Genomic DNA, 72,089 nt, shown 5'->3' on the forward strand with positions numbered 1-72,089 from the left:
CGCCTCTTACGACAAACATAGTCGCCTTTTACGGCAAGCATGGGTTGTGGAGGCCTATTCTAACCCGGATCTTCACGGGTCTGGTTAACATGAAGATCGGGTGGGTATAACTCTCGACGACGCAGATCCTGCTCATGCAATCAGCACATTATAATTTTCAAAACAACCCCTAGCCCATGCAGAATATCGACATGGTCGACAAGTTGCATCAGCTTAATGTAGAAGGAAAGCCCAAAGTGATTCAGAGACCGTATTCATAAAAAAGTCCAAAAGTCTGTCAAGGGTCAATGAGGTACGACGCTGATTGTTTGCCGCAGTGTACTCGGATACCTCTCCCCGACGCCCAGTAACGAGACGTGGTCACGGCATCTCTGTAATGGATACAGTTATCACAAATCAACATGGAATATGTCATATCAAGTATTTCCAACATAAGTGCGTCTGAAGCAAGGTGATGTGAGGGAAATGGGGTTCAGAGTCGCGTTCTGGTTGTCAATAATGGTATGCAAGATAGGACAAACTTGGGGCGTACGCAGATATTTTAAAAATATGGAAACCGGTAGATCAATGCTGACACTGTTGTTTACAACTGCAACATCGATATAAAGGCCGCCAGCAGGAAATGGAGTTTAGAGTCGCGTTGTGGTTTTCAATTACGGTATGCAAGGCAGAATAAACATGGGGCGTACGCAGATATTTTAATAATATGGAAACCGGTAGATCAATGCTGACACTGTTGTTTACAACTGCAACATCGATATAAAGGCCACCAACAGTTATTTCATATGAAACATGGGAAATTCATCTTTGTCACTTGGCTGGCTTGAAATACGAGTTGAAAAGAGAGGTTTAGGTCTATTATTTTACACCGCGCAAAGGACAACTACACGAAATTTTCCAACCATTATGTCTCTAATCTATTGTAATATGTACCCGGAACCTACATTCTACGGGGCGATCGGGTAGCCCAGTGGTTAAAGCGTTCGCTCGTCACGCCGAAGACCCGGGTTCGATTCCCGACATGGGTACAATGTGTGAAGCCCATTTCCGGTGTCCCCCGCCGTGATATTGCTGGAATGTTGCTGAAAGCGGCGTAAAACCATACTCACTCACCTACACTCTACCCCGCCTAATTTTAAACAATACTTAACATTTATGCATACTGACATTTAGAGTTGATGGGGTCCTCTAAAACTATACGCATTACGACACATTGACTAATTCATTTGGAAAAATATTTTCAGCAAAGTAACACGATTGCTAAACAGGACTTGTCAAATCCCAAAATGTGCCCCCCTTTTCCTAAATTCTTGTCCATTATGTAAGTTTTGTTTGTTTATTTGTTTGTTGTTTAACGTCGTTCTCAGCAATATTCCAGCTATATGACAGCGGTCTGTAAATAATCGAGTCTGGACCAGACAATCCAGTGATTGACATCATGAAAATCGATCCACGCAACTGGGATACGATGACATGTATCAACCAAGCCAGCGAGTCTGACCACCCGATCCCGTTAGTCGCCTCTTTCGACAAGCATAGTCGTCTTTCATGATGATTGTGGTTTAGTGGCGATTTTAACACTATTCCAGTTATATCACGACGTGTCGGCTTGATGTGTAAGGAAAATACGATGTGAAGATGTTTATCACTTTAGTGAAACTCACAAGGTATGGTGCTGACAAACCCAGAAACATAATCGGGGCGACCCGGGGCTCGGGTTCTGGCGTGCCCAAGGGACGCAACTCTGCACGGCGAATTAAGAGTGTGAATTAGAGCGCGTGTGAGCGAGCGTATGATTAATATCATGAGCATCGATCCTCGCAATTGGGATCGATGACATACATCAACCAAGTCAGCGAGCCTGACCACCCGATCCCGTTAGTCGCGTCTAACGACAAGCATAGTCGCCTTTTACGGCAAGCATGGGTTGCCGAAGACCTATTCTATCCCGGATCTTCACGGGTCTCCAACAGTTTGGACAAAGGCTTTGCCAAAGTGGACTGTTTTAGATGTTCCTTGAACGTTGAACAGTCCAGATACTTTGAATGTGCCTCGGAAGTCCATTCCACAGAAGTGGTCAAGCTTTGGCAAAAGGTCTAACTTTGATGTGCTCACCTATACTCTCTATCCCTTCAACGTAATGGCAGGGGCACGGGTGGCCCAGTCGTCAAGGCGCCGTGATTCACTGTGCAGAGTTGCGTCCCTTTGGCACGCCAGAAACCTATGATTGTGGGTTCGAATCCCAGTTAACCCCTGTCATAGCGTGTGAGTGAGTGAGTGAGTGAGTTGGGTTTAACGCCGCTTTTAACAGTATTCCAGTTATATCGCTGTCTGTCAGCTTAATGTGGGAGGAAAGCCCCAAGTGATGCAGGTCTCAGACGTTTATCACTTCGGTGAAACCCACGAGCACGGGTATGGTGCTGACAAACCTACCGGGACAGCTTGTGTGTGTGCGTGCGTGCATGCGTGCGTGCGTGCGTGCGTGCGTGCGTGCGTGCGTGTGCCACATGCCCAGTCTACGGCTTCATCGGTACTTCATTACGTCATCAAGGTGTAAGGCATGACGTCACTGATTGAGTATGGTTTTACGCCGCTTTTAACAATATTCCAGCAATATGTGATTTAAACATGTTCATTTCCATAAAGTGGAGAGATTTGCAAACAAACAAATTTTGCTCATCTGAATGCCTCTCCAAAATTTGATACACATACAAATTACACTGTACTGACAGTGACATGAGAAATAGCATACATTATATACACTCTTCAAAAGAAAAAGAAACGCACAGGTAGGTTTTCAGTAAATTTATTGTACCTTATAAAGTCGATATATGTCAACTAATATCATAGATACAAATATGAAATTTTGGAGCTCGATAGTCACATATTGTCGTTGTACAAAGGCATTGAAAACTGTTCATTGTCATGTCACATAAGGCCACAAGGTGGCGCTGAACTCAATATCTCGTGTTACCGCCCCGGGCAGCAATCACGGCTCTGCATCTCCTCGGCACTGACTGGATAAGTGTACGAATTCTGTCCTGTGAAATTCTGCGCCATTCTGCGCCATTCTGCCTATTCTGCGCCATTCTGCATGTAACGCGTTGGCCAGTTGTGGGAGTGTCTGCGGCGTGTTCGGACGTTGAAGTAGAGTGCAACAGAAGACTGCGATTCCCCTCTTTGGATACGTCCTATGGCGATGTTCCGATCGGAATCACTCTCGGCATTTTCGAACTTGAAAAATGTTGACAATTGAATGAAAATTTATTGGCTTATGCTTGCCTTTTTATAGCCACTACCACGAGTTACGAATGCCATAACTTGCACGTGCATTTTTCTTTACTGATTTCATAAATACAATGCCGCTTAAGACATTACAAATAGACGATGGCTGCGTTTTGACTCACCGTTTGTCGAATATCAGGTCACAAATATTTTCCAAGGACATATATCCAATTTATATACAGTAAACTACGGTTATAACGAACACGCTTATAACGAACTGACGGATATAACGAACTTACTTGTTTGGTCCCGACTATTTGCTGTAGTTATGCTGTATATATACTTATAACGAACTACGGTTATAACGGACTAAAATTAGTAGTCCCCTTGAGTTCGTTATATCCGTACTTTACTGTACATTTCTTTGTGTAGTCAGATTCAATGAACTACATACTACCTGTGCGTTTCTTTTTTTGAAGAGTGTAATTGACATTAAACATAATTATTGTTCTAACGGCCGGGACCACCAGACATGGGCTTCACACATTCTACCGTGTGAACAGGTTACTAGAAATACTAAATGATGAGTAATTTATTTAAAAGTTGAATTTTTTTTTTTTTGAATGAACGAAGGAACCAACGAATGAATGTCTTACTTGCCATTATATGCCAATGCCACACACATTTTCACACATAAAGTCATGATGAAATCCAGATTGCAGCGTACAATGACATTCTTACACACGTAAGTAGCGTTGTTCTGTAATTAACTAGCATCATGTTACCACAAATGGGAGATGGATTTCATCAACATCACATTAACATTGAATATAATACATACACTGTGCACCTGAGTATGGAAATGTTGACCGGTACAAGCCCCTATGTTTCACATGACCAGAGAACCCCCGTAATATTACTGCAAAGCAAGCCACCATTCTTAGCTTCGCATCAAGTCGCATTGTCGTGCCCATGGAGTTTTCCGTGACAACGATATACTGTTTGCTGGTCATAGGTAAGTTGTTTTCAAGCATCCGCTATATCTTTGTCACATGAAAAGAGATATTTAAGTTCTGAATTTTTTATTTTATTTTAAGAAGAAATGTTAAAGAAACCGTTATTGTTGGCCTTCACAAGGCTAAAAGTTTTTAGGTAAAAGAGTGCCCCGAGGAAACATCGCAAGCCAGTTTCTTTCATTGATAAGTTGCTATAGAATGAAAAAACGGAAATTTTTCAGAAATGAAATGTAAAAATCGTAAAATGTCTAGTAAAAAATGAGAACAGGTAGGATCAGGTGCTTACCATCATGTAAACACTGTGTCTCCGAATGTCTGTTCCTCACAGTGATATATCCATGTATATACGTTGCGCATGTACCGATGATTGCTTCAGGATTACCAGCCAGTCTATGCATCGACCCCGCACAACCCAAGTGTCTCGGCCGATGCGAGGACCAGTTCTCAAGAGCACTTGCGGATCCATTATCCATTTGCAGGTAGAGAGAGAGAGAGAGAGAGAGAGATAGAGAGAGAGAGAGAGAGAGAGAGACAGAGAGAGAGAGAGAGAGAGGTGTAACTACGATCTGTGCTCAATAGAGACACAGAGAGAGAGAGAGAGAGAGAGAGAGAGAGATGTAACTACGACATGTGTTCAATGGAGAGAGAGATATGTAACTACGATATGTGTTCAATATGGAGAGAGATATGTAACTACGATATGTGTTCAATAGAGAGAGATATGTAACTACAATATGTGTTCAATAGAGAAAGAGATATGTAACTACAATATGTGTTCAATAGAGAATGTAACTACGATCTGTCCTCGAGAGAGAGAGAGAGAGAGAGAGAGAGAGAGAGAGATGTAACTACGACATGTGTTCAATAGAGAGAGAGATATGTAACTACGATATGTGTTCAATAGAGAGAGATATGTAACTACGATATGTATTCAATAGAGAGAGATATGTAACTACGATACGTGTTCAATAGAGAGAGATATGTAACTACGATATGTGTTCAATAGAGAGAGATATGTAACTACGATATGTGTTCAATAGAGAGAGATATGTAACTGCGATATGTGTTCAACAGAGAGAGATATGTAACTGCGATATGTGTTCAATAAAGAGAGATATGTAACTGCGATATGTGTTCAATAGAGAGAGATATGTAACTACAATATGTGTTCAATAGAGAGAGATATGTAACTACAATATGTGTTCAATAGAGAGAGAGATATGTAACTACGATATGTGTTCAATAGAGAGAGATATGTAACTACGATATGTATTCAATAGAGAGAGATATGTAACTACGATACGTGTTCAATAGAGAGAGATATGTAACTACGATATGTGTTCAATAGAGAGAGATATGTAACTACGATATGTGTTCAATAGAGAGAGATATGTAACTGCGATATGTGTTCAATAGAGAGAGATATGTAACTACGATACGTGTTCAATAGAGAGAGATATGTAACTACGATATGTGTTCAATAGAGAGAGATATGTAACTACGATATGTGTTCAATAGAGAGAGATATGTAACTGCGATATGTGTTCAACAGAGAGAGATATGTAACTGCGATATGTGTTCAATAAAGAGAGATATGTAACTGCGATATGTGTTCAATAGAGAGAGATATGTAACTACAATATGTGTTCAATAGAGAGAGATATGTAACTACAATATGTGTTCAATAGAGAGAGAGATATGTAACTACAATATGTGTTCAATAGAGAATGTAACTACGATCTGTCCTCAAGAGAGAGAGAGAGAGAGAGAGAGAGACAGAGAGAGAGAGAGAGAGAGAGAGAGAGACAGAGAGAGAGAGAGAGACAGAGAGAGAGAGAGATGTAACTACGACATGTGTTCAATTCCAGTGCCTATGCAACATACTTATCCTGCGTCACCAATGCTACGGCGCAATGTCCCATCGCGGACACCGGTGCTGTTAAAACCAGGCTCCAGGAAAGTAGACGTACTTGCCAACAAACATGTCCACCAGGTACGGCGCGGTCAGGCCGCAAGTCGCATTCACGTTTGACTTATAACTGTCACCATATACAAAAATAAATTCACAGACTTTCACACTGGTTAAATATTATCTATGGTGCGGGTGGTTATTAAGTGGGCCACGAGATGAGATAAGTACCGTCATTGATAAATTTAACCAATTCTTCTATCATTGAAAACTTTAGTCTTGTTAAGACCTCCAGATAACGTTTAACTATGGCATCCCAGAAGGGGCATTGTCGCGCTTGATTAATTTTGACACTTTTTGCTTGTTTTTGTGAGGGCGACAACACAACAATGTCCCCTCCACGATTTCATATTAAACCTTTCAGTGAATTGTTCAAATCTTGTGGCATCTAGGCAACGACGCCACGTTGTCCAGTTACACTAAGACATTGTTCATTGACGTCATTGAAGAATTTTTGAAACTGTTTTGTTTCATGTGAAAATATTATTTTCTTAATATTTCTCTGTCTTTTTAAGATAGACGGTTTTGTTAAAATGTTGATTTTATGGCTATTCTGTTTGTAGAATTGTGTGGAAATAACAGTGTGAGAAAGGTCGCCGATAAAGACTATGTTGATGCTGACACGGATGAACGAGGGAATCTCAAGAGTAGAGAGGTTCATCCATCTGAAGCGAACAAGACAAGTATGGCCGATGTTGCAGGAACTCTCGCAGGTGCGCCACGGGTGGGGCGTTCACGTTCTCCAGGAAAGGCAAGGAAATCTCTAGGATGGGCAGGGGTGTCTCTGGGTGTGGGAGGGAGATCTAAAGATTCGGCAGGGAAATCTCTAGGAAAAGCAGGGGGATCAATAGGAACGGCAGGGAGATCCCCAGGAACGGCGGGGAGATCCCCAGGAACGGCGGGGAGATCTCCAGGAACGGCGGGGAGATCTCCAGGAACGGCAGGTAGACCCCCAGGAACGGCGGGGAGATCTCCAGGAACGGCGGGGAGATCCCCAGAAACGGCGGGGAGATCTCCAGGAACGGCGGGGAGATCCCCAGGAACGGCGGGGAGATCCCCAGGAACGGCAGGGAGATCTCCAAGAACGGCGATGAGATCCTCAGCAACGGCAGGGAGATCTCCAGGAACGGCAGGGGAATCTGGAAAAACAGGGAGATCTCAGGGGTCGGTATGGGGATCTCCAGGAACGGCAAGGAGATCTCCAGGAATGGAAGGAAGATCTATAGGATCGGCAGGGACAGCTTATGTGCCTGGTGACGATGAAGTAGAAACTACAAGAAATATAAATGCTGTCGGTCAGAATGGAAATGGTGTAGGAACGAGAAGGCGCAATGAGGACATAATGATAGACGATGGAAACACTGCAGAGAGGAATAATGACGCTGTGCAAGGCGGAGATTTTGGAGCGGGCACACGGCGGCAAGGATCTGGTAGGGGTGGCTCCGGGTCTGAAGGAAGGGGTAACGATGTGGATTTTGGAGCGGGTACTTTGCGGAAAGAAACGGCTGGGGCTGGCCCAGGGTCTGAAGGTAGGGGTAACGATGTGGATTTTGGAGCGGGTACATTGCGGAAAGAAACGGGTAGGGGTGGCTCCGGGTCTGAAGGAAGGGGTAACGATGTGGATTTTGGAGCGGGTACTTTGCGGAAAGAAACGGGTAGGGGTGGCTCCGGGACTCAAGTCAAGGGAAAGGATGACGATGCTCACACATCGGTTAATGAAAGAGAGGGTCTAACATCTCAAGAAACTAACGTTGGGCCACCGCAAGTTGAGAAAAGCAAGATCAAGGAGAATGGCAAGGATGATACAGCACCTACAGACGATGAGTATGGGTACGGAGAATTTGAGGAAGATGCTGGTTTGAAAACTGGTGCAGATTATGCAGAGGATGAAAACTCTACTGAGACAGATGATGACAAACGGCAGGCAGACCCGGAAGCCATTGCGTATGAGGACGGTCTATCCAATGGTTCCACGGTCGCTGATCACGGAGATACACCGGAAGCGGAAACTCAAGCGAACCAAACTGGGAATTCTACTTTCCGCCCCAGTGGGAACAACTCGGCGGAGGGCTTCAAACAGAATATGTTATGGATTCTCTGTAGTTTGACCTTATGCCTTGTTATTTCTGAGCTGATGCCCGTTCGGCATCTGAATACGTGTCTGTAAAAGACTAATCTGAACACTGTCTGTGAGTTGATGGGAGTTTAATGCAAGTGATATGAAGCACACGATTGTGCAGATCATTGCAGTTGATATGAAGGCATTATATTTTTTCTTGGTATACGGATCCGTTGACCTTAAAAATGAAAATTCAGAAAAATAAATAAAATCAGAATGACATTTTTTTATACCGCTTACGGTAAAGATCGCTTTGACAATAAAAAGAATAAATTTGTATATGACTAAAACAAATACAGTCCTTACGATTAATCGTCATTTTTCTTTTTTGATCACCTTATCGCTCCAAATCAAATAAACATGTATTAAGATGATTACAAAATTCCTTAACAATGTATTTTAAAAATAAACACACAACATCCGACCATAACTTTCCCTATAAAAATCCGTAAACTAAACAAGAATGTCTGGCCCAACTGGAAAATTTTGTTTTGAATTAAACTTAGATTCTTGTGGGAGTCGCCTGTTGCATCATGGGCACATATACTGAGTTGGAAAAGAAACTATACATCTCAGTTGATTTTATCATATGTTTGATTTTCAAGTTTGAAAATATCTTAAGGAAGCAATTGTATATAAAAAAACGAACTGTACTGGCGCTCAGTTAGCACTCAAAGAATACTTCTATATCGTTATTAACAAAAAATATATAATTTAATTAAAAACATTTAAAAATCCAAAAGAAAATTCGCATAATAAAAAACGGCTGATGGGTTTCGTAGACATTAATTAATAAATTTGCTTTTTTTCGGCACAAATTCACAATATTTCAAACATGACAGAGGGTATGGGGTTACAAACTCATTTATTACAGTCGTCTTCAGTAAAGGACGCAGCTCTGAACTCTGGCCGAAACCATCCTTGATCCAATTGAAGTACACAGGAAACCAAAAAACACACCACAGTACTAGCGGTTTTATTACAGCATCAACGACAACATTCAACTATGTACATCACACATGTCTATAAAAATACAAACCATTTTGTTGTGAAAATAAAGGTTTTTTGTTCAACATTCTTACTTGTTATTTGATACTTTAAATATTTACAAAAAATACAAAACAGCATCAAATATTTTTTTTCCTAAAACCTGGATTTTCTCATGTTAGGATTTCATTTGGTCATCGAAATCGGTCGACAAAATATATGACCTGAAAATACAATTGATTATGTACAAAATAGCATGCTTACATTCGCGTGGACACATATAAGTACAATACAGTGCTCTACGTTTATAACGAACACGCTTACAACGAACTGGCGGATATAACGAACTAGTTTTTTTGGTCCCAGCCATTTGCTGTATATATATGCTGCATATATGTTTATAACGAATTACGGTTATAACGAACTAATATTAGTGGTCCCTTTGAGTTCGTCATAACCGTAGTTTACTGTATTTTATGTAGTATTCGGCAGTTTAAGCACAATATTCAAGATTTCAAATCATTGCAAACTCTTAAGATGGTCGCAGAAGAGACTTGCTACATTAACAAATCAGAATCAGAGAAATATTGTGATCCTATAGTTGTTATTAATCATGTTGTGAATTGTTCTGCTTATTTAGAAGACGAATTGTCATGAATTACCGTAAAATGCAAACGGATGTCTTGTCAAACCGTCTTAATAATTTATAGCGATATTTTAGGAGCGCTTCCAGCTACTACGCACATGCGGGTTTTAAGAACACGTATTAAGCTGTCGAGGAGACTGCTAGTTTTCAGAACGCTTCTACCTCTACCATCCCTGATTATTAGTTTAAAATATCGTATTCAGTGATGTCATGGATTGGGTACATTTTATCACAATTTAGTAGACCCTCCCCGTACTATGTACAATTGCATTGCTTTAAATAGACTGTCGAGCAAAAAAGGTATACACCCATGTTTGATTGATTGAGTGAGTGAGTTGGGTTTAACGCCGCTTTTAACAGTATTCCAGTTATATCTCGGCGTGTCAGCTTAATGTGGGAGGAAAGCCCGAAGTGATGCAGGTCTCAGACGTTTACCACTTCGGTGAAACCCACGAGCACGCGTATGGTGCTGACAAACCTAGAAACATAATCGGGGCGAACCGGGATTCGAACCCACAATCATAGGTTTCTGGCATGCCAAAGGGACGCAACTCTGCTCAGCATATCGTGGCGCCTTAGACGACTGGGCCACCCGTGCCCCTTTGATTGAGGCTTAAATGAAACATACAAAAATGGCAATTGGATGATATATTTGTTACGGGTATAATAGTTTCCTTAAGTTTGCAGTTTGCAGTGTTTCTGCGACTGTTTTCTGCCTAGTGACGGTGTAATAAATTCAATTTTCAAGTGTAAACTTTCTTTTGCCCGGCAGTTTACACTGATAGTAAGCGTGTTAGCATTGCTATCTCCCCGGGATATTTATACTGAGATAGTTAAATGTGAACGTTTCATATCACATTACCGTAATCGACATAATAAGCGCCTAGGGCGCTTTCAAAATTTAGAAATAGGTGGCTCTTATTAGAATATTATTTTGGTGAAAAAGAACAGAGCTGAAAGATCGTAAATTTCGTGGTTTATGCTGACAGCCTGAAATGTTTATATACGACAGATATATTTTTCCAGAATTTAATTTCCCATAATTAAGGATGCATAAAACACACGTATAATACACGAATAAATAAGTCTTGTCTATATTGATCATTCGGAAGGGGTGCTAATTGGGATTGTTCACTAGCCAATATATTAACAAATATCGCCGTGGGTGCTTATTAGAGCGGCGCGCTTATTACGTCGAATACGGTAGATGAGATTCTGTCCCCATTAAGTGATATTTCAGATTACCCAAGGGACATAACTGCTCCGTGACTAAGTTGGCATAAAGCTAGTCTCTCAGATCTAAGAGAATAAATTTGGAAAGGCATTGTTATGGGCTCCATTTGGATTTTTTTTAAATATATATTTTATATATACGTTTTCAAATATATTATTTCTGTGAAAAATTGTTAATCTATTACGAAGGTAATGCATAGGAATAGAGAACGAATTATTTGACGATATTTCTGGTTTTCTTTAAAACAAATGTTCATAACATATAACATATCACACGTGGTCTGCTTTATCTTAAAATTCCAGATATACTGTTAGTTGTTCACTATTATTTTAACCCTGAAATGCATGACATGTTCGAATGTTTACCGCAATAATGGGAGGGAGGCAGAACCAACGATACAATAGCCTCATTAGGCTACTGCGTTCATTTACATTCGTCACCACTCGCCCCTTTCCGTAACCCGCTATTCGGCTTGTCCCGGAATAACACGAGTTGGTCACGAATGCGTTCATTTACTGTGGAAATATCGTATTTGTCCAATTCAGGGTGTAAGGGATGTTGCATTGGAGTCAAGAGCATGATGCAAGATGTAGAACAGGGAATGATTTCAAACATACCTGTATTGATCAGACATTTGGGGATAAATATTATATTGTAAATTAATTTGTTTGCCATTTTAATAAAGACATGCTAATTTGACGCCGTCGAGTAGATTCTTCGCTTAAATGAATTCTTGTTTTGAGTGAGTGAGTATGGTTTTACGCCGTTTTTAGAAATATCCAGCAATATCACGGCGGGGGACACCAGAAATGGGCTTCACACATTGTACCCATGTCGGGAATCGAACCGGGGTCTGAGGCGTGACGAGCGAACGGTTTAGCCACTAGGCTACCCGACCGCCCCTCTTGTTTTGAAACCGAAGGAATAAATCACCGGTACAGTAAACAAGTATTGTGTTTTATTTTCTCTTGATAAGTGCTGCCTTGAATTATGTCAATTACGTCAAAACTTACGCGTGTCTTGAATGGCTGTACACACACGTGCGAGTGAGACTCGCCACTTTGAGTGAGTGAGTGTGTGAGTGAGTGACTTGGGTTTTACGCCACTTTGAACAGTATTCCAGTTATATCACGACGTGTCAGTTTGGAGTGCGAGGAAAGCCCGAAGGGATGCTAACCAAGAAACATAACCTGGGCGAACCGGGATTTGAACCCACGACCGTAGATTTCTGGCGTTGCCAAGGGACGCAACTCTGCACAGCAAATTGCGACGACATTTTTGAGAAAGTTGTTGGTCAAAATATACCCGCGAATGCTAGAACCGCCTCACATTCTGTTGAAGACACGAGTACTTTTTAATATGAAACCAATTCTAACTGTACAAATATGCAACACACTTCCACGTCACTGACGACCTATACAACATGTAAAACATCCTTGTTTGGGGCCCAAGTCCATTTCAAGTGATCCGGAGTCATGAATATGCATCATACTAAGCTGTGGGTTGGACACACTTCGTCCGTAGTGCGAATCCCTCGACCAGTAAAAGTGACGTGCAAATCACAGCATAGGTAACGCCGGTCGTCAATTACGTCATACAGGTGCCTCACGTGATTCACGACAGCATCACTGACAGGGACAGCATGGCAAAGCCAAGGAGGAGAGACACTGTTGTAGATGCTGCTCCATCTGAAAATAATAATGATAATAATAATAATGATAAGAACTTATAGAAAATCACAGTCATTTATAATAATAATAATAATAATAATAATAATAATAATAATAATAATAATAATAATAACAACAACAAAAACAACAATAACTTATAGAAGATCACACTCATTACTACACCACTTTTGAAAGGGTACTCCATCCGCCATAAGCTCTACATTGACTGAACACCTACCTCGAACACTCGCGTTGACATACATGTAAGTCAAGTTGTTTGTTTGTTTGTTTCTTGTTTAACGCCGCACTCAGCAATATTCTAGCTATATGACGGCGATCTGTAAATAATCGAGTCTGGACAGACAATCCAGTGATTGATATCATGAGCATCCATCCATGCAATTGGGTTACGATGACATGCATCAACCAAGTCAGCGAGTCTGACCACCCGATCCCGTTAGTCGCCTCTTACGACAAGCATAGTCGCCTGTTACGACAGGCATGGGATGCTGAAGACGGGTGGAATCCCGGGATCCCGCAAAGTGGTAAGTATTTATGACATGCACTGATATAACTGAAATACGGTTAAACCAGACTCACTCACTCACTCACTAACACCGGAATTCCATGCCACGTACAAACATCCTTAGTCATACAACGAAACCTCATTAATCCAGAAACCCCGCATTCCGGACGCTTGCTGTTGTCAATGCCAGGTAAATATAACATCCTTAGTCATACAACGAAACCTCATTAATCCAGAAACCCCGCATTCCGGACGCTTGCTGTTGAGAACGCGTATATGTACAAAGGGATTTTACGTCATATCAATAATCTGGTAACCAGGAAACCCGCTAATCCGGACCATTTCACAGGTAAAGGTACAGTTCGGATTAACGACTACAGAAGCTGAATATAGATACTATTTTGAGAACAATATGTGATAATATGTCTGCGAGTGACGTGACACAGTTGATATGTTGGCAAGGTTACGAGAAAGCATCACTAACTGAACGACAAATAGGAAAAGTTACCGTAGTTGTAGTTTGGCGTGGTAGTCTTCCCTTGGTTCTGACCCTGGGTGTTGGCAGTTGGGCTGGTGTTGCCTCCATTTACAGTAGTTGTAATAGTGGTAGTAGTTGTGGGAGTCGTACCAGCAGTTGTTGTTGTTTCAGGAGTCGTAGTAGTAGTAGTAGCTGATGTTGTAGAAGTAGTACTAGCGGCAGGAGTTGTTGTAGTTGTAGCACCTATGTGCAAAATAGGTTAACACATACTGTTAGCTATCAGTATGTGAACATTGGCTATATGTATTTTGTGGCACAGCAGTTCATCCATTTGGCGTGCCAGAAAACTGTGGTCATGGGTTCGAATCCCAGATTCATGCTGACCTTTTTTAGGTTCGTCAGCAACATACTATAGGACATCACTTTATCGCCTTCAATGACGGCCGCGAGAAACGATAATGCGATAATACGAGACGAGAAAGCGATAGCCGCGGACGAGAAAGCGAAAACACAAGACGAAAATGCCATAACACGAGACGGGAAAGCGATTACACGAGAGAGAAAGCGATAGCAGGAGACGAGAAAGCGATAACACTAGACGAGAAAGCGATAGCAGGATACGAGAAAGCGATAGCAGGATACGAGAAAGCGATAGCAGGATACGAGAAAGCGATAACACGTGACGAAAACTCTCGTATCCTGATCTCGTTTTAATATCGCTTTCTCGCGGACGCGATTGTAGGCGATAAAGCGATGTCCCCTCCCGACCACCATATCATACCCCTGCTCGTTGGTAAACATCTGAGCTCCACACACCCCCCCACCCCACCCCACCCGCCACACCCCACCCCCACCACCCCCTTCAAGCTCAAAAGCCACGATATGACTGGATTACTGTTCAAAGTGGCGTTATACCAGTAAGTTATTCAATTAAACAACAAATGCATTAACCCTAACATCCACGTCGGCAGTGTGATGACCACGACTTACATCCGAAGTCCGTTGTGAGCTGCTGTTTGAGCGTGTTCACCTCCGTTGTCGTCTCCGCCAGTTTGTCGCTGTCACAGACGGGGCTGACAGTAGCGAAACAAGCGTCGTACACATCAAGTAGGCTGAAAAAGGGGGTGTTGGCGTTAAAGTAAATTTTGTAGAAGAAATGTGTCACTATCACAATTTCGAAAAAAACACAGACCATGTATAAAGTACATGTCGAGCTAAGGGACCGATCATTTCATATTATGGTGGCTTGGATTTCATCAAACGAAATAAATTGTCCCGAAAATATTATGCTACAGACGGCTGAAGAAAAAAGAAATTGCCTGCCACAGAAATACATTGTTGCAAGGTGTTTTTCTTAAAAAAAAATTCAGGCTCATATTATTAAATATCTTGTTTTTACGGCTGCGGCTGACGAAATATCTAATCTCGATACAACATCCCATCCTGCAAGTTACAATCGTCAAGTTCCAAACAATCGTTACTAACATTTAAATCGCTTGATACGAAAACACCCGTGAAGATCCGAGGTAGAATAGGTCTTCAGCAACCAATACCTGTCGTAAGAGGCGACTAACGGGATCAGGTGGTCAGGCTGGCTGACTTTTAATCGTATCACTAATGCGTGGATCGATGCTCATAATGTCAATCATTGGATTGTCTGGTCCAGACTTGATTATTTACAAAAAATAACTGTAACGACTGTAACGAAAACAACAACATTGTAATCATCAATCACTCACCCGCATCCAGCCGCCGGCAATCTCACATTCTCCGATGTGTTACATCCCTTGAAGGCCTCCATACAGGGGTTGGCTGGAATAAAGAGGGTCCGCATTGGTAAGGTGGTAGCTGTGTATATACCGTATTCGACATAATAAGCGCCCCTCTCTAATAAGCGCCCGCCGCGATATTTGCTGATATATTGGCTAGTGAACAATCCCAATTAGCACCCCTTCCGATCAATGTACACAAGACTTATTTATTCGTGTATTATACGCACTCGTGTGTTATATGCACCCTTAATTATGGGCAATTAAATTCTGGAAAATATATCTGTCGTGTATAATACACACAGACTTTTATTTTGTATCATTTCAGGCTGTCAGCATAAACCCCGAAATTTACAATCTTTCAACTCTGTTTTTTTTCCCATTTAAATAATATTCTAATAAGAGCCCTCTATTTCTAATTTTGAGAGCGCCCTTGGCGCTTATTACGTTGAATACGGTATTATAATATGGACAGAGGGTAAAAGTACTTCCAACTATGGTCATCTCACACGACACATATTACCACTTTCAGAGATGCTTTTACCAACCATAGTTATAGAAGTTAAAGTTTGTTTTGTAATACCCAGATTTGCCTACACCACCAGTAAGGCTGTAGGGAGTTTGTGAAGCGAATGGCCCTAATATACCTAGTATGGTGTCCTGGCCTCTATCGAGGTAGCCATCTTGAAAACTGGACTTTTATATTTTGAATTTTCCAACACCCACCTCACATATTTCACTTACAAAGTCTGGTATAGAAATTCGTTATTCGATACTGTTTTGTTTTAATATAATTAATTATGATGTGCAAGGACATTAATATTTCTTTCAGATCACGTTCGTGACTTTGTTCATAAAAATTATAGTTAAAATTATGAACAAGGTTTGGCCTCTAAGGTTTGAAGAGTAGTCTCCCTTTGACCCTCAACGATTGTGTCAAGTTTTCATTTTGACGTGTGCGATATGGACACTAGGTAGTGTAAACTTATCGGGCAATAAATTCGTTATGGTGTCTTTACTCGCCGTATACGGTGTCATTTTAGTTCAGCAAAAATATATTGGGCGACACCATAATCAACCGAACCCATTATTTTTCTGCTAGCCTAATATGACACCATATACGGCAACCAAAGACACCATAACTAATAAAATATCTATTAATGTTCAGTGAAATATTTAAGCTTTTGCTTAGGTAGTTTTTAAAATCAAATTTAATCGGTGATATTCTATTGACCTTTAACCGTTCTTCATCAAAAGCTGTATAGCATTATATGAAACTCCTCGTCGCTTTCTACACATTTTTCCAGCTGATGCGACAGCCCATGACAGTGGAACCACTGTACTTTAACTCAAGTCGCAATCGAAAGTGTCACAAAGTACCTAACTCATCAGTGTCATCGGTGAGTGTGTCTTAAAGGTGCTCTCTCCTCCAGGTCTCATGCCAATGTCCAGACGTTGTAATACGTGTCATGCGTGAAACGTAGACATTCCCTTTATGTAATTATGGTATCCATTTATTGCCAGATTGACAACATAATATTTGAATTAACTGAGAAACAGGGGCGTTGGGGTAGCCTAATGGATAATGCTTTCGCTCGTCATGCCGAAGCCCCGGGTTCGATTCCCCATATGGGTACTCGTGTCCCCACTGTGATATTAAATTAAACCCCCACTCACTCACTCACTCACTCACTCACTCACTCACAAACAAACAAACAAATGGGTTTTGAATAATTTGAATTATACTTGCTTAGTTCCCCTTTGAGGAGCAGGATCTGGTGCAAATATGCCTACATGCATCTATGCCCATGTTCGCCCTGTTCCCGAGTAAACAATACCATGGGAAGGAAGGTAGGGAAGTTGCTTCCCCTGCTTTTGGCGGGTGAAACACGCGTCATTTATGTTAGTCAGTGAGTGAGTGAGTTGGGCTTAAGGCAACTTTGAGCAGTATTCCAGTTATATCACGGCGTGTCAGCTTTATGTGAGAGGAAAGCCCGAAGTGATGCAGGTCTCAGACGTTTACCACTTCGGTGATACCCACGAGCACGGCATTTATTTTAGATCCCCTTTAATACCACGGTCCACATTTACAGTGAAAAGTGTTGTTCAAACATTTCAAAGATTTAAGTATTTGTCAGACATTCTCCGGGTATAAGCCCACCTGCTCTTCCACTTCGAGTATAAGCCCATCCTATTCGTCCACCCTGGGTATAAGCTAAACCGCTCGCCCACTCCGGGTATAAGCCCACTCGCTCGTCCACTCTGGGTACAAGCCCACCCGCTCGTTCACTCCCGGTATTAGCCCACCCGCTCGTTCACTCCGGGTATAAGCCCACCCGCTCGTCCACCCCGTGCCGTACTCACCAGAGCCGCAGTAGTAAGGATCTCCCTGGAAGGTAACGGTGAGGTTGGCAGCGTTCTCGTTGTACTGTTGTAGTAGTCGTGGGCTGCACTTGGCGTTGTTAGTGGTAACGCAGCTTGTAAACACCGTGATCTCACTGAAAAAAGTAAATACTGTAGATCACCTTCTTGATTTACATGATCAAACGTTAAAGGGACGGTCTAGTAGCCTGATGGTTACGGTGTTCGCTCGCCACGCTGTATCACCGGGTTTCATCCCATATACCGTCACAACATGTGAAGCTGATTTTTTGGTGTCCGCAATGTGATATTGCTATAAACCACGTAAGTCTCAACTCACTCACTCAAAACTAAGCAGGTAATGTACAAGATTTGTTGCTTGAGTGAGTGAGCGAGTGAGTGTGGTTTTACGCCGCTTTAAGCAACGGTCCAGCAACATCACCGCGGGGGACACCAGAAATGGAGCTCACACCTTGTACCCATGTCGGGAATCGAACCCGGGCCTTCGGCGTGATGAGCGAACGTCTTAAGTACTAGGCTACGCGTTATTCCGGGACAAGCCGAATAGCGACTCGTGCCCCGCTCATTGTCATTTTTGCGACCGGGATCCGTCTTAGCGCAAACGGGCATACCTGAAACAATTGTCAACTCGTTGCATAATGGTTCACTTACATTTCCCCATATATTATATATATTTCAAATGCAATTTAATCCACTTCGGGACGTCCGAAATTATACAGTTTGATTGAACACATTTAACTGTGTCTTTGGTATATTATTAGATGCAAGACATAATGTAAAATCAAAAATTATTTCTGAGGGATTCTTTGATGAAAAACTTGAAATCATGCGCGCATTCTGATTGGTTTGTCGTCTTTTCGCACATAACATTCATCGATAGGGGGGACGAGTCTTCTTGCAGGTTACGGAAAGGGACGAGAGGTGACGAATGTAATTGCCTTGCCCCAATGACGCTGTGCATCCGTCTTGATATCGCTGGGCCTGGCAATCTCCAGCGGAAGGTCTCACTTCAATCCCGGTATCAGTATTTATGTAAGTCCATTTTGCATGTCTAACTTGTACTGCGACCTGCGTCACAAGGCCAAAGGTCGCTTAATGGTATTTCAGTTACGCCATGGTATATCAAGGAATTTCAGTTATGTCACGGTATTTGATTTACTTCACCGTATGTCACGGTATTTCACTTATGTCACGGTGTATCAGGAAACCCATTTGGACGGATCTCGCAGACCTTTTCCCGCGGACAAGGGTATGGCCAGAAAACCAAGGATCATAAGCGGGAAATCGGGGATTCGAACCTACGACCCGCGGATCCCGACAACACAATGGGCGCAACTCACGATATAGGACGTATATATAAAATAAATCCACACAGACCAAATACACAGAACATGGGAGCTCATGTCACATTAAAATCGCACTGCAATAAAAATATTGTTCAAACTACGCATGCAACGGAATTACAAATACTATTTGTTAATTTCACAGATATCCCCTGTTCAAGCACAAGCAAATTTTTGCCTGTTAACACGGCGCGGCCAGGATCTGACAGCTGTGGTCGTGTTGTACATTACAATATACTGTTATGTTGATACAGCTTGCCAACACAAATACCACTGACCCTTTGTCCGCATTTCCAGATGCACATAGAATCCCAATTAAGAGGCGTCTCTATAATTCTCCCTTGAAAGAATTTATAAATGTGTCACTGAACCCCTGTTTAGGAAAGAATACGGAGGGTTATAAATAATGCAAACGCATGTGCGTATGACGTCAGAGGCTTTAGTTAAGATGGGTCTGTTGAAGGTTAAAGGGCGGCGGTGTGGTCTCACCCCTTTTGTCAGATTCCGCATTTGTCAGATTCCGCATTTGTCAGATACCCCATTTGTCAGATACCTTAAAATCACAAATGACACGGTTGAGTTCTTCCACATAGATATATCCAATGCGTTTTACCAAAGTGTGGCCTTACGGTTCGTGCGGTCACTAAAAAACCCGGGAACCCGGGTTCGATTCCAATTAGCTAGAGATCTTGATATAATGTGAATTATTATATTTAATTAATTTTTTTTTATCGTCTTAATTGCTGTGCAAAAGAAAGTATATACTTAAAAGTTGGATTTAACAAAAAATTACAAACGTTATCAAAACGTTACTAGCCTGAAAACAGTCGTCGAAAAACTGCAAACTTCCAGTCCAAAACACAACTATGATACCCGTATCAAATACATCACCTCGCTCTTCATTAAGGGGCTAAAATAAGAACTGGTTGGCTCGGAGTCAGTATACTGTGTCTGAGCGGGTATTCATGTTAAACTATCTCAGTGGGCTAGCACTTAAACCGACATTAGTCCGGAGTAGTAAAAACAGCCACACACACGTGCATGCTCGTCGCTATATCAGTGTAATAATATTTACGGCGACGTTATCCTCATTCCACCTCACCGATGTTATTACGACGACGTTAACGTTGACGAACATCCAGCTGCTGAGACGGCGGCGCTGCAACGTTACATAACTCACAGCTGATACACAGAAAACTGCATTCACTAGTTGCTGCAGCAGACATCTTCCACCTCACATACCATCATGGCCGATAGGTGTAAACTAGACTTACATCTGCGCGAGGCATGTGTTTTTTTCCAAATTTAGTTGACCTAGGCCATCGCTTGTACGTGTGATTCACTGTAAATACTTCCAACTGAATAAGTGTGGTTGGTCCAACACATACAAGTTTAGCAATAAGGATTCACCAGGTGTCTGCAAGTACGCACACACCTTAAAAAATGCAGAGTATGAAGGCTTACTGAAAAGTTCAAAACTATTTGCGGTTTGGAAAAAAACAACCTCAATATGAGTAAAGACATAAGTAATCCCTTTACGACTGAAAGTTCTGGACGCTTACTGCAAAGAACGCCTACATATTAAAGTGAGTTTTTAAAAAAAATAACTTGTTAATCCGGACGCTTATAATATCACCGTGTGGATTGGTGGGGTTTCAATGGATGTGGGATGATGATGATGATGACGAAATCTATATTGATAATAAAAAAAATACATTACTTGGTGGTTTTATCCCCGGCCGTGCCATACCAAAAGGCGTTAAATTATGGTACTTGTTGTTACCCAGCCTGACGCTTGACATTAAGGGGATAAAACAAGGACTGGTCGGCTCGGGGTCAGTATACTGAGCGTGGTAGAGTGGTGGGCTAGGACTATTAAACGGGCATTAGTCCGGACTAGTACAAGCAGAAACACATACACGTGCTTGCCCGTCCCTATATAAATGCAATAATCTTATCGCGTCGTGAAATCCAATTTCACCTTACCTCACCTCACTTCACCAACTAAATCATCTATGAAAACTAAATGCGAACGAAGCTGTCCGGCACGTGGGTGTGTGGACATGTGAATGGTTCGCTGCCTGGATGGTTGTCGTACCCCACACTACAAGCATTATCTGTATATGTAATATGAAAGACTAGATTTGTGTTTAGCTATTTTTAAAAATGCAAAGCGAAGGGATGGATAATCCCTCTGCCGGCCGGTGACCCTCTGTGTGTTTGTACGTACCTACAGACTTGATTTGAAGTCGCGGAAGTGTTTTGGCTGATGGCACTTAGAGGGTTAACACATTCATAGAATCCAGATTCACACCCAGCAATGTCGTACGTATTCCCTGGAAAAAAACAGTCAAACATTATATTGCCATCCACATTCCGTTATAACGCCATCCACATTCCGTTATAATGCTAATCGCATTCCGTTATAATGCCAATCACATTCCGTTATAACGCAATCCACATTCAGTTATAATGCCAATGACATTCCGTTATAACGCAATCCACATTCAGTTATAATGCCAATCACTTTCCGTTATGATGCCAATCAAATTCCGTTATAATGTCAATCACATTCCGTTACAATGCCATCCTAATTGCGTTATAACGCCATCTTCATCCGTTATAATGCCATCCACATTCTGTTTTAATGTCACCCGTCCTTTTGTGTTGCCAAACATTTACAGCATGTGTACATGAAACAGCGGCGTTATAATGAAAATGAAGTGTCTGCTACCAATCAAACGCCACTACAGTCAGACTTCGTTTTTATGCTTTTACTATTAATCATATAAATCATATATCCTTCACTCCTAAAGATTACACACTTTTATTTCTCCACATATAGCCTATTTGCAGGAAGCAAAAACGATAATGTTCCTGTAGGTAATATACATTTATGGACCGACTGTTTAAATTGGGATTCAAATCGAGATTAGATATTTTATTCAGCTATTATTATATATTGTATAATTTCTATAAACCTATGTACGGAAGCGTAGTGGGGCCACGGTGAATATTTTTGTGTCTAAGTATCTCCTACGTAGGACTTACTATCTCCTGCGAAGACTTAGTATCGACTAGAATAACTATCTCCTACGTAGGACTTAGTATCTCCTACGTTGGACTAACTATCTCTTACGTAGGACTTAGTATGGCCTAGAATCACAATCTCCTACTTGGGACTTAGAATCTCCTACGTAGGACTTACTATCTCCTACGTAGGACTTAGTATGGCCTAGAATCACTATCTCCTACGTAGGACTTACTATCTCCTACGTGGAAGATACTAGTCCTACGTAGGAGATAGTAAGTCCTACGTAGGAGATAATAAGTCCTACGTAGGAGATAATAAATCCTACGTAGAAGATACTAAATCCTACGTAGGAGATAATAAGTCCTACGTAGGAGATACTTAGACCCCCCAAAAAGATTCACCGTGGCACTACTACGCTTCCGTACCTATGAGCCTGAATTAAACAAAAGAAAACTATCTTTTGGTAGCAGGCAATTTCTTTCTTTTCTTATCGACAGTCTGAAGCATAAAACGTTTTTGTAGAATTTTCAGGGACAATTTATTTTTTACGATAAACCCCAGGCTCCTCCCAGATTAACAAATGGTCGGTCCCTTAAGTACTGTCACGAATCACACCGCGACCATCACTATCACACCTCCCTCCTGACCAGCAGAAAGTTCAGACAAGCCAGTAATCGGTACTGAGGGCGTGGCGAGGTTTGTTTATTTGTTGTTTAACGCCGCACTCAGCAATATCCCAGCTATATGACGTGGGTCCGTAAATAATCGAGTCTGGACCAGACAATCCAGTGATTGACATCATGAGCATCGATCTACGCAATAGGGATACGACTACATGCATCAACAAAGTCAGCGGGCCTAAACTCCCAGTTACGTTTGTAGACAACAATTCTAATCCGGTTCTTCGCGGATACTCGGTCAAAAGTTGTTGACTTACTCTCTGAACAGAAGTATGGGTCAGCGTTCATCTTGGAGACGGTCTCTGCCGACGTCTGGGTGATGAGAGTCTGAGCGGTGACGTCACATGATGTTGTGTTGGTTTGCAAGCACAACAGGTACCGGTCAAACGCTCTGCAAACAAATGCAATATTAGCAACAGTCTGTATACCGTTGTCACTGTTATCATTCTCTATATGTAAGCGGGCAGGGGTTTCAGTGAGGATTACGGGATCACTGTGACTGGTTCGAATCCCAGATCGCCCCGTTGATGATCCTTATTGTCAGGAGGGGGCACGGGTGGCCCAGTCGTCGAAGGCGCCGCGATTCGCTGTGCAGAGTTTCGTGGGCACGCCAGAAACCTATGATTGTGGGTTCGAATCCTGGTTCGCCCCGATTATGTTTCTAGGGACCAAACGCAGGGACCAAACTTTACTTCGAGACAAACGCAAGTTCGACACATCAAGGTTCGACACGACAGTGTTTGACTGCATCTTTTTAAATTAAATCTATGAGCCTATATATTAAAATTCCCCACTGACGTATTCATGTCATGCACTTACTGACAAGATTCTGTTGTCGTCGGCGTGTATTCCGCTTCGTAGTAGATGTTGACACAGTAGGAGAGGGCGTCGGCACAAGGGTCGTCGTAGGCAGCGTTGTTTGCGTTAGCTGGGTTCAAAACAAATTGTGACATATGAATTCTGCTACATTTATACCGAAATGAAAGTATTTGAGGAAAACCGGTGTATCCGAAGATCTTAGTTACAAAGCGTAATATGCGTATACATTTATTGTCTCGACTATTCGATATAAGCAATAGTTCAGATTCTGGATTGAGGGAGGATTGTGTGAGTTTTAACGCCGCTTTTAAAGTATTTCAGTTATGTCGCGGCGTGTCAGCTTTATGTGGGAGGAAAGCCCGAAGTGATGCAGGTCTCAGACGTTTACCACTTTGGTGAAACCTATGAGCACGGGTATGGTGCTGACAAACCTAGAAAAATAATCGGGGCGATTCGAACCCACGATAATAGGTTTTTGGAGTGCCCAAGGGACGCAACTCTTCACAGCTAATTGCGGCGCCTAAGACGACTGGGCCCGGAGGATAAGAGAGAACGTGACTTACGCAATGCACAGTTGTAAGGAGCATCCTTGTAGAGGCCGATGATGTCGTTCATGGCAGCGATGATGTCAGCCTTGGCCAGGAGGTCGCAGCTGGCAGTCTCGGTCGCCACACACCCAAGTGCCGTGTCCACCGCCCTGGGGGTAGAAGCATGCTGCCTTATCATACACCCGCTTCAGGACAGTATCTACACGTATAATACGCCTCGTCTACTGCTTTCGCTACGTATGCTACCTACTCTACGTATACTACGTACGCTCTGTATACTGGCTACACTACCTAAACAACGTATACTGCCTACTGTACGTATACTGCTTTCGCTACGTATAGTACCTACGCTACATAGTCTACCTTCTCTACGTCTATTGCCTTAGCTACGTCTACTGATTATGCTATGTACACTGGCTTCGCTAAGTCTACTGCCTACGCTACGTATACTGCCTACTCTACGTACACTGCTTACTCTATGCATACTGTCTACGCTATGCATACTACCTTCGCTACGTATACTGCCTTCGCTACATATACTACCTAGACTACGTATGCTACCTACGCTACGTACACTACCTACTCTACGTACCCTGCCAACGCTACGTATCTTGCCTACGCTACGTCTATTACCTTCGGAATGAATGCTCCCCACGCTATACTTCAACAATAGTTTCAGACTATTATGGCTAAACATATTTGTCAAAGCGATTATCTGGTAGCTTTAGTTCTCAGTATTGGTACTTGCCCTACATAATTTTATTGTAAACAAATATATCTACATGTCTTACGAACACTATTACATACTTTCTAATCAAGTTATCAATAAATCATATCACTTAGATCGTATTGAGGGAAAAGAGCTTCATACAATTCGTACGTGATATAGACTGACGGTATGAAAACGCAACTTGGCTGGATAGAGGATATTCCATGTGTCGAGTGAAATATTTCCTTAAATAAATAAATAAATAAATAAATAAATAAATAAATAAATAGAGGATATTTCATGTGTCGAGTGAAATATCTCCTTAAATAAATAAATAAATAAATAAATAAATAAATAAATAAATAAATAAATAAATAAATAAAAAAAAAAAATAAATAAAAAAAAAAAAAAATAAATAAAGCGATGCGTCTCCAATTGGCTTAATTCGGTGATTAAAGTGAACGAGAACATAAATTGTAAGTACTTTTCAAAACCATTACCATAAAAAAACACTTCTGGTTAGTTTCATTTTTACCCGCCATCAAGCATGGGCGTATACTTTTCTTCACCCGGCAGTTCAGTTTAACAAGAAAGACAGCACAAAGTTATGTCACAACATCAAACTCCATGGCCACGATGGCATCCAGAGACAACGCGGAGTCACATAAACAGCGTGACATACTTACGCGCAGATGGCTGTGTTGTCCCCGGAAGCGGCTGCGATCTCGGCAAACATCGTGTTTCCACACAAATTCACGGCATCTTCACACGCCCCCGACACACCCTGAGCGAGGAACCGGGACGAAGCTGATAAAGAAAACAATATCACTGTTATTCAAAGAAAAATACAGCTGGCACTCGTTTCAAAGTATTTCGAGTCAAATTGTTACCGCAAAACGCATTTTTTTAAAATTTCAGGTCAGTGTTAAGTTTCCTAGGAGATCACGATCACATGGCTCAACTTCTAGCAAAGGAATTACTAGCATGCCCACTTGCTTTTAACACGCAAAAGGCCCGGGTTCGATTCCCACAGGTGCACGGGTGGCCCAGTCGTCTAAGGCGCCGCGATTCGCTGTGCAGAGTTGCGTCCCTTGGGCACGCCAGAAACCTATGATTGTGGGTTCGAATCCAAGTTCGACCCGATTATGTTTCTAGGTTTGTCAGCACCATACCCATGCTTGTGGGTTACACTGAAGTGGTAAACATCTAAGACCTGCATCACTTCGGGCTTTCCTCCCACATTAAGCTGACACGCCGTGATATAACTGGAATAATGTTAAAAGCGGCGTTAAACCCAACTCACTCACTCATTCACCTAAGAGAAGCAACTGTCAGGTGCACTGGCATTGCAACTTGATCGCGAGTCATCGTGCCCTGATAACTAGGATCGTTGTTCATGTTTTTGGTCACAGGTGACTGGGCCCCCCGTGCCCCCCGCTGTTCTTAGGACTAGCAATTAGATGTATGGGGCCTCTCTACGGCCGGACCCCCAGGCCGTTACCATCATACCAACCAAATTTGAAAATAAACATATCGTGCAAAATATAAAGCGCACCTGCTATCTCTCTCAGCATATCTTCTCAATTATTTTGATAAAAGTAACGTGATTTTGTAATCGGATAATCCTGGTACTAAGTCTAGCCCCAGGTGGTCACCCCGATGTATCTCTGTATACTCTCCCCCGGGGGTGGGGGCACGGCTTGTTATCGCTGGTTACATCATCATAACGATGTTATCTTGAGCTAATCTTAAAGAGATCACTCACAGTGTGCTTAGCAACGTGTTGGCTATCAGAACACCCGGAGCGTTTGTTTGTGTGTTGTTTAACGCCGCACTCAGCAATATTCCAGCTATATGGCGGCGGTCTGTAAATAATCAAATCTGGACCAAACAATCCAGTGCTTGACATCATGAGCATCGAGCCACATAATTGGGATACGATGACATGTATCAACCAAGTCAGCGAGTCTGACCACCCGATCCCGTTAGTCACCTGTTACGACAAGTATATTCGCCCGGAGACCCGGATCTTCGCGGGTTATGGCCTGATGGTTAAGGTGTTCGCTTGCCACGCTGTATCCACGGGTTTCATCCCATATACCGTCACCACATGTGAAGCTGATTTTTTGGTGTCCCCCTTCCCCACCATGTGATATTGCTATAAACCGCGTAAGTCTCAACTCACTCAAAACTCAGCATGTTATGTTATTTGTTTGTGTGATTGGGTGAGTGAGTGGTTGAGTGAGTATTTGATTGGTTGAGTGAGTGAGTATTGGTTTAGCCCGCTTCAGCAATATTCAAGCCACATCGCGACGGGGAGCAACTGAAAAGGGCTTCACACTATTTGATCGTGTAAAGGATCTAACCAATGTCCTCAGCGAGAAACGACATATAATTACAAACGTTATGTCAGTGAATGAGGCTTCCAAAATGTTAATACACATATCAGGTTATGTAGGTGTGTATGTCACCATCACAAAGTATATTACTGTGTGGATTCGAACGCGCATCGACTTTACGAGCGAACACGTTTACCACTTGGCTACCCAACCGCCCCTGATCATGTGTGAGTGATGGGGAGTAGTTCCCACCCCGGTCAACAAGCTATAGAAGCGCCCACTGAGGCGACAAATTGTGGATCCAATTGTCAGTACTTTACGATCTCACGACGTTGCGCAAAGAGCTAGTGAGTGAATAAGCATTTATTCCACCGTCAGACCACAATGTCAGGATATGATGCCCTGCCAATCTCACACACACAGCTGCTTTCTACTCAACATTGGTTCGAATCCGATGACAACCACTGGAAATCCGATTATGACCATTGGTTTGCCAATGTTCTGAGGACATTTTTATCAAAACACGGTCACACCAGGTCATCCATTTTAACCATCCAATACTCATTACCAACACGCACAAATAGGTCTTCAGTAACCCATACTTGCCGTAAAACGCCACTATGCTTGTGGTAAGAGGAAACTAACGAGATCGGGTGGTCAGGTTCACTGACTTGGTTGATGCATGTCATCGTATCCCAGTTGCGTGGATTGATGTTCATGATGTAAATGACTGGATTGTCTGGTCTAGACATGATTATTTACAGACCGCCGTCATATTGCTAGAATATTGCTGAGTGCGGCGTTAAACAAAAAAAACAACAACCCAAAACAAAAAAACCCCCCAAAAACCCAAAACAAGCAAGCACGAGCAAGTCTTATCTACTTAGTAACCCCACGGACGTATCCCCCGAAACAAATTAAAATGACGAGATTTAATACATTTGCAACACCGCAAAAAGAGTAACAACGAAGACTAGCGGTCACAAAACAGTTAAAAATAAACGTTGTAACATTCTAACGAGACTGGGTCAGTTTCATAACAATATTAACTGGCTATTTCTTCTCGATATTCCATCAGAACAATGAAGCGTGGTTTCACAGGATAATGCTTAAAAGAGTTTCAAAATGCATGGAAACGATCGACAGCAGTACGATAACATTCCTGACATTCCGCTACCGTTCTGCAGGACTAACGCCCGGAGAACAATATATAGCATGCGAGGTATCCAAAAACGAAACTTTTTTACCAGTTGGACGAGAAACAAGCAATGTCAGCCTGACTGTTGATTAAAAAACAGCTCAGGAAATGTTATCACTGTTTAAATTTCGATTTCCTTACGACCTTGTCTTATATAGTTTGATTGAACATCATTGAAGGCGCATATCCATGCTGTGATGCAGTCTGTCTTCAGAAACACTATATAATATAACATATCTGTTTTAGAACAATATGAGAGATGGGCATGTCATGTTGTTTTTTAGAGTAAGATAATATGAATATGGAATATTAATAAACAGATAAATGTATAAGCAGACGAACAACGTTGTAATATGAATTGCTTCAATTTCTTATAATTTGTTTAAGGCAGAAAAATATAGTTTTGGTCGCATATTAATTAACAATAAGGATAGATGACTTTTGAAAAATTGTGTGTTTCTGTAGTGAGGATAGTATTTTTTCTTTATTCATGATTAATATTACATATAAATCTGTTAATGTATTAAATAAATTAATGATCGATTTTATTGTTTTATGTTGATTTAATTATTATTTGGAGGTCGCTATGAGTAAGACAGGCATCTGGACGGCAAATGGGTAATTATATAAAGAATGTTGGAATTCGGATACTACAGAAATACTGAATCAGGAAAAGATTCAAGTAGGTTTTTCAAACGATTACACATGAAGCAATATATATTTAACATATGAGGTCGACATCAGAGAAAAACCAGTCCCGATTATCCGATGAAACAAATTCCATAGTGTGTAAAAGGTTTAAGAAAAATGTAAAACAGAAGAGGTACGAAACACCAATTAATAAGTTCAAGCGGCAATAAAACGATATTTTCAAAAATATTTCTTTAAAAAAATCCAGAGAAACGGTGTATTCTTAATGTTTACAATCATACAAGTATATACAGGTAGAAAACAACCACGCATATGTATATCATGTTTTATCATGTTACAGATATATAAACACAAATACACAAATAAATAATAATAGAAATAAACTTACCTTGAAAAAGAATCAAAACAACAACGAATTTTCTTGAAATCGGTAGAAGAGTTCCGTAGAATTGGTTGGGAAACATCATCGCGAATTGGAATCTACAGAGGAGCAATCCTGGTATTCGCTCAGACTGGACAACAGATACTAAATGATGACACCTTGCCTACTGTTAAATATAAGCCGACATCTGCCGCGTATCTTAGTAGCAAGCCAATATGACAACAAATACTAAAGTTCCCGTGCGACAATTGGGATCGTTTCTCCCTCTATGGAGAGCGAACAGTGATGCTCTCGGTCTGTAGGCTGTCTCTTTGTACGATCATGCTCAGCGCTGCGAGTTCGCGGGACTGGTGTCACGACTTCGACCCGCGGACGCTCATGCGTGCGAGAAACACAGGGCCTTGAAGTTTCATTCGTCTACCGATGACGCAGATTAGCAGATATATATCTAATCACCGCGATATTATGCTGTAGTTAGGCTCGGAAGAATGATGCATATTTCGACTGATGTTTACCGATTAAATTCGAGAGTTTTGTCGATGGGGTATTTGGAGTTGCTTTTTTAAGGTCACGTATTTCTGGGAGAATTGACTTGTTAGTGCATTGTTGGTAGGAGTGGATCTCAGGTTCCGATATGAAGTGATTGAGCGATTTGGAAAATATCTAGAACACTGAGGGCACGAATATAACTATGTCTTAAAAATATTATATATCTATATGTCGCTGGTATCGATGCTTGCGTTTTGCTGTCTAAGATAAAAGAATCAGCATTTTTTGCAGGAAAAATAATTTTGTAACGGTGAAATAACATGTTGATTTTAAAAAGATAAATACATGAAGTATTAATTATGAAAAGTATCATCAAAAGGATATGTAACGCTGATGTTTTGGACGACAAAAAAATTCACTTTCGAATGGTACAGCGGTGTTTGAAGAAAAATGATAAAAAAATTACTGCCAGTAAACAGCCTACAAATAAACTAAAAACAAATGTATAGAAAAAACAGTTTAACTAACTAACTAACTGACTGACATAAAGAATGATTAAGATAGATGTATTATAAACAGCCCTGCTGAAAGCATACATCATTGTTTGATGGTGGCTAAAAATTAAACAAACAAGAAATCGTTATTCGATGGTGATGTATTTGATACGGGTATCATAGTTGTGTTTCTGAAGTTTGCAGTGTTTCGGCGACTGTTTTCAGACTAGTTACGTTTTGATAAAGTTTGTAATTTTTTTGTCACATTTTATTTTCAGTGTATACTTTCTGTGAACTTATAACCGGCAGTTCATACGATGCATAAATAATCATTAACTAAGCCAGTCCCTCAACATGATAATATGTAAATCCTCATTGCATCCCCCGTCGTCTCCCCCCCCCTACTCCTCATCCCCACCCCCTCAACCCCTGCCCCCACCCCACGCTGCCCTAGCAGCAAACTGTCATCGCTATGTCCACCTGGCGGCACTAAAGATATCACTACCTCTACCAGCTTACGCAACAAAAGCCCACCCAATCACAGCAACATCAAAGCGAGATGTACAGTGTTGGACATAGCTGGAACGCTGATTATAGGTGTGACGGGAATGTCGTCAGCGACGTGATCTGGCACCGGTACAGACGCCGCGGCGTTGCGACAGTGAGGGAATTGTCAGGGTCTCCCAACACTCGTGTCGTTACTGTAGCGTTTTTGTGCCCTAATGTAAATGTGTTGAACCAATTACGGCTTCCTTGTTACATATAGGACTGGGGCGATCACCGGGACTGTGGTTTTTGAAGAAGGGATGTTTGATGTGTTCTAACAGACAGCCACGCTTTTCTTTCTATTCCCCTTGATCTCAAATATACGTAAACATCATCGTGTGAAAATAAACATATTGTGTAGACAGGGGAGTAGTATAGACATTTTTTTATCAAATAAAAAAAATTATATAAAAACCATAAATCGATGTTGCAGTTGGGTAATATATTTTTAAATTAATTTTTGTTTGAGGTAACAAACATAAACTGTCCATGAATTCTGAATTGTCAGGTAAGGGGACTGAGAGAGGACATATTGATTTGTGCCGCAGTGGTTGATAGCATGAGCAACGTCTTCGGATTTTGTGGCGCGGTAACCATCAAGCAGGGTACACATTGTGTCCATCCGATTCTCATTGTAAGCGTTCCCTATCCTTACCATGTTTACTCTTTTCCCGAACCCCCGGTGTCATCGCAGATTTTCGGTTACCCATACATATATTTACCAACGCTATTTTGACTTTTACGCCCCTTGGAATCTGGTTCGCTGGATAATCGAGATTACAGTAAACTACGGTTATAACGAACTCAAAGGGACCACTAATTTTAGTTCGTTATAACCGTAGTTCGTTTTAAGCATATATATATACAGCATATAAATAACAAATGGCCGGGACTAAAAATTAGTTCGTTATATCGGTCATTTCGTTATAAGCGTGTTCGTTATAACCGTAGTTTACTGTAATTATTCTAAGGCTTTGACGTTTTATGTTTATCACAAGCATTGTTCACTCAATTAAGGCGATTACATATTGATAATTTCTTTAAATATTTTGGTAGAACATTGTGAATAAACCAATATGTCGCAAATTATTTTTTAAATTATTTTTTTATTATGACAAATATCTGATAAAAGTAGGAATGAGCATATCGTATTAGTATTGACACACGAATACACATTCAGGCTAAATAGAGTTTGGATTTATTTCATTTTCCTGAAATATTAAGGACAGGATTTGTCCCTTGGAGATAAGGCCTCCTCCGTGGTAGAGCTGATAGAGCTGCCCTGAGAGCGGAAGGTCGGTGGTTCGATTCCCTGGCCGCGTCAGACATTAAAAGATGGTATGTGTTGTTTCCCTGCCTATCGTTCGGTATTAAGGAGATAAAACAAGAACTGGTCGGGCTCGCACTCTAAAACCGACATAAGTCGGGACTAGTACAATCAGCCACACATACACGTGATGCACGTCCCTATATAAATTCAATAATCTTATCGCCTCTTTAAATCCAATTTAACCTTACCTCACCTCACCGATCTAAGCACAGCCTCCGTGGACAGCCTCCGTGGTCTAGTGGTAGAGCGTGTGCCCGGAGTGCGGAAGGTCCGGGCTTTGATCCCAGACCGCGTCATACTAAAAGACGTTAACAGATGGTACTTTTTGTTACCCTGCCTGGTGCTCGGCATGACGGGTCTAAAACAAGGACAGGTCGGTTCAGAGTATACTGTGTGTGGGTGGTGTATCTATGTTAAACTATGGCGTGGTATCTCAGTAAGCTAGAACTACAAAACCGGCATTAGTCCGGACTAGTACAAGCAGCGCCCCCCACCCCCCCCCACCCCTACACACACACACATAAAAGCAGCAATATTGAACGCAACGTTTACCCCAATTTCACATCAACACCTAATGGATTCTTGATAGAAGAGTATATATCTAACCTGCCAGCATCTTTGAATCAACATGACACATTTTAATTCGCGTTTATTGTTTTTATCCTTACTCTTGACTTTTACCTCCAGAGTAAGGATAATGACATTGGTCTTTCAAACCAAACTACCACGTACCTTCGTAAGGATTAAGCGCGTTACGCCTTCATTTGCCAGTCCCGGAACTGAAAAAGTCTCATTCGTGACAACTCGTGTCATTTCGGCAAAGCTCTTGTGACAATTACCATTTTAAAGGTCATCTGAAACTTCTATGACGTTGACAACTTACGGGTGTACCGGTACAGATAGCGTAGGGCGAGCTGCCATCGCCGTCAAGACGCCTTTTATTTGGACTTCAATGTGTTAGTCATGGTACACAGAAACAACCATGAACGCGCATGCGGCGGACGTCAAATAAGCTGCACAAACTTCACTTAACGTTTAGAACTTTTTTGGGAATTTGCTTCAAACTCCTAAATTCTTAGCTTCCAGTTTAATTGCGGGCTTTATCGGTCAACCATTTTAAACTAAATGTGGGTAGCGCTTAAGATGTTGAGTGAGTGAGTGAGTGAGTGAGTTTGGTTTTCCGCCGCCTTTAGCAATATTCCAGCAATATCACGGCGGGGGACACCAAAATGGGCTTCACACATTGTACCCATGTCGGGAATCGAATCCGGGTCTTCGGCGTGACGAGCGAACGCTTTAACCACTAGGCTACCAGACCGCCCCATTAGATGCCGAAGGCGCAGCTTCACCGTTGATAAAGGACTACTTGTCACGCGGAATTTGTGTACAACTTCAATGATAATGTAAGTTTAAACTCTGCTCACATGACATGATATGATTGTTTTTCTTTTGTTCAGTCAGCTGAATTCCAGTTCTATTTAGTATACGGAGGCCTGGAAATAATCGAGTGTGGCCCAGATAAACCAGTGGTTGATATTACGAGCAACGATGAATTCGAATCAACCGACCTTCACCCCCGATACTATGTAGAACTACTTATCATTTAAAACAAATTGTATCCTTATGACGTGCTCGTTGGTTTCACCGAATTGGTAAACGTCTGAGACCTGCACCACTTCGGGCTTTCTTCCTACATTAAGCTGACACGCCGCGATATAACTTGAATACTGTTAAAAGCCGCGTTAAACCCAACTCACTCACTCACTGTTTCGTCGGATGATCGAGACTGGTTGTTCTATTTGTAGAGCCTATCTGTCTGTCTATCTAAATTGTAATCGTCAATCCCTACCCTAAATGTTTCCTGGAAATGTCAACTCGTGTACCACTCAGCGTGCAGAGCTTCAATTCCACTGGAACATTATGTATGACGTCATGAAACAATCACATGACGTCATCGAAGAGCCTTGTATGATTGTCAGATCGACGTAAAATTTACCTTGAAATCAAACGTTTTCTTGTAGTTTAAGAGTTCACGGACAGTTTGTGTCTCTTTACTGAAAACTTGTACAGCTAATTTCATGGCTTGAGTAAACGCATATTTATTTTAGCAGGCCACTCGAGATATTTGACAAGATTAGGTCTGTCCTGACTTACTGGAAGAAGACTCTTTCATGGAGGCCACGCTCATTTCGTAGGTGCAAATTGAGCGTAAACCCAAACATTCGACCAAACAGTATAGATACAAACGGACAAAGAACGTCGCCCAGGCGCAAACCAATCACTACCTCACGAACAGGCTGATATGTTCCGATGGTCAGTAATTAATAGGGAGGGGTAGGCAAACAGTTTGCCGAGCTTTCCTTTTTAACGAGCACCTCAGCGGACATGTTTTTGAATGCCGGTCTAATTTATTCCAGTTTACAGGTCTGGGATACGATGGGGCAAGCGAAGCACACACAGGAGACACACGGTGGGGTTTGTTCCGGGACATGTCATAGGTGTGAGGATGTCACGATGATATACAGAACCCCACATAAGTACCAGCAGGTGCTTTCCAGTGCATGTCAATATAGGTCAAGAGGGATTAAAACAAATACAGTTGGACTGAATGAAAGATCTGAAGGAGAAAACGGAAATATGAGTTAGAATGATCAGTTAGTTAGAAATAAGAAAATTAAAATCGACGATTGAACTTAATTGTGTAAAATTTAAATTGGTGATGTCGATCAAATAGATTTTGAAATTGAAGACGAAGTTTTGTTATATAGAGGAGAGGATCATATACTCATTTGAATGATCATTGTCAAACAAAGAACGATTTTTTTGTGGATAAACTATTATACAATAAACTATATATATAAAAATTATACATATAGACACAAGCACACACGCGCGCGCGCGCGCGCACGCACGCACGCACGCACGCACACACACACACACACACACACACACACACACATTAATTCCATGTCAATTTCTGAACAATACCTTCATATCGTACACAATTCTGAGGCGGTCAACACATATTTTCTTCAAGACTCCGACCGTTTAAAAAGAAATTCACTTTTATTTCTTTTTCAGGTGTATTATTTCAGATTATTGCATGTTTCTGATTATAACACTCATGCAAGGGGAATAATTAATAACAAGAACTGACCCTTGTAAGTAGAGTTTTGACCGAATGATACCTGTATAGTTGACACACATGTAGTCACAGATAGAACGTATGAACCGATTGACCACCCCACCACCCTCAGGTGAAGAAGATGTTATCTGCCGAGGTCATCTGATTATCAACCGATTATCGTATCATCGTAAAAGTCGTTATCGAAAACACCCGGGGTGGTTGATTCCCCTTCAGGGTTTCTCCGGGAACCTGTTCAGCGAGGCACAGCCATGTTGTCATAATGCGCAGTTACTGTTGCTGATTTTAAGAGCGCTTCCAGCTAATACTTACAACGCACATGTGCGTTTCCTGTATGACACGTATTACGCTGTCGAGGAGCCTGCTTTTTTCGGCATGCTTCTAGCTCCACCTTCACTGATTATTTCTTTAAAATATCGTATTCAGTGATGTGGTACCACAATTTATTAGACCTCCGCGAAAGCTGCGTACAACTGCACTGTTCAGACAAACAGCCAGGAAAAAGAAATCATATTGACATCATTGTTGGTAGTTATACATACATGTGTACCAAACAAGAAATGTTTTTGCGATTGGGATTTATTTCATACGGGTATCATAGTTAAATTTTGGATCTTAAGTTTACGACTGGTTTCAGCCTAGTGACGTTTTGATAACGTTTGTTTGGTCAAAATCAATTTTCAAGTGCATACTTTCTTTTGCCGGGATGTTTGTACGATGAGCTAATACGGGTCATTTAATAAACCATTTTAAATTACATTAAAAGGAAAAATAGGGGATTCGTATTAAACTTTCGAGAACTATGAATTAATATTCTTTAAACCTTAAAACATTCTCGGCTATGGATTGACACAATCTTAGTTAAAGGAAATATGTACTGTTTTAGGAGATAGTTGATATGAGATTTCATGCAATCGCCATAAGGTTGTCTGTGCATTCTGAGTTGGTGCTCCAAGGCTAAGATGAGATACAAGGCTGGTGTGAAATACAAGACTATAGCTAGAGTGAGATACAAGGCTAGAGTGAGATACAAGGCTAGAGTGAGATACAAGGTTAAGTTGAGATACAAGGCTAGTGTGAGATACAAGGCTAGTGTGAGATACAAGGCTAGTGTGAGATACAAGGTTAAGGTGAGATACAAGTCTGAGGTGGGCCACAAGCCCAGGGTAAGATGCAAGGATAGTGTGAGATACCAGGGTAGGGTGAGATACAAGGCTAGTGTCAAATACAAGGCTAGAGTGAGATACAAGGTTAAGGTGAGATAGAAGGCTAGAGTGAGATACAAGGCTAAGATGAGATACAAGGCTAGAGTGAGATACAAGGCTAGAGTGAGATACAAGGTTAAGGTGAGATACAAACCTAGAGTGAGATACAAGGCTAGTGTGAAATACAAGGTTACGGTGAGTTACAAGCCTTGGGTGAGATACAATGCTAGTGTGAGATACAAGGTTAAGGTGAGATACAAAGTTATCGTAAGATACAAGGCTAGTGTGAGATACAAGGTTAAGGTGAGATACAAGTTTAAGGTGAGATACAAGACTAGTGTGAGATACAAGGTTAAGGTGAGATACAAGTCTGAGGTGGGCCACAAGCCCAGTGTGAGATACACATGCCCCGACACAATGTGTTATATGCGTTGTCAGCAGCAGTATGTGTCAACCACTGTCGCCAACATCGGCGTTCACGTGACCTTGCACTCAAATTATTGTCTGACCTTGTATTTGCTTGCGCCGTGATTCCAAAGACGTTTCAACTGAAATAATTGTAAAAGAATGGAATACCACGTTTTGCAAATACCAGCAAACACGGTGTGGCGAAGCGTTGATACAGTCTGAATAAGCCGAAAGCGACTTTAACCTGTGTCAACAGTCAGGTATTCATCACGGCAAGTGGAGCGTGAGAAACGTCGAATATGTCCCCTCCCCAAGTCACAGGTATACGTTAAAATAGTCTCCCGTTAATTACCATCAGGTGATAGCACTGCATTAATATTCAGTATGAAGTCTACGTGTTTCAAAATGTTGTCCTCTTGATTGCTCTATTCTGATCTTAACGCTTTGTAAAGTTCACGAGGTGTTGAAGATCAACACTCTGACGAACATTATGAAGTGTGAGTAAATACGAATACATAAATGTAAAGAAATATGACCTCATCTGAAATAATCGATATTATACATTGATCGATATGTTTATTAACCATAACATATGTATGGTGATACTGGGGAATACGATATGGTGCTATTATCCTTATGACGGTGTTCAGGTGAATGTACACTTTCAATCAGCATGGTTATGTATGTATATTTCAATTGATACTTCTTATTACTGGGGCGCACGGGTGGCCCAGTCGTCTTAGTCGCCGCGATTCGCTGTGCAGAGTTGCGTCCCGTGGGCACGCCAGAAACCTGTGATTGTGGGTTCGAATCCCGGTTCGCCCCAATTATCAGCACCATACCCGTGCTAATGGGTTTTCACCGAAGTGGTTAACGTCTGAGACCTGTATCACTTCGGGCTATCCTCCCACATTAAGCTGACACGCCGTGATATAACTGGAATACTGTTAAAAGCGGCGTTAAACCAAACTCACTCACTCACTCCTATTACTGTTTAGGTATCCGACGCACGTAATTAAATAAATGAAATAGAGCTATTGATTTTGTTTCATTTGAAATCCCAAATACATTTAATTGAATTTACAATCAATTCAGAACAACCATCAGCAGCAAAGCAATATCATCAATGTCCTTTGCCCGCTCCCTATAAACGATTTTGGTTTTCATTTGTCGCTACACAGAGTTACAGACTGTTCGATTGTGTTTTCCTAAAGTATTCTCAATTCGGCTTGAAATTGGAATGTTGTCCTCATTGCTGAGCGTAAGAGAATGCAAAACATTTACCGGTCCGGTTTCCAACTCGACAAGTAAATATATTGTTGCACAATTAAAAATATAAGTAGTCGTATTTGAAGTCAACAATGCACTTTGATGAAGCATATAAAATGCGATGCAGATTTGGAATGGGGAACCTATTAGGAAAACACTATAGGACAGCCAGTAGATCTGCGTAGCGCGACAAATCAAAATCAAAATCGTGTATAGGGAGGGGAGATAAGTTACTGCAGCTACAATATTATCATATGGATGTGGCGGAAGGTCTGGGGTTCGATCCCCGACCGCGTCACATCAAAAGACGTTAAAAGATCGTACTTGTTGTAACCCTGTCTTGCGCTCGGCATTAAGGGGCTAAAATAAGGACTGGTCGGCTCGGAGTCAGTATACTGTGTCTGAGTGGGGTATTCATGTTAAACTGCGGCATGGTATCTCAGTGAGCTGGCACTATAAATCGGCATCAGTCCGGACTAGTACAAGCAGCCACACACACACACACACACACACACACACACACACACACACACACACGTGCATGCACGTCGCTATATAAGTGCAATGATCTTGGACGCGTCGTTAAACCCCATTTCACCTCACCTCACCTCATATGGATGTGGTTGAAGGACAGATTCATTAACAAAGACAATAAAGATTATTGTGCTTAACAATCACTCTTGTTGTGTTCCGCACGTTGTGGGACACATCTTTTGATGCAGGGAGACAATTTTTCATACTCTTAATTATAAAAATGATATATATATATATGATCTACTCCGCCATTTATATACAAAAGGGAAGGCCTGAAAATAATAGCGACAATAAAATTTCCATAATCATAAGAAATCCTTGCGAAAAGGAGAGTCCTCTTTACTACTATATCATAAGCATGTGTTTATAAATCACCATCAAATAGTGATGATACCACGTGTTCGCGAAAAGGTGAACGTATCTTCCTTTATCGGTGGCAACCGTCACAAACACATGCAAAGGCAAGTCAACTGCTCACCTGAAAAAACACGGGGACATATGGTGCAAGTCAGAAAAGGGAATTGCATCATTTTGATTACCGATGCGTCAACTTTGCAAATACCCTTCACATTTCTACCGACCCGTGAAGATTCCGGGGTAGAATAGGTCTTCAGCAGCCCATGCTTGCCGTAAAAGGCGACTATGCTTGTCGTAAGAGGCGACTAACGGGATGGGGTGGTCAGGCTCGCTGACTTGGTTGAAGCATGTCATCGTATCCCAGTCGCGTGGACCGATGCTCATGATATTAATCACTGGATTGTCTGGTCCAGACTCGATTATTTACAGACCGCCGTCATATAGCTGGAATATTGCTGAGTGCGGCGTCAAACAAACAAACAAAAACAAATCACATATCTACCAACTCATGGAAGGCTTTAATAAGGCCTTGGGTGTTGTGTCTCTGATCAAAAAACGTTTGAGCGAGAAATTCTTTTTTATTATATTTCGAAGACGGTCATGCTCGATTGTACCTCAAAAGTAATGAAGACATATTTAAATATGAAGCGAAAGATAACAAATATACACAAACACGCATATGCTGATGACGTGTAATTTATTTTTAAAATAGCACATGACTCCACCACCCCAAAATATAAAACAGTAATAATTTCTGATTATGTACATTGGTGAAATGTATAAACACGTATGTATAAAATGTACACAGTTAAGTAGCGGTGCAGGCATTTTGCTAAGGATGAAGATGCACATCAATACTTGTGGACATTGACAATACTACACACAATACGGACGCCCTTCAACCAAAGATACACACAACCATTTTATACAGAGGGATTTTGGTAATCCGGGCTTTGAGGCATATAATGTAGAAATGATTACGTGAGTACGGTTTTAGTTCGCTTATAGTTCGCTTTTAGTTCGCTTTTAGTTCGCGTTTAGCAATATTCCAGCTGTATCACACAGGAGGACGCCAGAAATGGGCTTCAGACATTGTGTCCGTGTGGGAAACGAACCCGGGTCTTTGGCGTGACGAACTACGCTTTAACGACTGGGCTACCTCATAGCTCCAAGACAACACTGGATCTGAAGGGAAATAGAGGTTATTGTCCGAGTGTGTTTCCGTATCGTAATAAATGATATTCACGATACGAAAGCACACGAGGGTAATAATCTTTTTTTATAATGTCATTCTTAAAATAATTAATGATTTATGTTAATAAGATGTATTTTCACTCATTAAGGTTTTTGAGAAAACGCGTATGAATACAATATTTATGTGAACATCATATAGTGCCAAATGCTTTACAGCCATGTTTGTCTACACAAACACTAAGGTATTGATCCAGCATTTCACCGATGTTTGGAGTCTAAAAGTTCTTCCTCCTAGGTAACCACATTTGCATATTTATCGAATCGTGATAACCATTTTATCGGTTTGGTTTATCGCATTGATAACACGGTCCATTACATGATAAAACAGTTTTATCAAAGGTTTGAAAAGGTTTTTTTTAAGCAATAATTTTTTGCAAGAGAAAAGGTTCATTCATAATATCCATTATATATAGTCTTATACGGATATTACGAACTTTTGGGGACTCATGAAATCAGTTCGTTATATCCGAACTTCACTATTCACATGAACGGGAAGCTAATAACCTCTCCCCAGGAGAGGCATTCGCTGTGGTCGACCATATTCGACTTCGTGTTAACTGTAGGATTCGCTGTGGTCGACTAAATTCGACTTCGTGTTAGCTGATTGTTTACACTGCGGTATTGGACTGGTTTCAAATTTGGTTGATGCTAGACGTTGAGTTAGCGGCTTATTCCATATATTTGCAGTGTCTAACCGGTAGCTTGCTTATCATGGAAGCTTTTTATTTTAAGCGATAGCGCCATATTCAGATATATTTAGTGCTGTATTCTGGTATGTCATCGGCCAGCGGACAGAAAACTCGAGTACAGTAGAACTTGTCATTGCCCTGTCCACTTTTCGAGACAAATGCTGAACAATGAAATTACAACCTACTCCGGATATTACGAACTCTTGCCAGGGGATCAGTTCGTGACATGCCGTGTTCGATATTCATCCTTGACCTTAAAGACCACTTCTGAATTTGGTTCGTTATAACTGATTGTACTTTATATCCGGAGTCGAGTGAAGCTTCCATTCAACAGTGTGAGAACACGAGAACTAGAAGCTGTGGGTGGGGCTTTGTGGTCGAGAGAATGTTGTTTAACGCCGCTTTTAGCACTGTTCTAGCAATAATAAGGTATTTGTCGCCAGGAGAAAAATGGGCTTCATACATTGTACTCGTGTGGGGAATCGACCACGGGACTTCGGTGACAAGAGCGAATGCTTTAACCTCTTGACCTTCTACCCTTCTCCCATCTCACCCACCGACCCGCGAAGATTCCGGGGTAGAATAGGTCTTCAACAACCCATGCTTGCCGTAAAAGGCGACTAACAGGATCGGGTGTTCAGCCTCGCTGACTCGGTTGATACATGTCATTGATCCCAATTGCGTGGATCGATGCTCATGATGTCAATCACTGGATTGTCTGGTCCAGACTCGATTATTTTACAGACCGCCGTCATATAGCTGGAATATTGCTGAGTGCGGCGTTAAACAACAAACAAACAAAACAAACAACATCTCACCCACCACTTAATGGTGACCAGCGCTGTTAGCTCTTCACCACATGGTAAATGTATGCATTCACCGGCTTAATATTCAGGTGTCGCTGGGAGGGGGGGTAGCCTAGTTGTTAAAGCGTGCGCCAGTCCCGCCGAAACCGAGTTTGATTCCCACATGGGCATAATGGGTGACGCCCTTTCTGATGTCCCCCGCCGTGTTATTGTTGGAATATTGCTCAAAGCGGCGTAAAACCATACTCACTCCCGCAGGTTGCGCTTGTTTGTTTTGATCAAATCCAAAATATGATATACACAAAGTATATTATACAATCAAGATGTCCTCATATGTCGGGTTCAAATATTGGAAAATAGTTACACATGACTACAGAATTGTCTATGTCATTTCTATACATGTATTCAAATATCAAAATATATGTACTACATCGATATAAAATATTTTTTTTCCGAGGATGTGTTGAACAATAAATGTTAACATAATTGGTTAATTGGTAGAACGTCAATTCTTCGTTTTACAAATAATTGGTTACCACAATAGGCACAAATTAATTGGGTTCAACATTTACTGCAGTTACTGTAATGACAGGTAACTTTGTTTGGATGGGGGTGTATTCCGCTACCAGTTGATGAACGGCGACACATGAAGTCAGAAAACAGGAAACTATCAGTATTCAAACGAAGATATGATAATATTCAACATATCCAACTTTCTTGATAAAGAACTGTAACTCGAATAGGACATTTCATCTTCCCGAAGCAGGGGAGGTAACTGACTATAAAAGTCCAGTTTCCACCCTTGCCGAACAAGGCTGGTATTATGGAGCTACATTTTGGCTGGACTAACAAGTCTATGCAAAGTCCACTCAAAATCGCGTAACGAAATCGACATCCGGTTCGTAAACAACACGGATTCAACATGTCGATTTCGGTCGATTGCAGCATTTGCAAAGGATTTGTACCGTCAGCTGGGCGTCGGCAGATATTTTCCTAATCTTTTCAGGTTTTTAATCAAGGTGCTCAAATGATTTGATGCACTTCGCGAGGTTACACCCGTTCTATTACAATATAGATCTTGGTCATCGATCATATCGTCTTGCCTTGGTGCCGCCATTTTGTTTGAAGCAAATGCAAGTTATATGATTGGTGGAATCTGATTGGCCAATAGGAACATGTTCGGCAAGGGTGGAAACTGGACGTTTATAGTCAGTTAACACCCTTGCCTCGGGAAGACGAGAACATTTCTACTGGCAGATCATAAAGACTTCGAGATATGCAATGTTCTTGATAAACGAAGATATATTAATATTCAATATATCCCAATTTCTTGGTAAAAATCATTGTAACACGAATAGAGACATTTTACTGTCAGATCATAAAGACTTCGAGAAATGCACTGTTCGTGATAACAGTATATCGGTATAACAGTGTTCGAGAGACGGTCATAGTCTAACCTTGAACATGATGAACTATAGTGTCAGTCGACAATATATGACAAATATCACAGTTATACAATAAACATGTTAAAGATTTAAATCATAAAATAGTTTTTTTTCCATAACAAAGAACATGACGTCAAACATCCATCGGAGTATACAATGTTATGACGTCAATAGCAAGCCAGTGACGTCAGATTATCTTTACATCGGCTTATGACATCATTGCAAGGACCAGGGACGTCAGGACGATGATAGCTGACACTTGTTTAACCACTGCTGCATCTAGTAACACAAATAATAATGATAATAATAATAATAATAAAACAATAACAATAATAATAACAACAACAATAATAATAACTTAATAATAATGCCTGATGCCACCAATGTGCTTTTTTTGGTGTGTTCTGTAAAACGAAACCAGCAACAGATTCGTTATTTAATAAATGTATATTATACGACTACAATAAGTCAAAGTAATACCTCATTTAACTGTCTCCAAGTATATGAGAGCAGGATATCTGACATACAGTAAGCTATTAAGTAGTTTTGAAGACGTAGACCCAACCAGAAGCATGTTCTTTATTTAGTAGTGTACAACAGATTTAAGATAAGTATGTCAACTCAGATCAACCTAAGAGTGATTAGGGTTATACCTTGGTCAACATGTTTACCTGGATAATCATGGGTTTTGAAATCGAACGAAGCACATGTACAGGTGTGTGTTAAGTTTGTTTATCAGTAGAAGATTTGCTGACGTAAAGTGGAGTCTCTTACTGTCGTAGTTTGGCGTGGGGAAATCGGTTGTGGTTGTGGTTGTGCCTGTGGTTGTGGTGTCAACTGTAGACGTGGGCTGTTGTTTCACCGTTGCCTTCGTTGTTGTTGGTCTTACAGTTGTCGTGGTTGATGTTGTAGTCGTTGCTACAAGATGTGTTATCAGAGGGCATGTAAAATACATATAAAAGGAAACGGTGCATCCTCGGTTATCCAGGGTATTATATCGCAATCTATCATAAGAACCCTGGATCTATCCGCAGACATGTCTTCGTTTGAAAAGTAATATCACCATCTCCAGCTCTTTTATAAGTAATTTCACACTGAAAGTCTCTCGCACATTAGTGCATTTTGATTGGACATCTATTTAAGCGAATGTCATACGAATCAGCCTCAGAACCGAACGTGTTTAGCGACTGTGTCCAAAGTTAAGATATAGTTTTGAGATATAATGACAGGTTAGACGAGGATGAGGCCAAAGTCAAAAGTGATGAATTGGTAGGAAAATAATTTGATGCTAAATAATTATGATTTATAGATTTTTTTCAATTTGAAAACTGTTTTCTTATTTAAACAACCATCAGATTAACATAAAATTACAGCAAATCATATTGCATTTTACATATTATAACTGAACATATTTCTTTAACATAATACAAAATAACAACAATACTAAGTAGCGGTATATACACTGCTGGACAAAAGAAAGTACAGCTTGAAAACTGGATTTACCAAAAAAATAGCAACCGTTATAAAAACGTTACTGGGTAGACGATTGCCGAAATACTGCAACTTAAGGTAAAAACACAACTATGATTCCGGTATCAAATACATAACCATGGAATACCCAGTTCTTATTTGTCACCATCAAGGGTGTATACTTTCTTTTGCCAGACAGTTTAAACGTATCCTTATCATGAACATAATAATTTTTTTCTAACATATTGCCTATTATCAAATCACCAGTCAAGCACAGAACCTGGGCCATATAAGGTAATACAGAATCATGCAAATGGTACAGAAATATCTACTTCATGCATATAAATATTTGTATTGATCTATATTCATGCAATGCGTATGTCCCTTGCACCATGTATGTGTGTTGTGTTAAGATAGTTATTTATACCAGTCAAGTTAACGTGTGGATATGATACACTGATAATGACGTTGTTTGGGACAGTGGTTAGTTTTAACTCAGTACATCACAAACAAACGACACAACGCCGAACGGTAATTCAGTTACAGTAAACTACGTTTATAACGAACACGCTTATAACGAACTGACGGATATATCGAACTTACTGTTTTATCCCGATTATTTACTGTTGTTATGCTGTATATATGCATATAGCGAACTACGGCTACACCGAGCTAAAATTAGTGGTCCCTTTGAGTTCGTTATAACCGTAGTTTACTGTATATCAGAGCGTGGGCGAATTTGGGATTCGAACCCACGAGCACTGAATCCTGACACAGCTGATGCAACTCGCAGCATCTCGCACCGCCTTTGATCATTGGGCCACAACACACAATTACAACAGTGAGTGAGTTGGGTTTAACGCCGCTTAAAACATTATTCCAGTTATACAGCGGCGTATCGGCTTAATGTGGGAGGAAAGCCCGAAGTGATGCAGGTCTCAGACGTTTACCACTTCGGTGAAACCCACGAGCACGGGTATGCTGCTGACAAACCAAGAAACATAATCGGGGCGAATCGGGATTCGAACCACAATCATATGTTTCTGGCGTGCCCAAGGGACGCAACTCTGCACAGGGAATCGCGGCGCCTTAAAAGATCCGTCCCCAATTACAAGACGGTTATAGCATACATGTTATTTCTAGAACACCAGGCACCGAGTCTGACAATCGGAATACATTAACACGGGTTTTAGCCTCACCCAACCATATTCCACCATATTGGTAACCAGACCTTGAATGAGATGAACGTGACCCATTCCTTTTAGCATGATCTCAACAACAACCTCACATCCAGCACTGCAGGCACATTGGATCACGTCATTTACCTGAAGACGTTGATGTTTTGTCCGACCTCTTTGTCTCCTGGGATGTTGGCTTAGCCGTGTCTTGCTCTGTCGTTGAAGACCTTGAAGGTGGCGATGTAGTCGTCGTACCGTCGGGACTGTTTGAAGTCGACGGTGGAGTCGTAGGGGAGGTTAACGTTGTTTGAGACACGGTTGAAGATGTTGATGACGTGCGTGTTGATATTTGCGATGTTGTCATTGACGTTTGTGTTTCTGTAGCAACCACTGCCACATCGGACGCCCCCGCATAGTCGGACTCGGATGGAAACTCGGATTCCAAGATGGCGTTCGGAAACGTTGTACCGGAAGTTGCGTCAGAGTTGTAGAACTCTGACAAATCGGCCGTGTACATAGAGAGGACATCGGATGGATTGTAGAACACTTCAGATGACGTGATGGGGTATTCGGAATACTCGGACAAATCGATGTCCGAAATAGCCATACTGGACATGACTGGAGTTGCTAAGATGCTTACGGTGAAAACAGCTGAAAAGTGAGTGAGTGAGTGAATATGATTTTACGCCGCTTTTAACAATATACCAACCATGTCATTGTTAGGTGACACCAGGAATGGGTTTCACACATTGTGCTTTATTGGGAATCAAACCCGGATTTTCAGTGTGTCCAGCAAGTGCCTGACCCATCAGGCTACCCCCAAGGACCCAGAGAGTTGATAAGGGGTATGCAGCTTGACCACGGCCGTGTTATATCTGTGTTAACACCGAGCGGCGTTACTAAATTGTATGGTCCTACAATTTGTTTTTATTCAAGATATTAGTATTGTAGAACATGCTATACTGTAATATGCAATGCCGATGTTAGTTTTCATCACAGATGAGTATGTTGTGTGTTAGTATATGTCGTCGACCTTGAATACAGAAGTGAATCATTCACTGCTTTTGATGAAGCATTTATTCAATCATGATATAAATGTTTTTTTCATTTGTATAACAATCCTATATTGGTACTAAACTGATATGTAAGTATATTTGGGGATATCACCCAGCTCTAATACAAACTGGTTTGATATACAAGGTTTGAGTCTGATCATGATTAGATATTACATTCAAATGATTACTAATTCATATATACCATCTTCCCGAGTCAAGGGAGTTAACTGACTAGTCCAGTTTCCACCCTCGCCGAACTAGACTGGAATTTCTGAATTGTGTTTTGGCTGGACTGATGAGTCTATGCATAGTCCAAACAAAATCGTGCAACGAAATCGACATCCGGTTCGTAAGCATGGCGACTACTGTACAGATTTCGGTCGTTGGCAGGATTTACAAAACATGTGTACCGTCAACTGCGCGTCGACAGGTATTTTCCAAATCGTTTCACGTTTTGAGTCAACGTGATGGTGGAGATGGAATCTGATTGGTCAATAGAAGGGACATAGAAGGTGCATAACTCGTAATAGCCACTGGTGGCGCTACGATCGAGCCCGAAATTTCAGCCTAGTTCGCAAGGGCGGAAACTACATTTCTAGAATCAGTTAACTGCCTTGCCTCGGGAAGATACATATATTCCCGCAAGGCAGTGATGTAGAATTCGGCACAGAGTTTTCAACTTAAATTATACTAATTCAACACTTGTTCCTGGACACAAGCAACCTTTGCTGTGTTGTCATAGTTACGAGGGAGTGAGCGAATGTTGTTTTACGTCTCGGTCAGCACTATTCCAGCTATATCACGACAGTCCGAAAACAATCGAGTCTGGGCCAAGCAAACGAATGGTTGATATTATGAGCAACAGACCACGACGTCCGGGCACGAAAGCACGTCACTGAACCTCGCTACCGTACAGGCACGATGACACACAATCGGTCAGGGCACACATTTTAACCACCCAATCCTCTTTCGCTATACACTTCCTTGAACTAGGGCATCAGGTTTTTGGAGTGCCCAATATATTTTAAGTTAAAGTTGGTGTGTTTTTAGTGACACGTTTTGGCATGTTTGTAAATAGAAGATGGACTAGATGACAGAAGTACGACAATCATGCATAAAAGAGTCTTCTCAAGCGAGCATAGATGCTATGCTAATTGAACATCATCACTAACAGAGTGCTATGCTCTAGACGCTACAGTAGATATCTACAACGTTAAGAGGGCATGCCACTAAGCTAGTTTATAGAAGGAGGGCAATACCTGGTGATGGCGCTGTAATAGAAAACAGGTATTTGATATTTGATGATAATGTACATGAATATACGGGTAGTAGCTGATACTCAAATTCGAATTTCATTTTAAAAGCTGATATTCACGAAGGAGTACACTTATATTAAACATTGTGTTGATTGTGATACACGAAGATCCAGATACATTAATATTTCCGTTTAAATTATTCCAATTGAGTGAAATAATATTTTAACAAAATATTGATTAGAATTGATTATATTTTGAGATAGCATCCTCCAGAAGCTGAACTTACTTGTGGTCGCTGTGACTGTGGTACAAACAAGATCAGCTGAAATATACAGAGAGACAGTGTAACACAATATCGCCTTCCCAGAGGTGTGGCTTACCCTGTATATCTTGTTGCTTGGGATAATGTATGCACTCGCTACAAAGTACGTACTATATCCGTATGTGATTATGTTACATGCATTACTCGCATTTGTTACATACATGACTAAACATTTGTTACATGCATTACTAACATATGTCAACTATTCGCATCTGTTACAGACATTATTCGCATCTGTTACATGCATTACTCGCATATGTTACATACATTCTCGCATCTGTTACATACATTCTCGCATCTGTTACAGTATTACTAGCATCTGTTACATGACTTACTCGCATCTGTTACAGACATTACTCGCATTTGTTACAGAATTACTCGCATTTGTCACATACATGACTAAACATTTGTTACATTCATTACTAACATATGTTACATTATTCGCATCTGTTACAGACATTACTCGCATCTGTTACAGTATTACTTGCATATGTTACAGCATCACTCGCATCTGATACAAACATTACTCGCATCTGTTACATGCTTTACTCGCATCTCTTACAGGCATAACTCGCATCTGTTACAGCATTACTCGCATCTGTTACAGACATTACTCGCATCTGTTACAGACATCACTCGCATCTGTTACAGGCACAACCTGCATCTGTTATAGACATTATTCGCATCTGTTACATGCATTACTCGCATCTGTTACAGACATTGCTCCCATATGTTACAGCATAACTCACGTCTGTTACAGGCGTACGGACACTGGTTGAAGGTGTTGGTGGTGTTCTGGATGGACTGGACAATCTCCGTCTGTTCTGCGCCCACACAGGTCGTAGTGTTTAGCTCCATGCACTCCACGAAGCCGTCAAACTCTCTAGAAGCAGCAGTAAAATCACTCACATGATTTCCATTGCTTGCCTTTCTTATATGATTTAAGATTAATTCAGAACGACAACACTTGAAATAAAATATGTACAATCGAAATGATAATGAGAACACACATAGTGTTAGTCAAACAGTGTTTGCCAACTTCAGAGCAGGATTGTACGAAAACAAATCAAACTAAATTATTTTCAAAACATAAAATTTATTCGACTCAGCAATACATTAACTATATGCAATTAAGTATTTGTTAAATTACAACTGCACAAATGCGCCTAGACCATGACTGATCTAGTCAAAGGCTCTCTTGAAGAGACATGTTTTGAGTGTCTTTTTAAAGTTTGTCAGATGCTTGTATGGAACTTTCAGTTCCTGTAAGTAGGCAGGAGCCAAACACCATGGTAACCAGATAAGAAAATTAGAAGGAGCGCAAAAATTTGATTTCAATCCACATTTGTGAAAGTTGGATTCAGGGATCCGTTAACCAAATTGTGAAAAAAAACCCTGTGAAACAAGGAGCACATATAGTGATGACAGTTCATGTTTACAATCGAGGGCAAAATCAGCAATAACGGGAAGCGTTCGTAAAATCTCACTTGCACGCCTCTGTCGCATTGTCCTTCAGTTCCTCGGCGGCATATTTGAAAAAGGCACATTGCGTCACCTGCTGGCTGCAGTTGCCGTACTCGAACGTTTCCGCGAAATCTAGAAACAAAATAATTCAAAACGTAACGTATCCCTTGATCAATACAACATAAAAAATCAAAAAAAAATCTGATGTGAACTGAGAAAACAACGAAAATATCAGTGAAATCAGATAAGCTGTTTGTTTGTTTTGTTTGTTGTCTAACGCCGCACTCAGCAATATTCCAGCTATATGACGTCGGTCTGTAAATAATCGAGTCTGGACCATACAATCCAGTAATTGATATCATGAGCATCGATCAACGCAATTGGGATCGATGACATGCATCAACCAAGTCAGCGAGCCTGACCACCTGATCCCGTATGTCGCCTTTTACGCATTAACTTGGTTTTGGTTGGTTTGTTGTTTAACGCCGCACTCAGCAATATTCCAGCTATATGACGGCGGTCTGTAAATAATCGAGTCTGGACTAGACAATCCAGTGATTAATATCATGAGCATCGATCCACGCAATTGGGATCGATGACAAACATCAACCAAGTCAGCGAGCCTGACCACCCGATCCCGTTAGTCGCCTTTTACGACAAGCAGAGTCACCTTTTACGGCAAGCATGGGTTGCTGAAGACCTATTCTACCCGGATCTTCACAGGTCTATACGCATTAACTATTCATTAAATAACTAAACTGGCGATATACGAGGGTAGATTGACAAGTTCTGGGCCTTATATTGAAGGAATCGTGTAATATCAAAATCTTTTGATGTGGGCATTACATAATGTATATCCACACAAACTTTAGTCAGAAGAGCAAATGGTTCCGCTGTGACGTAATGCTTTCTTTGGGAGGCTCAGAAGTTATCAACCCTCGTATATCGTGATAGTTATATTCCTATATGTCTATATGGTTTATATGACTTCTTATGACTTATAAATGTATATCGGTTTGATATGGGAAACTAGTGAGTGAGTCGGGTTTTTCGCCGTTGGTAACAGTGTTCCAGTTATATCACGGTGTGTCAGCTGTGGGAGGAAAGCCCGAAGTGATGCAGGTCTAAGACGTTTACCACTTTGGTGAAACCCACGAGCACGGGTATGGTGCTGACAAACCTAGAAACATAATCGGGGAGAACCGGGATTCGAACCCACAATCATAGGTTTCTGGCATGCCCAATGAGCCTAACTCTTCACAGCGAATCGCGGCGCCTTAGACGACTGGGCCACCCGTGCCCCGTATTGGGAAACTATTGATGCAAGAAAACCAAAGTGGAATACAACATTCAATCATCTTCAACTTGTAGGAAAGCGGTATTATAGGAAGGCAAAATAAATGCTGAAATTGCATAGGCCAGAGAAGACATCTAAATAGGTATACGGTATTATAGGAAGGCAAAATAAATGCTGAAATTGCATAGGCCAGAGAAGACATCTAAATAGGAATAGCTCCATACAACAGATAAGTGTGCAAATTACACTATCACTGCCATTGTCGTTGAACTGTTGCTTGACTTGTGGAATGCGAAAATAGCACCACTGGAAGCGTTCATAAAATCACCAAGATCACCTAACACAACTGAATCTAAAAATTGGGTGATTATTGAAACTACAAACCGAATATTTCGAAGCGAGATAAAGCTGAGTATATTCTATATTTAACAATTATAATTATCTGGTACTATAACATATATTAATTATGTAATTACAGTACTGTTGATTTAAAAGTATCTTGACAGTGATTCATTAACACATGCTCGCGATGTAGTCGGAATCGTACAACCGACTGCTTTTGGCAGAGATTTCTCATGGGCATGGGAGGGGTTTTGTCGCTTGTATCTATTATTGATAGCTGTGATCTCCGAACTTGAATATCGTGGTTCAATCTCATTAAAATCAGACCTTAGTTCTCGCTCCCGCTAAACAAAGATCTGAGGACATCCCATTACGGGTCACGTCAGGCCGACCTTGCCCGAACTTTGACCGACCAATGGAATGACCTATTGAAAGGCAGCTTTCATGTGCTTTACGGCACTTATTTCAAAATGGCGAGTACGCCTCGATACATATTTTGACAAATTCTCGATTACAAATTTGAAACCTGAACAAAAGAACATTCTGGGATGGCTGATAGATGGTCTAGATTGTATGGATTCAGTCGTTAAACCCGTAACTATCGTTTGGAGTTAAAGTTTTCGAGGTTGCTTGATTAGACATCACATTCCGACTGTCACTTGCACAATCTGGTAAGCGATGCTCTGATTGGTCGGATGAAAGGTCGTTCTGACGTGACCCGTAATGGGATGTCCTCAGATCTTTGTTTAGCGGAAGCGAGAACTAAGATCTGATTTTAATGAGATTGATCATGGTTGACAGCCGTGGCAATAGTAAGCCTAGAACCTACTTAGTGTGCAGCCATAGGGAGGATTGGTGTAGATTCCTATCAACTGGTCAATGGCGCTTCTCAGCGTGTTCTTCGTAATGACGTCACAAGGAGCTAGAACTGTGTTGACGCACGTCATGAATTCATCCACAATGCTGTTGAACAAAGGAGAATCACACATACATATATGAAGATAAAAGCAGGAGACAAGATTGGTCTTGCCTTAACTCCTCTTTGTTTGTTTGTTTGTTTGTTTTTTACGCCACAATCAGCAATATTCCATCTATATGACGGCGGTCTGTAATAATCAGAGGAACCAGTGATTGGCATCACGAGCATCAATTCGGACACGATGACATGAATTAACCAAGTTAAAGAGCCTTACCACCTGATCCCGTTAGTCGCCTCTTACGACAAGCATGGGTTGCTGAAGACCAGTTCTAATTAATCCGGATCTTCACTGGGGTAACTCCTCTTTGAATCGCATTGACGTTATATCGTGTCAGGTTAATATAGGAGTAAGGTTTGACGTGATGCAGATCTTAGATGTTTATAGTTGGTGGAAAGGCCACATTTGGTTGACTCGGTTCGAATCTCCGAATCTTTCTCTGAGAAAGCTGGCATATTATTAAAAGCGACGTAACAATTATACTATCTCAAACAATTCCTGCTAAGCAGGCGTATTTTACACTGTCACAAAGACATTTCTACACATGTATAAAACTATTATACCTGCATATAGCGGAGAGGTTGAAGCCGGATTGTGACTGTACTTGCTGCGCTAATGAAAACTCCGCCGTGCAGCCGTTCACATCTTGTTCACATCTCTGCGCCGTCTGTTGGCCGGTTATGATAAGGGGGAACAATCCTGCAAAGGACAGAGGTTATTAGAGTTGTCTCCCTGCCATCTATATATTTTGAAAGTGCAGATAGGGCATTGGTAGAAAGTCATCCATCCCTCCTTCCATCCATCATTCATCCATCCATCCATCCATCAATCAATCATTCAAATGGATTCCTGTTAAAAGTTGCATCACTCAAATTGGCCCCAAAAAGTTGGAATAAAATAAAACGGATTCAGCTTTCTTTTGGCGAAAGCAAAGGCCATCCGTGTAATCGGCTTTCATTGCAAATGAAGTTACTGCTTATTTTGTCAATCACGTACACATAGTATGGCATTAATTAGAGTTTGGAATTATGAAGTCACTGTACTGTAGACAGCATTACAAGTGATATGAAAATAATAACTGTTTCATTGTGGTTCAACAACTCAAATAAACACGATTTATACTTTAGTAGCTTTAACATGTTGAACAAAACCAGTTAAATATGTTATTCAACTTGTTTTTTAAAAATAAAAATCGTGATTATGCCAATGGGTTTATATCATATACTAGCACATATTTAACCTGTAATCTTTCCAAGAAAACGTGAAACGTTACCCTTGCCCTCAAGGTCGTCTTAAACATTTAATAAAAAATGTAATTTTGTTGAATTTGAAAGTATTAGAACATCCACTGCTAGATACTGTAAGAAACGGAGAATACATTTCCCATGCCCATTCAGTGAATACCCCAATCTTCCTTTTGACATAATTAACATTATTGGAAACCAAAAAGGAAGTAAGATGGTTTACCAATCCCTACTAAATAATGTTTTTGTTAAAAGTCATGGCAAGGAAGTGTGGGAAAAAATAATGGGTAAGAAATATGAAGAAACTGATTGGATTACTGTAAATCTTATGGCATATCGATGCACTATTAGCTTAAACACGAGATGGTTGATTGCAAAATAATACAACATATCATGCCAACAAATATGTGCTTATACAAGATAAAATATATCGACTTTCCATCCTGCACCTTTTGCGAGAGTTCAGATGAAACAATAATGCATTTATTATGTGAATGCAAATATGTTGGAGACATGTCAGTATGGCGTAATATCATTAGCGAAGGAAAAATAAGGTTTACTCAGGAAAATATAATATTTGGCTTTAAAGGTAAAAATAACGATCCTTTGAATACTATAGTTTTGTAGCAAAACAATTTACATACAAAATGAGTAGACAAAAAGAAAAGACCACTCATTAGACAAATTCAAAGAGAAATTTTAGTATTCTATCGAATACTCTGCAATGTATATGATACTTATGGCTGTATATGTACATGTATATAGGAAATTTTAAAAATTCAAATTGATATGAAATATTAACTGTTTCATTCTGGTTCAAAAACTCACGATTGATACTTCAGTAGCTTTAATATTAAAAATGTTGAACAAAACAAGTTGAATATGTTAATCAAATCGTAAATATGCCAATGGGTTTATATCATATACATATTTAACCTGAAATGCTTCCAAGAAAATTTTATCCTTTTCTTTACAAACTGGTTTTGGAGGAGCGTAAGTTGTATTTTCTCAGTGTCATGTCAGACGTTACTATTGCCCTCAAGGTCGCCTTAAAGATTTAATATAAAATGTAATTTTATTGAATTTAAAAGTATTAGAACATCCACTGCTAGATACTGTAAGAAACGAAGAATACCCTCCCATGCATAGTAAGTGAATACCCCAATCTTCCTTTTGACATAATTAACATTTTTGGAAACCTAAAAGGAAGAAAGATGTTTTACCATGCCTAGTAAATAATGTTTTTGTTAAAAGTCATGGCCAGGAAGTGTGGGAAAAAATAATGGGTAAGAAATATGAAGAAACTGATTGGATTACTGTAAATCTTATGGCACATAGATGCACTATTAGCTTAAACACGAGATGGTTGATTGCAAAATAATACAACATATCATGCCAACAAATATGTGCTTATACAAGATAAAATATATGGACTTTCAACCATGCAAAATGCATTTATTATGCGAATATGTTCAAAATATATGGAAAGTGAGTGAGTGAGTTAATATTTAAAGTCACATCGGCAGTATTTCAGCCATATCGTGACTTGAACAAGATATACATTTATATTATATATAAAAACCTGTCGCCGAAGGACAGTACAACAATTAGCAAAATATCACAGATTATAATTTTAAAAACTAATTTTAGAGCAATAAAATGATCAAATTATATCAGACGACACAGTATAAAAACGGACTGTAGATCGCCAGCAACCAACGCTAGGCCACCATACTAGGGACCATGGGGACTTACGGTACTTCTGCTACCTACATGGTCCCCAGCTGGATTTACACCATCCCTCGGGCTACTGGCGATGATCAGAAAGATTAGCCAAACAGTTAAAATCACCAAAAATGCTACGATTAAAATCACAGCAAAATGAAAAGATACTTTGAATGATACCGGACTTGCTAAATACCATTTGTGAAGGATAAATAAGGTTTGCTCAGGAAAATATTATATTTGGCTTTAAAGGTAAAAAAAAAATCCGTTGAATACTATAGTTTTGTAGCAAAACAATTTACATACAAAATGAGTAGAAAAAAGAAAAGACCACTCATTAGACAAATTCAAAGAGAAATTTTAGTATTCTATCGAATACTCTGCGATGTATATGACACTTATTGCTGTATATGTACATGTATATGGGAAATGTAAAAAAAAAATTGATATGAAATAATTACTGTTTCATTCTGGTTCAACTTTAGCTTTAGTAGCTTTGAAATTAAAAAAAATGTTTAACAAAACAAGTTGGATATGTTATTCAATTTGCTTTTATAAAAATCAAATCGTAAATATGCCAATGGGTTTATTCATATACATATTTAACCTGTAATGCTTCCAAGAAAACTTTATCCTTTTCTTCACAAAATTAGTTTTGGCAGAGTGTAAGTTGTGTTATCTCAGTGTGGCGTCAGACGTTACCCTTGCCCTCAAGGTCGTCTTAAACATGACCTGATCATCTCTTGTGTTCCCTCCCCCGATCACCACTCTGCCGTCCCCCCACGGACCGCCAGCTGCCCCGAGAGTCGCGGAGATCCCCGCGCACCTTGCGTCCGTCCCACTGCCCGCCACGTGTACACGGGGATTGAGGGGACTGACGTAATCAACGACTGCGCATACAATACCGGCGTGTCAATATGCGCATGACGGCAATTGGGACGCATGCGTTAAGAGGCGTTAGGAAGCTTGATGGAAATACAAATACTTCGTTTGCTTTTCTTGTCCCTGTGTACAACGCCATTACATAAGGAAAGGAAACGTCCGTGCATTTGTTTCGTGCCGTGATAAATACTACTCAACTTTGAGAGGCATAATCTGATATGTCATTCCATTTAAATATAATTTAACCTTATCAAAGTGGAGCTGTATTTATCAGATCAGTCGGTGTGTGTGTGTGTGTGTGTGTGTGTGTGTGTGTGTGTGTGTGTGTGTGTGTGTGTGTGTGTGTGTGTGATATTAAGTGTAAGCAAAACCAATATTTCGAGGGCGGAGCTCCCAAGCTCCCAAGCGGTCTTTGTGTCCACCCCATCGCGGAAGCTTCGGTGAAACCCACCAGCACGGGTATGGTGCTGACAAACCTAGAAACATAATCGGGGCGAACTGGGATTAGAACCCACAATTATAGGTTTCTGGCGTGCCAAAGGGACGCAACTATGCACAGCGAATCTCGGCGCCTTAGACGACTGGGCCACCCGTGCCCCCTATGAATACACTGTAACACATGTGTTCAGAATGTAAACACATAAAGCGTGTTTAGATCTAAACATGTTTAGGGATGCGTTTAAATTCTAAACGGAATACATATTTGTTGTGTTCTATCTAAACACGTTTTAGGTCCACACACAAGAAATAAGGTATTGTTTCACCGCCTAAACACAACATCCCAATAAACTAAACATGTTTACGACAAAACGCATATCATTGTGTATTATCCTCATAACCTAAACATGCTTAAAATATAAACACGTTTAAATAAAGTGCATATCATTGGGCATTTAGCCAATGTGGATAAGATGAATAATATACATACAGTAAACTACGTTTATAACGAACACGCTTATAACGAACTGACGGATATAACGAACTGTTTTTGGTCCCGTCCATTTGCAGAATATATGCTGTATATATCCGTATAACGAGCTATGGTTGTAACGAACAAAACTTAGGGGTCCATTTGAGTTCGTTTTATCCGTATTTGTATAGTTTATATATTGAAATTTGATTCAGATTCACAGGCACTTGCAAAACACATATACCATCACCTTACAACGAACTTGGTACAATTAACATAAGAATGTAAAAATAAACAAAAGTACAATTTTGAGAAGATGGTGATGTCAACAATCTGGTTAGGGGGTGGTACGGGTCTTTCCCACATTCAGACCCTAAACTAACGCCTCAAATTGTTGGACAAGGAACGCACTTAGGCTTGTGTTTGGGATCCAGACATATTGTTTACAGCGTGGAGAGGGTTTTGCCGCTCTTAGTTATCATGGAACATGACAATCTGACTGTCTTCAGGTGTAGGTAAACGGAGTGTGGAAAAAGCTCATTTTGCGCAGGATGTAGGTAAAGGAAGAGTAAACAAGATGAAAAATTCATCTTGAGTCACAGACTTGCTCATGTTTCAGGATTGCCCTTGGAGTTTGAAAAATCGATTTCATTCCAGCCGTACTTGTTACAGTGTAGTTGATCATGGCACAAGCCCAGAACATGTAAGTGGAAGAGATATATAGTTGTCTGATAAGTGTGATATAATCTGTATAAAAAGTTTCCCGACATGTTAAGACCTGACGGGTCTGACTCCGAGCCGACCCGTCCTTGTTTCATCCTCTTAAAGCTGAGCCCAAGGTTCGATTCCCATCGTGAGTAAATCTGAAGCTCATTGTGGTATCTCCTGCTGTGATATTGCAGAAATGTTGTTAAAACGGTGTAAATAAAACATATCAAATGAAACAATAATAGAAGAATATCTATGTGCAATATAACAGTGATAGATGAATATCAGCATGTGCAATAAAACAGTGATAGATGAATATCGGCATTTGCAATAAAACAATACTAGATGAATATCAGCATATGCCAGAAAACAATACTAGATGAATATCAGCATGTGCAATTAAACAATACTAGATGAATATCCGCATGTGCAATTAAACAATTATAGATGAATATCAGCATGTGCTAGAAAACGATACTAGATGAGTATCAGCATGTGTAATAAAACAATAAGAGATGAATATCAGCATGTGCAATAAAACAATACTAGATGAATATCAGCATGTGCAATAAAACAATACTCGATGAATATCAGCATGTGCAATTAAACAATAAAAGATGAATATCAGCATGTGCAATAAAACAATACTAGATGAATGTCAGCATGTGCAATTAAACAATACTAGATGAATATCAGCATGTGTTATCAAGCAGAGACGTTCTCTAAGAGATAGTGAACAAATATTGTTTTACCACACATTTTTAAGGAGAACTCTGAGGTCAGATGCCTATTAAGTCTAGATGTTGAAATTAGTGATGTGTGTCAAACTGACGCATTGTACGTGTGTACCGTTGTGGCAACCATTACCTGTTGGACATATGCATCACAACTTTGGACATTTCCGGCATACCAAGTGAAATTTGATTAACCAATCAAATTTACTCGGACTTGACACGAGCCAAATCTCCCTTCAAAGCTAATCGTGGCGTGACATACTATAAGAAGCAGGTTGTGGAAATAAAAGCGACTGAAACCATTTCCATAATTATATAAGAACTCTCTAACAGAAGCAGTCCCTTGTACGATTCCGATTCCGTTGTACGATTATATCATGGACATGTGTTTATGAGTCATAGCTAAAATGGATAGAATTATAAAAACGCCCGCATGTTATCAGATATGAGCGGGCCACTGTAACTTGATAATCATATTACTTGACGACGGGCCATTATCACGCCAGTTGTTAGGTGACGTCATAGGATAGGGATAGGTGACGTAACGTTCAATAGTGACGTCATCTGGTTTGTTCTATGACGTTTCCATATTAATAAAAGTGGGTCATTGACATTCGTGTTGATTGCAGCAAATGTTTCAAAATAGACATTGTTGTTTATTTTTATTTGATAACAAATTCCATCCATTTTAGCTATAATAACGGTAACGCTATTTTTCAGGGTATTATCATTCTTCGTCGGGCAGTTAAATGGAAGACCTCGGGCTTCTGCAAATGATAATGCCCTGAAAAAAAGCGTTACCCTTATAGTATTAAATAGCGATGATAATAACTCACACCCGTGTATTGTCACGCTCATTACACACATGCCGCGTGTCATATTTATCTCCTGTAGTTCGCTATAAACACCAATCAAACAACCCTCCACTGGGCATGTTAAACGAGATTGTCAAGCATCTCTGAAACTTTATACCACGTAGGTGTCGGAAGGCTGTTAACACCGCCAGCACCCGCTATTGACACGCCATGTCATCATTAAATATTGTCAGTCGTTGTGCCCGTGCTTATATTTACACCGTGCCAATATTAACAATACCCCACTCTTGTAGCGCCCCCTGTGGGTTGAATAACACATGTTCAGGGCTGAATTGAATCGGGTAGAAGAATGTTCAGCATATTTTACAATATGCAATAGTTTCGTAACTACTCGGTATACTGTGATAATGCAAATCTAGGTTAGCCACATGATCAGAAGTGAGCGAATGAGTGAGTTTGGTTTTACGCCGCTTTTAGCAATATTCCAGCAATGTTTCGGCGGGGGACACCAGAAATGGACATCATACATTGTACCCATGTGGGGAATCGACACCAGAAATGACCTTGACACATGAGAGGAATCGAACCCGGGTCTTCGGCGTGACGAGCGAACGCTTTAGTCAGTGGGCTACCCCACCGCCCCACATGATGACATGATCATGGTGTGTGGATATGTACAATTTAAGAAATGTACATCTAAAGAACATTCAAAGAAATATATCATTATGCCGCGGAATGGATCAGTGTGCACTGGTTTCATTCTCAGCTCCCTGAGGTGTAAATCACCAATGCCACTTTATGGGGTACTAGGACATGCACCTTACCCTCTGAATCCCGGGTTTAATGCGTTCACTGCTTCAAGATATCTTACTTTGTGAGTGAGTGAGTGAGTGAGTTAGATTTAACGCCGCTTTTAACAGTATTCCAGTTATATCACGGCGAGTCAGCTTAATGTGGGAGGAAAGCCCGAAGTGATGCAGATCTCAGACGTTTACCACTTCAGTGAAACCCATGAGCACGGGTATGGTGCTGAGAAACCTAGAAACATAATCGGGTCGAACCGGGATTCGAACCCACAATCATAGGTTTCTGGCGTGCCCAAGGGATGCAACTCTGCACAGCGAATCGCGGCGCCTTAGACGACTGGGCCACCCGTGCCCCCACTTTGTGAGTGAGTGAGTGAATTTGGTTTTACGCCGCTTTTAGCAATATCCCAGCAATATCACGGCGGGGGACACCAGAAAGGGGATTCACACATTGTACCCATTACTCTGTAAAAGGGGAAACCGACCAATTGTCTTTTTTTTTACAACTCACAACTGTTTTCAGTACATCAATCATGTACAGTTTATATATATTTATTAACCTGTCGCAAAATTATTTTTTCAGCATGTTTTTTTATTATATCGAACAATATGTTTTTTAACAAATAACGCAGACCTCACCCCAAACTATCAAATGGTCGGTCTCTCTACTACAGAGGTACATCCTGTAGGTCAGTGATATACCCTCTGTAGGTCAATGGTATAGCCTCTGTGGGTCAATAGTATAGCCTCTGTGGGTCAATGGTATAGCCTCTGTAGGTCAATGGTATACCCTCTGTGGGTCAATAGTATAGCCTCTAAGGGTCAATGTTGTGTGTGCAAGATATTTGGTCAAGACGCCGCTTCTGGAATGACAGTATATATTGGCTGAAGTGTCCTTATAACTGGATCTACTTTTGAAAACTGTTTTAATCTGTTTACTATAATACTGATAAGGGTTTGGCACAGAACGACCCCCCCAATCTAGGAGAAAGTACTTCATGTCGTTCTCATGACTGACTTTGTCAACAAGGGGCATTGCCAACACTGAATGCGTGAAGATGGCGGGACCCGTCCTGTTACCTGTGGTGGATATTGGAATTGATACCTCCATTAGAGGGGAATGTAATAGTGAAAGTAAGAAGTAAAAATAATGATTATGTTTGTACCTTGTGTAATAAATACATGCATGTTTTGGTAACGTGATTCACCATTTGTACATCATGATTTCTGTAATGTTTACTTCACGGATTAGCCACCGATCACGGTATGTGGTAGAACGAGGAGCAATACATTGATGATATCCATGTGATGGTACGAGGAGCAATACATTGATCATATCCATGTGATAGTACGAGGAGCAATATATTAATGATATATATGTGATAGTACGAGGAGCAATACATTTGTGATATCCATGTGATAGTGCGAGAAGCAATATGTTAATGATATCTATGTAATAGTTCGAGGAGCAATATATTCATGAGATATATGTGATAGTACGAGGAGCAATATATTAAGGATATCCATGTGATAGTACGAGGAACACTATATTCATGAGATATATGTGATAGTACAAGGAGCAATATATTCATGGTATGTAAGTGATAGTTCGAGGAGCAGTATATTAATGATATTCATGTGATAGTACGAGGAGCAATATATTAATGATATATACGTGATTGTACCAGGAGCAATATATTAATCATGTGTATGTGATAGTTCGAGGAGCAGTTTATTAAATTAAATGATATTCATGTGATAGTACAAGGAGCAATATATTCATGATATATAAGTGATTGTACGAGAAGCAATATATTAATGATATCTATGTGATAGTACGAGGAGCAGTATATTAATGATATTCATGTGATAGTACGAGGAGCAATATATTCATGATATCTATGTGATAGTACGAGGAGCAATATATTAAGGATATCTATGTGATAGTACTAGGACCAATGTATTAATGATATCCATGTGCTTGTACGAGGAGCAATATATTAATGATATCCATGTGATAGTACGAGGAGCAATATATTAATGATATCCATGTGATAGTACGAGGAGCAATATATTAATGATATCCACGTGATAGTACGAGGAGCAATATATCAATGATATCCATGTGATAGTACGAGGAGCAATATATTAAGGATATCTATGTGATAATACTAGGAGCAATATATTAAGGATATCTATGTGATAGTACTAGGACCAATGTATTAATGATATCCATGTGCTTGTACGAGGAGCAATATATTAATGATATCCATGTGATAGTAAGAGTAACAATACATTTATGATATATATATATGTGACAGTACGAGGAACAATATGTCAATGGCGCCGGTAGGTAGAATGCACCCACATTTTCGCGAACACCTGATCACATCACTATTTGTGATATATAAACACATTCTTATGATATATTTGGAATCGTACAGTGAGAGATTTTTTATGATTATGGACATTTATTTAGTCGCCTTTCTTTCCACAATCTGCTTCTGATAGGATGTCCCACCACGATTAGCTTGGTATGTCTGTAATGTCCAAAGTTGTGACGCATATGTCCAACAGGTAAAACCACTACACGCGCACAATGCGTCAGTTTGACACACATCACTAATGACAACGTCTGGACCAAAAGGGCATCAGATTGCAGGGTATTGTTCTGCTGATATATTTAGCTATTATTTTTTTATTGTACTTGCTGATATTCAGCTATTATTGTTTTATTGTACTTGCTGATATTCATCTAGTATTGTTTTATTGATCTTGCTGATATTCAACTATTATTGTTTTATTGTACTTGCTGATATTCATCTATTATTGCTTTATTGTACATGCTGATATTCAGCTATAATTTTATTTTTGTACATGCTGATATTCATTTGTTATTGTTTTTTTTGTACATGCTGATATTCAGCTATAATTTTATTTTTGTACATGCTGATATTCATTTGTCATTGTTTTTTTTGTACATGCTGATATTCAGCTATTATTGTTTTTGTTTTTTTGTACATGCTGATATTCATCTGTTATTGTTTTGTTTTTTACATGCTGATATTCAGCTATAATTTTATTTTTGTACATGCTGATATTCATCTGTTATTGTTTGTTTTGTACATGCTGATGTTCAGCTATTATTGTTTTATTACATGTTGATATCCATCTATTATTGTTTTATTCCACATGTTGACATTCATCTATTATTGTTTTATTGTACATGCTGATATTCAGCTATTATTGTTTTATTGTACTTGCTGATATTCAGCTATTATTGTTTTATTGTACTTGCTGATATTCATCTAGTATTGTTTTATTGTACTTGCTGACATTCAACTATTATTGGTTTAATGTACTTGCTGATATTCATCTATTATTGCTTTATTGTACATGTTGATATTCATCTATTATTGCTTTATTCCACATGCTAACATTCATCTTTTATTGTTTTTTTGTACATGCTGATATTCATCTATTATTGCTTTATTCCACATGCTGATATTCATCTATTATTGTTTTATTCCACATGTTGATATTCATCTATTATTGATTTATTGTACATGCTGATTTTGATCTCTTATTATATTACAAATTTGTGAAAAAACTCTAACAGGCGGCAGCCGAAACTTAGAAAAGAAGATTTCCCAAAGAGATTCAAAATATATACAATGAAAAAGGTCTATTAATAAAAGAGTTGTCGACCCTAGTAGTTCAATATTGACCGCTAGGACAGGCGACCAGCAACGCCTGTCACGATCCAGTGTAGGATTGACCCGGTCAGCAAAACGGACGCTCCTATTTTCTTTCAACTCTTCATTTCTAACTCTTTTGCAAGAAGATCGCAACTGGGCTATTTCCACTCACAATGGTAGGCGTGTTGTAGTGGGGTCCAAATGCGCATTTCAAAGCCTCGTTTTAAAATCTATGTAAACAGAATCCAAGGACAATCGACACCTCTCACGTGTAATTAATGACAAATTCTAGCGTAGGCTGTTAGATTTGTACACCAGACCCCAGCATGTCATCAGGGATTGGGAAGAAGAATGCGGAAACAACGTAATTAATGTGGAGAAAGTGGACAGGGAGATGTTGTGCAATATCGGGGATCATGTCGAAAGTGTTAAATAGTTTGTAACAAGAGAAACGTTTCGAAGAATTTTCGTCGGACACGCGCATGTGAAGTGCTATACTTTCTTTAGCTGCAAAAGGGATATTTCCAGACACACAAGCTTGTTCTTCATACATGAATAGTCTAAATGTAAATACTATCTTAAATACTTGTTCTCACTTGTCTTATATTCATCTCCTGGGTCTTTCTTATCCTGGGTATTTCTTATTCTGTCTCAAGGCACACTTTTTCTAGATTTATTTAATAAAAAGCAAAATTTACTGTCAATCATACTGTAATTGTTTTCCAACTATTATTTGTTTGATCTCTTGTGGATTATTTATAAGTGGGGTAAGTTTGAGGAAATACGGTAAGTGTCTAATACATGGATTTACAAACTCAACAAATCAGTGACGTAATTGTTACAAAAAGAGTGTAACTATGGCGTTTTTACATCAAGTTCATGAAGTCTTTGTCTGTTTTCCGCTTTTATCTGTTTTTCTGTGGTTTGTTTTTCTAAATCAAATTAGAACTACATGAAGACAGTAACCAATTATGTAAATACAAGAATGCCGGGAAGACACGTCGCGCTAACCAAATGTTGATGACTTCAAAGAAAGGCAACTACAATGTTATTGTGAGACATGAAACAAACAACACTTAAAGAAACAGTTAGATCCACACCTGTGGAACCCATTGACCTCGTGGACTATGCAAATCCTTAACTTGCCTGTTTCGAATGAAAGCCGATGGCGTACAGACGGCTGGGAATAAAGTCCCTCCTGTAATAGGGGGATCGCGGATACGATACAGCCTCATTTCATTCCTTACAGAACTTTAAGTAAATCCACAAGCCTGTGTTGGGGAACTTGAAGCATGTTGGTAGTAGTAGTAGTAGTGGTTGTTGTAGCAGTGATGGTTGTGGTAGTAGTAGTGGTAGTAGAAGTGGTATTAGTGGTTGTGGTAGTAGCAGTGGTAGTGATGGTGGCAGAAGTAGTGGTAGCGGTAGTAGTAGTAGTAGTAGAATTACTTAAGTAGTAAAAGAGGTAGTAGTAGTGGTAGTTGTGGCAGTAGTAGAAGTAGTTTTAGTAGTAGTAGTGGTAGTTGTGGCAGTAGTAGTAGTGGTAGTTGTGGCAGTAGTAGAAGTAGTAATAGTAGTAGCAGTAGTAGTAGTTGTGGCCGTAGTAGAAGTAGTAGTAGTAGTAGTGGTAGTTGTGGCAGTAGTAGAAGTAGTAGTAGTAGTAGTGGTAGTTGTGGCAGTAGTAGTGGTGGTAGTTGTGGCAGTAGTAGAAGTAGTAATAGTAGTAGCAGTAGTAGTTGTGGCAGTAGTAGAAGTTGTAATAGTAGTAGCAGTAGTAGTTGTGGCAGTAGTAGAAGTAGTAATAGTAGTAGTAGTTGTGGCTGTAGTAGAAGTTGTGATTGTAGCAGTAGTTGCTGTGGCAGTAGTAGAAGTAGTAATAGTAGTAGTAGTAGTTGTTGCAGTAGTAGAAGTAGTAACAGTAGTAGTAGTGGTAGTTGTGGCAGTAGAAGTATAGTAGTTGTGGCAGTGGTAGTGGTAGTTGTGGCAGTAGTAGTAGTCGTAGTCGTAGTAGTAGTACACCACCAACACCAACAATAACAATAAAAAATGAAGGCTAAACTTATAAAAAATTCAAAATAATAAAGAATCCAAATTTGCCAATACGAAGAAGCCCTGTTCACCCGCATGATACCTTGTGAAATCCCCCGGGTTAAACTGTTTCCGGATTAACAAATGATGAGTACAAACTGATGTCATCTGTATAATGAAGAAGTTGCGACAATAACAGCCTGGCAGGCGGAATCCCCGAGCACGCGGGGCTTCAATGTATCAAATTCAGCGTTTAACAAAACGTCACCGGAAAAATGGTCAGCGTCTTGGTATTCACGGGCATCAACATGGACGTGAATGCGAGCTCCTTATCCTTGCATGTCTTTGTGGTGATGCCTGGCGGTGGGGATATTCGAATCATGCCGGGGGAACACTTGTCCCCCCGAGCCTCTGTGTGCCAACGACGTCGCAGACACGTGGCAACGTTTACACACACCGCTTTCAGTGTGTACTCCTTAAGGACAACAGAGGCTTGTCTATGGACACGGAATGTTTCGGTAAAGTGATACACAAGCGGTCAACATGACATCCGAGGTACCTGCATTGTAACTGTTCCAGGTATTATGTTAACATTTATTAATAAGATAAACATTATGAAGCATACGTATATTTTTAACGTGTGAGCGGGTGTGGCGGGGATGGACACTAGTCCGTTAGTCCGAGGCTAGTAAAATGTTTTTTTTTTCAAAATCTAGTTTTAAATCTTTTAATCAGCGGTCCAAATGTTTCTGGTGTCCCCCCTTGATATTGGCTGGAATATTGCTAAAAGCGTCGTAAAACCATACTCACTCACTCACTAGTCCAAAAGAGCTGCGAACTTGTTGGATATTACAGATTCTATCTGTGATTCTGATTGTAGTTTTACGTCAAGCAAACACTTTAATAATAGCATGGAAACCCTTTCCACAACCATAAGATATATCTTAGCAGAGTCGATTGTACGATTCCAATTATACCATGAACATCGCCATGGGCGAGAATCACAATCATTTAATGATGCTACGAGGTGTTCGCGAAAAGGTGAGCATATCATGGTCCGCAGGTGTTACCCGTCACAAACACATGCAAAGGCAAGTCAATGGTTCACCTGAAAAAAACACGGGAAGGTATGGAAGGCCAAATAGGGAATTGCATCTGACATGATTATTGTCACTGATGCGCCATATTTCGCCAAATCGCGATGCGACTTAACTCATATGTATAATAATGGAAATTTATGAAGCATTGCCACTTTGGGAAAAAGAAATATTTTGGCCTGTGGAGTTAACACTGGGCCCTAACAGCACCTCATTCTACAAACCAATCTGCCGAACGCGAGTTTTACACCGGTCGCAGTGCTTGGTTATAATTAATTAAAAGCGATAAAACCCTTGCCATTATCACCAGAACAGCAATACGTAACAGTAACAGTCCATTTTTGGAGTTTTTCTTGCAACAGTAGTTGTTTCAAGTTACACGCAATTTGTCGTGTGCTTTAAGAGGAACATCGTCAGTCTGAAAATAATATGGCGGCTATTAACGATATGGGGGCTTACAGTTCGGCCTCCTGCCTCGTTTTAGAATAATACCGGACCATGCTTCCTTACACCTACATCATATCCAGATATACGGTACACTCCTGTACACTGAATTATACCATACTGTAGTCAAAGGAATTTCCTTCCACATGTGCAGTTTAATAAGTAGTTCGAATCTGGACCAGACAATCCAGTGATTGACATCATGAGCATCGATCTAGTCAATTGGGATACGATGACATGCATGAACCAAGTCAGCGAGCCTGATCACCCGATCCCGCACCCTTTGAAACCGCTCATCACGAGATCGTGTAACGGTATTTAGGCGCACCTGTTTAAGGGCCTGATAGCGTCCGGCTCCGACGCGCATGGTTTATGTAAATCGTTTGTTTAGATGTGGGTGACTGTCCAGGTAATTTGTGATTCAGACCAGGGTACCGACATGGGTGACGTGGGTGGAGAAACGGACTTGACCTGCCTTGTGCTGAGTAGCCGGATCTACGTCTGGAGTAGTCCACATGACTATCTGTGTCTGGAGTAGTCCACGTGACCATCTACATCTACAGTAGTCCATATGACTATCTAGGCCTGGAGTAGTTCACATGGCAATCTAAATCTGGAGTAGTCCACATGGCAATCTAAATCTGGAGTAGTCCACATGGCAATCTACATCTGGAGTAGTCCACATGGCAATCTACATCTGGAGTAGTCCACATGGCAATCTACATCTGGAGTAGTCCACATGGCTATCTACATCTGGAGTAGTCCACATGGCAATCTACATCTGGAGTAGTCCACATGGCAATCTACATCTGGAGTAGTCCACATGGTTATCTGTGTCTGGAGTAGTCCAAATGACTATCTGTGTCTGGAGTAGTCCACATGGCTATCTACATCTAGAGTAATCCAAATGGCTATCTACATCTGGAGTAGTCCAAATGGCTATCTACATCTGGAGTAGTCCAAATGACTATCTACATCTGGAGTAGTCCAAATGGCTATCTACATCTGGAGTAGTCCATATGACTATCTACACCTGAAGTAGTCCACGTGGCTATCTGTGTCTGGAGTAGTCCACATGGCTATCTACGCCTGGAGTAGTCCACATGGCTATCTACGCCTGGAGTAGTCCACATGGCTATCTGTGTCTGGAGTAGTCCACATGGCTATCTACGCCTGGAGTAGTCCACATGGCTATCTACGCCTGGAGTAGTCCACATGGCTATCTACGCCTGGAGTAGTCCACATGGCTATCTACGCCTGGAGTAGTCCACATGGCTATCTACGCCTGGAGTAGTCCACATGGCTATCTGTGTCTGGAGTAGTCCACATGGCTATCTACGCCTGGAGTAGTCCACATGGCTATCTGTGTCTGGAGTAGTCCACATGGCTATCTACGCCTGGAGTAGTCCACATGGCTATCTACACCTGGAGTAGTCCACATGGCTATCTACGCCTGGAGTAGTCCACATGGCTATCTGTGTCTGGAGTAGTCCACATGGCTATCTACGCCTGGAGTAGTCCACATGGCTATCTGTGTCTGGAGTAGTCCACATGGCTATCTACGCCTGGAGTAGTCCACATGGCTATCTACGCCTGGAGTAGTCCACATGGCTATCTACGCCTGGAGTAGTCAACATGACTATCTACGCCTGGAGTAGTCAACATGACTATCTACGTCTTTCACGTATCTAAGTATCCTTGTGTTCACGTATCGCTCTAGTCAAACACAGTTGTGTCGAACTTTAATGTGTCGAAGTAAACGTTTGGTGCCTGCGTATTATTTCTTTATTCACAATTTACGGTTGTTTCGAACCTCGGATAACTCGAGTTTTTTACGTAGGTCCCTTCAACTTCGACGCAACGGTGTATGGCTGTATTTGAGTAATCATAACACACACGCTTCACAAAGTAGAATATTTTCTAAAAATTGATTTATAAGGGAAATACTTAACAGTTTACAATTATGCGTAGATTTAAATTGCAAAGATATTATATTACATACAACCGTTTCCCTCATAATACTGTCCCGTACGACAATATCCTACACTACTGTCATTTACAAACTCAACCCTAAACAACACTGTCCCGTACGACCATATCCTACAATATTGTCATTTACAAACTCACCCTGCACAAAACTGACCCGCACGACCATAACGTATAGCATACAACCTTTTCATTTGCAATACCCCATAGGATGCTTTCCCGTACAACCGTATCCCGAGACCCGTGAAAATTCCGGGGTAGAATAGATCTTCAGCAACCCATGCTTGCCGTAAAAGGTGACTATGCTTGTAAGAGGCGACGAACGGGATCGGGTGGTCAGGCTCGCTGACTTGGTTGATGTATGTCATCGGTCCCAATTGCGTGGATCGATGCTCATGATATTAATCACTGGATTGTCTGGTCCAGACTCGATTATTTACAGACCGCCGTCATATAGCTGGAATATTGCTGAGTGCGGCGTTAAACAACAAACCAACCAACGAACCAACAACCGTATCCCGTAAAATACTGTCCCATCCAAACTTATTCCATCCAGTAAGATATTGTACATATATGTATCCTAGACCGCTGTAACAATACTGCCATGTGGTACCGTATCCTGGACCCTATTGTCCTGTACAATGTTTTATTATCCACGGGATGGAGAGACAGGTGGTGATATACTAATAGCATACGTCACCGGTATGTCGTACAAAGTGTACATGTACCTCGTTATATTCGTTTGGGATAACCTTGACCTCGCTATATTTACGTATGAAAATTCAAGCTGAAACTTATTTTCTCATTCATAAAATGTAACGACATTTTGTCAACATTATCACTTTATTAAACCAACAAGTTTGTTACACGCAATCCATACAGGACTATGTCAATTGTCCTATACAATATTTCCACTTGGACCTTATTCCATACAAATCTGTCTTGTAAACTGTGTCCTATGTAATTATTTCACATAGAACCTTATTCCATACAAATCTGTCTTGTAAACTGTGTCCTATACAATTATGTCACGTAGAACCTTATTCCATTCAAATCTGTCTTGTAAACAATGTCCTATACAATTATGTCACGTAGAACCTTATGCCATACAAATCTGTTTGTAAACCATGTCCTATACCATATTTCCACGTAGAACCTTATTCCATACAAATCTGTCTTGTAAACTGTGTCCTATACAATTATTTCCACGTAGAACCTTATGCCATACAAATCTGTCTTGTAAACTGTGTCCTATACAACCTTATTCCATACATATGTCTTGTAAACTGTATCCCATACAATTATGTCACGCAGAAACATATTTCAAACATATACGTCAGTTTTGTCACGGAGAGCCATATTCCATACAAATCTGTCTGTCCTATACAATCATTTAGTTCGTGGGAGTTTTCCAAAGGCTGTTCTGATGTGATCCTACCACAGAGCAGGTCCTTTAATCAAATAGAACTTTTCAGTGGAGCAATCAATGTCAAACAATGTCATTGCAGCTATTGGCACATGCCAAATATTGTCCCAAGATCGAGAGAGAGAGGCTTGTAAGGGGCTTGTAAGAGGCGACAAATGGGATCGGGTGGTCAGGCTCGCTGACTTGGTTGATGCTTGTCATCGTTATCTCAATTGCGTGGATCGATGCTCATGGTATCAATCACTGGATTGTCTGGCCCAGACTCGATAATTTACTGACCACCGTCATATAGCTGGAATATCTCTCAGTCCGGCGTTAAACAACAAATAAACAAACAAACAAACAAACAAATAAACAAACAAACATTCACGAAGGACAAATAATGCGCTATTCAGAATTTGTAACAGTATGTTCCATATATTACAAATTGTCAAAAAAGAAATATAGAAAATGACATGAAATATCAACCCTATAAAGACGGTTAATTGAGGTTTACGTAATATCGTCACCTGGCATCTGGGACGATGTCGTCG

General features: G+C 40.5%; 3 protein-coding genes across 3 annotated transcripts in view; 1 reads left to right on the forward strand and 2 right to left on the reverse strand.

Annotated features, from left to right (window-relative positions):
• Positions 1–4,197: 4,197 nt before the first annotated feature.
• On the forward strand, positions 4,198–8,377 carry LOC139466605 (uncharacterized PE-PGRS family protein PE_PGRS36-like). Its single transcript, XM_071248195.1, has 4 exons — positions 4,198–4,240; positions 4,618–4,720; positions 6,110–6,234; positions 6,774–8,377. The coding sequence occupies exons 1-4, from the start codon at positions 4,198–4,200 to the stop codon at positions 8,375–8,377; spliced, it is 1,875 nt and encodes a 624-aa protein (XP_071104296.1).
• Positions 8,378–12,542: 4,165 nt separating this feature from the next.
• Positions 12,543–29,995, reverse strand: LOC139467093 (uncharacterized). The gene is made up of 11 exons (XM_071248810.1): positions 29,731–29,995; positions 25,841–25,961; positions 24,461–24,594; positions 23,898–24,006; positions 23,336–23,469; positions 21,595–21,700; positions 18,004–18,137; positions 15,610–15,682; positions 14,861–14,982; positions 13,901–14,113; positions 12,543–12,884 (listed from the first exon to the last, which is right to left on the reverse strand). Exons 1-11 carry the CDS (start codon positions 29,807–29,809, stop codon positions 12,811–12,813), a joined length of 1,299 nt encoding a protein of 432 aa, XP_071104911.1. The 5' UTR covers positions 29,810–29,995; the 3' UTR covers positions 12,543–12,810.
• Positions 29,996–43,432: 13,437 nt separating this feature from the next.
• LOC139466739 (salivary glue protein Sgs-3-like) overlaps positions 43,433–72,089 on the reverse strand; it is a 33,057-nt gene continuing 4,400 nt past the window's right edge. Inside the window, exons 2-9 of the mRNA XM_071248400.1 lie at positions 53,620–53,755; positions 52,909–53,042; positions 50,464–50,572; positions 49,726–49,859; positions 48,941–48,976; positions 46,491–46,994; positions 44,470–44,613; positions 43,433–43,974 (exon numbers count right to left, since the gene is read on the reverse strand). Coding sequence (XP_071104501.1) covers positions 43,904–43,974; positions 44,470–44,613; positions 46,491–46,994; positions 48,941–48,976; positions 49,726–49,859; positions 50,464–50,572; positions 52,909–53,042; positions 53,620–53,755 — 1,268 coding nt within the window. The 3' untranslated portion in view covers positions 43,433–43,903. The remainder of the gene's footprint in view (positions 43,975–44,469; positions 44,614–46,490; positions 46,995–48,940; positions 48,977–49,725; positions 49,860–50,463; positions 50,573–52,908; positions 53,043–53,619; positions 53,756–72,089) is intronic.

The sequence above is a fragment of the Haliotis cracherodii genome, unplaced genomic scaffold (assembly GCF_022045235.1).
Source record: "Haliotis cracherodii isolate W230 unplaced genomic scaffold, xgHalCrac1.p SCAF_19, whole genome shotgun sequence".
NCBI lineage: Eukaryota > Metazoa > Mollusca > Gastropoda > Lepetellida > Haliotidae > Haliotis > Haliotis cracherodii.

Coding starts and splice junctions, on each gene's coding strand:
- LOC139466605 (XM_071248195.1), top strand. CDS start 4,198: ATGGAGTTTTCCGTGACAACGATATACTGTTTGCTGGTCATAG. Junction 4,241..4,617: donor ATACTGTTTGCTGGTCATAG/GTAAGTTGTTTT, acceptor TGATTGCTTCAG/GATTACCAGCCAGTCTATGC. Junction 4,721..6,109: donor GATCCATTATCCATTTGCAG/GTAGAGAGAGAG, acceptor GTTCAATTCCAG/TGCCTATGCAACATACTTAT.
- LOC139467093 (XM_071248810.1), bottom strand. CDS start 29,809: ATGATGTTTCCCAACCAATTCTACGGAACTCTTCTACCGATTTCAAGA. Junction 23,470..23,897: donor ACGACAACAGAATCTTGTCA/GTAAGTGCATGA, acceptor ATTTGTTTGCAG/AGCGTTTGACCGGTACCTGT. Junction 14,114..14,860: donor GCTCACAACGGACTTCGGAT/GTAAGTCGTGGT, acceptor TTTTGCACATAG/GTGCTACAACTACAACAACT.